The sequence below is a fragment of the Periplaneta americana genome, chromosome 16 (genome assembly GCF_040183065.1).
Source record: "Periplaneta americana isolate PAMFEO1 chromosome 16, P.americana_PAMFEO1_priV1, whole genome shotgun sequence".
NCBI lineage: Eukaryota > Metazoa > Arthropoda > Insecta > Blattodea > Blattidae > Periplaneta > Periplaneta americana.
The window spans coordinates 65,890,593-65,962,681 of NC_091132.1; positions in this window are offsets into that span (position 1 = coordinate 65,890,593).

Here is a 72,089-nt window from a genome sequence, read left to right on the forward strand (position 1 = left end):
AAATGCGTGCATCAAAGGGTTAGTATTGTAGTTGTAATCCCTGGTACAGGGGAAGAGAAGGCCTGATGGCCTTATCTCTACCAGGTTAAATGAATGAATGAATGAATGAATGAATGAATGAATGAATAAATAAATAAATAAATAAATGAATAAATAAATAAATAAATAAATAAATAAATAAATAAATAAATAAATTTGCGGCGAAAAGTACAGTACAGCTCTGATGCGTCACCCCTAGATAGGGATGCTTGGAGGAAAACAAAATAAATTCAAGAGGCCTCACTTTGCTTAAAAGCGGAATAAAATTTGAAGTAGGCCTACTGTAATCAGTGCAAAAATAAACATTACCCAAAAATCTACTGAAGGGAGTTTGAAGATAGTATATAACCTCATAATTGGGTAGCGTAATTATTGTAATGATGTAATAGGTAAGTAATTATCTAAACTGGCTTGCATATTCATAGACGGACGTGGCTTCATTGACTCGTTAATTATCTGTTTTGATTACACGTCGACCAACTGATTCCTCTTAAGTTATTCATGCGGTGTCTGGTTAATTAATTGTGTAAACATTTGAATAGCTTAAGCTAAAATACTATTTATTAAGTATCGGAATATAACGTACTTTATGCAACTCCAATTATATGGACCTGTTACTCCATTGTGTTTGTACTAATAACTTATTATTTCTCGAATTAAGTAAATGCAGGCCTATGTGATTACGTGTGCGGGGATTGCTATAAGCTTAATTGGAAAAAGTTAATAATGAAATGAAGTTGTGCACTATATTAATAAATGTCTGAGATTTCTCCGTATAGGAATTAAGTTTGAATGCTATTAAAAGTGGAAACAAAACATAGTGCAAGAAATGATATGAAAAATCGACTAAGAGCCGGCCCCGCGACTAAATTTTAGAGAAAAACATTCCTCGAAAGGAGCTGTGACGATGAACTACAAGTTAACGATGACATTGTTGTCATTATATAAATTACAAAGTTACTGTGCCCTGTATAAGATATTTAATGAGATAATCCAGAAATGTACTGAGAATCTAACATTTAACTTTCTTCATACCAAGCTTTAGATTACCACGTAATACTATAAATGATTGGAATGACCTACCTGCAGCGATCTTTGATGGGCTGTCCTTCCTTAGGGAGATTTAAAAATTAATTAGAAAGTTCTGTATAAAGTGCAAATTAAAAAAAAAAAAGAAACGTTACATTATTTAAGGTGATATGTACAGAGTGATTTATATAGAACTGACACATTTCTTTCATTAATTGTTTCAAAACGAATTGTGCTAACGACAACTTATTGTACCTAAAATGTAGAGGAATTTTGGGAGATTATTTACCTCTATAGTAAATGTTGAAAATGTCCTCCATCCTGCATAAGGCACAACTCAACACGTCGTTCCATGTTACTGGCCACTCGTTGGAGGACTCTGTTGTCAATAGCTTGAATCTCCTGTGTGATGTTGTGCTTCAGATCGTCCAATGTCTGGGGACGTGTGGCGTAAACCCTGTCTTTTAAGTAACCCCATAGAAAGAAGTCCGGCGTTGTCAAATCCGGAGATCTCGGTGGCCACAGGTTCCTGGATTATTCGGTCGTCACATAACCGGATAAATGGAACCATGCTTCATCTGTGAACCATGTGATGGACAATATGGTAGGATTTTGCACAATGAACGTCTGAAACCAACGACAATAATTCAATCTTTTATCCTTATCTGGTTCCTGTAGCTGATGATCAACCGTAACCCTATATGGCTTTAGGCTGTCTGACGCATTGAGTAGGTGTAACCTGTCTCCTGCGACAGAGTCTTAATGATTTTTTGTGCTCTTACGTCAACAACAACCGTGGGAAGCCTAGATGAACGATGCTTGCCCTTTTCACTCACCAGAGATCCAGTTGTTTCCAATTTGTTTATCAGTCCCAGTATTGTGTTTCTTTTGGGAGGATTGCGAACACCAAATTCTTTCTGGTATGCCCTTTGAGTAGCTGTAATTGAATTCGTAATCCAGTATTGCTTCACAAGGAAGAGTCGTTGATTTAATGTATACTGCATTTTCACGTTGACACAAAATGTCGAAAACAGCTGTCAACAATAGGAATAAAACATAAACATCTGCGCATCTAGTGCTGCCAACAGTAGGAATAACACATAAACATCTGCGCATCTAGTGACAAGGAATCGAAACTCCAGAACATTCTGCTTAATTTGGTGCTAAAATTGGGTCAGTGCTGCCAACAATAGGAATAAAACATAAACATCTGCGCATCTAGTGACAAGGAATCGAAACTCCAGAACATTCTGCTTAATTTGGTGCTAAAATTGGATCATTCAATGAATTTTCAACGGAATAATTAAAGAAAGAAATGTGTCAGTTCTATATAAATCACTCTGTATTTACTTAGCCTGACGAGTTATTCCCTTGGTTTGAATTGTAAATTATTTTAAAATACAGTGTCATCCAAAAACCTTTTTCCTTATATTTTCATTGTACCTTGTTAGTTAAAAATGCAAGGAAAAAGTTTTAGGAGCCACTTTAGATTGTAAGAGGGTCTGAGACTAGAAATGTTCAGTGTAATGTAGTTTTGTTTATTAGTATGAATAAGGGTGTAATTGTTTGTCTTATTCGAACTGTTGTATCGGTGAAGCGTGGTGAGTCAGTGAAGTTATGATTTACAATGGCAGTGAATAGTTTCGATCAGTGATAATTTATAGTGTCAATGAAATGTGTTCTAAAATGTCAGTGAAATGTGCCAGTGCAGTGAGTGAGATGAGAGTGAAGTGAAAGATTATCAGTATCAATGTGAAATTTATGCAGGGCCTATACATATCTAAGTTGTAACACAAAATTAGGTTCACTTATTAATTAGATTAGCCTATTTTATGTACTATTATTAATGTAATTATTGTGTGTTATTTGGATTGTATATTTTAATTGTATTGTGTATTACTTTTATTGTGTGTACTGTAATTAAGTTAGTACTGTCACCTTGTGTTTGCCCACTTGCAGTGTGAATACATACATACATACATACATACATACATACATACATACATACATACATACATACGTCGACCTGGTTGGCGAGTTGGTATAGCGCTGGCCTTCTATGCCCAAGGTTGCGGGTCCGATCCCGGGCCAGGTCGATGGCATTAAAGTGTGCTTAAATGCGACAGGCTCATGTCAGTAGATTTACTGGCATGTAAAAAAACTCCTGCGGGACAAAATTCTGGCACATCCGGCGACGCTGATATAACCTCTGCAGTTGCGAGCGTCGTTAAATAAAACATAACATTTAAACATTTACATACATACACACACATACATACATACATACATACATACATACATACATACATACATACATACATACATACATACATACATACATACATATATACGATATGGAGTAAAATATATCATTATTTAACACAAACTGAAAATTAACATTTTCTAATGTGCTTCAAAACTTAAAAAATGTATAAAATATTTCAAGGTATAGGCTATTTGCTGTTATTATCATGGAATTACTCTTCATGGTGATTTTAAACGTATATTTTACATATTAGTGTTTTATATAATGAGTGTTGATTGCAGATAAAGCACTTATTGCACTTACTATCATTTCTTCTGCGCTGTCTTCTATTTAGTTTTCATGGTGATCTTCAACACATCTTCTACATTTTTTACTGCCTTATATTCTGAGTGTTGATTGCAGAAAAGAACACTTATTGCACATCCTGTGAATATTAGCATTTTCTCTGTGCTGTTTCCTAATTGAGATGCATAGAACTTTTATCATGACTGGACCTCAGTCTATTGTAATACAGCTTCTACCTACAGTTTAAGGACACCCGTTCAAAAGTGATATTTCAATGCTGACTTTATACTTGTGTGAAAAACCCTGATCTTTATGCAGAGAACAAATGCCTGTGAAAAATGAAGTTATACTTTAAACCCGTTCTCTCTATCTTTGAAACGGTGGATTATATAACATTTTTTCTGGTTTGAAAATTTGTTAAAAATTACATTTTTTGTAGGACGAATATTAATTACTCGAGAATGAGTAGATCAAGTAATTTTGGAATAGATTTAGAAATATATGAAACGTTTCTTGAGCAGTTATCATTTTTTACTTAACACAAAATGTGACAGCTCGTTCACGCATTGTAATGCAGATTTTTCTTTCTTTTATTCAGGGAAAAAAAATGCTAGTTTCTAAAATTCTCTTGAGTTTGAAATTCGCGGCAAAATGATCAGGGACCGCCACTGAGATTTACATCATAACATTCAGAGTTGGTAAAAACTTGTCAATCAGCTTATTCCCTCCATTTTTAGTAAACAGTTGTGGAGTTTGTTACAAGTGTAGAAAGGTTAAGTTTATTCCTTGAAAAAAAAAATGAAAATGAGTCGAAATTCAGTGAGTATGGACATGAAGTTATAGATTATTGTAATGTGGAAGAATGGCTTGAGATAATATCTATCTCTGTCCCGAAATTCATTGATATAAGTACATCCATTCTGGAGTAATTAATTTTTGTACAAAAATGTCATTTTTCAATAATTGTTCATAAAAGAGACATTGTTAGTCTCCCTAGCGCCACTACATAAACGTGACTAGAACTGAACTGACCAGAGCACTGGACTCTCCACCTCTCATTAACATCTGCGAGGCATGGTGCTAACTTCACTTCATTCATTTCATTCACAATTCAACTGATAGCGTGTACATGTCTCATATTATCATTTACAGGGGAAAATACACTACTGGTAGATGAGAGGGCAAACGGCTTTTAGCTGGGAACCTCGATCTAAAGTTAGTGAATTGCAAGTCGGGAACCAATGGAGGCATGGGATGCTTACCCTGCCTGCCATTTTAAACATAATTCATTCTTTCTCCGTCCCCTTTCATTCATTCATTCATTCATTCATTCATTCATTCATTCATTCATTCATTCATTCATTCATTCATTCATTCATTCATTCATTCATTCATTCATTCAATCCACAGTTTGAAAGATAGACAAGATGGGCTTGCAGAAAAAAAAAAAACTTTATCTTTCGTAGCCATTTGGTACCTGTATAAAAATCAGAGGATTTGTATATGAACAGGAGTGAAACATCTGTTTTGAATGGGTGTCCTTAAACTTTTGGTAGAAACTGTACTTATAAATTCTTCTATGTGTCTCTGACACTGTAGGTATAATTTGTTTTTCTAGATTTTAAATGTTTTTGACATTTTATCTTTTTAGTTATAGAGACTTTTCAGAGTAGAAATATAAAAATTTCACCAACACTCAACCAGTGATATTTCTCAATATAAACACTTACTGCTGTGGCACAACTACATTTATGCTGCGAACGATACTAATAAATAATCAATCTGATTCAACAGTACACTGTAATACTGTATTTGTAACATGTTTGTTGAGCAGAGAATATAAAGCAGGTGTACCACCACTGTAAATAGCACATCCGTATTCATAAAATATTTATACCATGAAATGCAAAGCGATGTACAACTAACTGTAAATACATACACCAGTTTGGTAACGTTGATAAAATTTTGTTAACGAAATAATTGTGCAATTTATCTGCAGAACTATTTGAAATATAGTTCAACAAATAATATAAAAGTACAGATCCTGGGATTGAATTCCCAGTGGCAATTAAACAGTTATACAAATTTGAGGTACAGCTATACTCCGCTTCGTATGAGAAAGATTAAACGTAAATATATACATAGCAATGGCATTAATTTTGGTGTGTACACAGTGGTAAAAAATTAGAAAACTTGTAAATAGGTATAGTAATAGTAACTCTCTGCCGCGCAGTGGCGTCGTGGTTCAATGCATCATGTCTAAAGGCTGGTCCACAATAGACCGAGAACGGAAACGAGAACGAGAACGAAAATATTATTAAAATAAATGTATTTAAATGTGAGCATTCACAATTAACGAGAAGCTTGCTGGAGCCCGAGAAGGGGAACGTGAAAATTAATTGTGAATGCTCACATTTAAATACATTTATTAGAACAATATTTCCGTTCTAGTTCTCGTTCTCGTTGTCATTTCCGTTCTCAGTTTATTGTGGACCAGCCTTAAGACTTGCGTTACGGAATGAGTAATGGTTCTAGTCCAGTGTATGGAACCGATGCCCATCCAACACCTTGTTGAATTTGGGGAGCTGCGATGAGTAGCGAAATCCGGTAACGAAAACGAGCTTTAACGGCTGAGAGGTTTATCGTGCTAACCACGTGTTACCTCAGTTCTGACTGGACGATCGCTCACCTCAGCGGAAGCAGGTGGACATGAGGCTAGCAGTCGGCTGGTCGGACCTTGGCTCGTAATGGGCGGATTTAATTTTTTAATTATTAAATCTATAAATTGATATTGTATTGTATGATACTGTACTGAATGGGCTAGGCTAATACCGAATTTGTTGAATATTTGAATTAATATTTTTAACATATTCAGTATTTTTAATAATTACAATATGTGAATTAAAAATGAATTTAAAGAACTGTACGGAATGTGCTAAATATACTGGAGATTTAGTTTTGCAAGATGGAGACCGTCTCATATAAGATGTATTGAATTTGAATATTTAGATGTTAAAATTAATAAAATAGTCTAGTGGAAAAGATATTAGATATGTGATCAATAAAGGGATATTAGCAACAGCGATGTTAAATTGGATATAGTCCTAACGGCACAAAGATATATTTAAAGACAAAATTCAAATATTTATTCTATAGGGTGTAAACAATATAAAATGTCAAAATTATGTAGATAATAGGCCCTACTTATCGATCTACCAAACAAAATATCTAGTGAGTTTTAATTTTAATTTGTAAAATATCATTATTTTAAGTTTTATAGTAGTTTATAGCAGTCAAAATTATGTAGACAATAGGCCCTACATCATATCGATCTACCGAACAAAATATCTAGCGAATTTTAATTTTAATTTGTAAAATATGATTATTTTAAGATTTATAGTAGTTTAATTATTTGCTTACATTTAGACTGGGCGTAAATGTTGTTGCCAATGACCTTGCATTCAACACCCAACATACAGCAATACACAACACAGTAACAAACGACTGCTTCGGCGTACATACCGGGAAACGTAGCCTAAGTAATGACTATTTTCTTTTCCAAAAAAGTTATGCTCACAAAATACATTTTGTTCTGGGAAAACCATGACAATTACAGAGAAACATCATTTCACTTTTCATTCAGTTTTTATGCTCTACTACTAGTATTTTTCTTTTGAAGTTTATATAGTTTACATCGTGTAGCCTGCACTTCGAAGTGCAATGACATATATAGCGAAAACTTTGAATATGAATCAAAATTTACTGTCAAAATTACAAATCGAAATTGACTTTTTTGAGACGTTCAGACAGACATTGTTGACTTAAAAGAATAAAAAGTGAGGCGACTAGATAAAATGTGAATAGGCCTATGGATATGTAGTGTGCAGATAATTGGAATAATATGGATACGTGAAACGGATGGGAAATGGAAGGTTGCCAAAGCGAATACTAGAATGGATTCCGTATAGAAAAAGAAGAGGCAGACCTCGAAATACGTGCATGAAAGAAGTCAAGAAAGCAATACGTGAAAATAAGTTACACGAACTTGATTGGGAAGATGTAGAAGGTCGAGAAAAGAAGATAATACTATATAGGCCTATTTTGGACACTGGAAGATCCTGCTTTAGAGTATTCCACCTTAAGAAAAAATCATTGGTCTTACGGGTCTTGGCTAGTACACTGTTGCCGCAAGATACTTCCGTTAGTAGAACGAGTGAGGTATAGTACCTCTATCTCACTCTCTTACTAATACGTACAGCGTTCTAGCAAAGTTTATCGTACAAGACAGGTACGTTGAATCGTTGAAATGATAGAAAAAAAAACTATTAATGCCAGAATGATGCCTGCAAACACATACATTATATTTTATATACATTATAACTAGACTTCGGATATTTAGGCCATTAATCAACTTTTAGACACCTCAACTAGGCTCCATATTGATTGAAAGTGAGCATTAAAATACAGTTTTAGGGACTTAAAACGTTACTGCAATTATAAATAATAATAATAATAATAATAATAATATTAATAATAATAGTAATAATAATAATAATAATAATAATAATAATAAAACTGTAAATGTATTTCGGTACATTGTAATAATAAATAATAAAACTGTTAGTTTATTCGGTTAAGAAGTGCTTATAATACAGATTTAAGATGTACAGCACACGTTTACCGTTATTTAAATGTTAAGAAGCGCTTATAATACAAATTTAAGATTATTTGCAGCACACGTTTTCCGTTATTAAATGTTACAGAGCGCTTATAATACAAAATTAAGATTATGTGCAGCACACGTTTTCCGTTATTAAATGTTACAGAGCGCTTATAATACAAAATTAAGATTATGTGCAGCACACGTTTTCCGTTATTAAATGTTACAGAGCGCTTATAATACAAAATTAAGATTATGTGCAGCACACATTTTCCGTTATTAAATGTTACAGAGCGCTTATAATACAAAATTAAGATTATGTGCAGCACATGTTTTCCGTTATTAAATGTTACAGAGCGCTTATAATACAAAATTAAGATTATGTGCAGCACACGTTTTCCGTTATTAAATGTTACAGAGCGCTTATAATACAAAATTAAGATTATGTGCAGCACACGTTTTCCGTTATTAAATGTTACAGAGCGCTTATAATACAAAATTAAGATTAGCCTATGTGCAGCACATGTTTTCCGTTATTAAATGTTACAGAGCGCTTATAATACAAAATTAAGATTATGTGCAGCACACGTTTTCCGTTATTAAATGTTACAGAGCGCTTATAATACAAAATTAAGATTATGTGCAGCACACGTTTTCCGTTATTAAATGTTACAGAGCGCTTATAATACAAAATTAAGATTATGTGCAGCACACGTTTTCCGTTATTAAAAATGTTAATATTAGCCTATAATGCGAATTTAAGAGTATGTACAGCACACGTTTTCCGTTATTAACTTCACACACTATAATCAAACAAATACCTAAGATACATACCTAATGCCCTTGTTGTTTTGCTGACAGTTAAATTTTGTGTACTTCTTCAAATAAGCGTGTTTTAACAGTATGAAATCTTAGCCTTAACTGTACCACCTCTACTTGTCTGTTAAGTTTTCTAGCGGAGATCTTCGGCAAGAGAGCGGAACAGTATTCTGTCAATTTAGTTGTTACCCCGTTATTCGTAAATTGAATTTATGGTAATTTTAGAGGTGTAACACAGTTTTAGCATACGAAATCGACCTAGTTCTCAATGAAATTATGTTCTATGAATTAAATAAAACTAATTAATTCCCAGTTCTCAAGAAAAATACTTATAAATAGTTTATGGAATAGCCTCCATATGTCCAATGCTATTTTCTTAAAGTGGAATACTCTATAGTGCATTATTGCAATAAAAATTGCAGTAACTAGGAATAGAACTTGTCAATAGGGTACTACGTGATGTCATTACTCATGAGTTCCTCACATTACTAGCCTGAACGTACTGGACTGTCATCTATAGATCCGTCAGTGTATCAGCAATTAACACAGTCGATCGGAGATCAATGCCTGGCATATCTGTGGGATTTGTGGAGAGAAATGCGATTGTGGGTTCTGTTTCTCTTGGCTTTCTCATTTAAGTAGGCTATTATTATATTATTGCCGTGACCCAGAAATAAATTTACGCCCTTAAATAAATCCCTATTATTATTATTATTATTATTATTATTATTATTATTATTATTATTATTGGTCCACATCTGTGGAGTAACGGTCAGCGCGTCTGGCCGCGAAACCAGGTGGCCCGGGTTCGAATCCCGGTCGGGGCAAGTTACCTGGTTGAGGTTTTATCTGGGGTTTTCCCTCAACCCAATACGAGCAAATGCTGGGTAACTTCCGGTGCTGGACCCCGACTCATTTCACCGGCATTATCACCTTCATTTCATTGAGACGCTAAATAACCTAGATGTTGATACAGCGTCGTACAATAACCCAGTAAAATAAAGAAAATATTATTATTATTATTATTATTATTATTATTATTATTATTATTACTATCATATTATTACTTTCTTTATGTAAGACAAAGAGAATAACATGGCTTCAGCAGTGGAGGTTTTGAGCGACTCTTCGAAAATAATATGTATTCAGAAATTTTACTTAGCACCGTGACAATTGAATACTCTTATTTTATCTAAGTTCCTATATACGCGGTAACATTCAATTGATTCTCCTTTCATTTATAAATTGTATTCGTTATTGGACTTTATATTCGTCCCCTCGTTCATATTTGCCCGTTGGATTAGTAGGTAAAACTTTTAACTGTTGTTGGGCAGGATGTGCGTTATAACCGCACAGTGGAATGTCTCCGAGATTTGTTCCATTTTCTCGAGAAAGTTGTGAAGTTGGAAAACTAGAAAACTTATGAAATGTCTTTAATAGTGTCTTCAACTCGAATTTTTGTAACATATTTTCTAAGTTTACATGGGGATAGTCTTCTCCGCCTTCGGGGTAGAAGAAAAAGTAGGAAGTGAGCAAATCAGATCAGGGTGACATAAATTAGTTTGTAACGTTATTTTCACGAGAGATTTTGAAAGAAAAAAGACATAGCGGACTTCTTCCTAAGTTTTCCAAATAGGCCTCCTACACTTTTATATCGAAACAATATTTGAAATAGTAGGTAATCAATTTTAAATGTAGGCTATGTTTCCGATAGAAATTTGTACGTACAAAAATAAGTATTAACTTAAGTTTAATGTTATATTTATGACATTCCGATTTTATATTGGCCTCTTTTATGTAAAGGAAGAAATTTCAGGACATTTTGTTTTTCTGTACTTTTCCCATTCAAACAAACAAGCTATCCAACCAAATAATAGGAAAGGAGGCTTTGACGTAGAATTTTCTCCGGACTAGATATCAAATGGTTATTTGGGAATTGACTGTCACGAAAATATGCACCTATCGTCTTTCCGTGGGGAACGGGGAAGACAAAGGAGAATAAGGGGAACACAGAGAGCGGAAGGGGAATATAAAGTGAAGGGGAAGATAAGGAGAACAGGGCAAAGACAAGAGGAAATCGTGGAGAACAAGGAAAATGCACGAACAAGGGGAAGACAAGGAAGAACTAGGAGAAGAACTGGAATGCATGAAGAAGAAAAGGACGAGGAGGTGTACAAGGAGATGTAAGGCGAACAAGGGGAGGATGGAGAAAATGGGGAAACACTGAGAAGAAGGTATGTAATGACAATTTTTCGTACAGATGCCTCAAACTAGCAAGCTGTCTCGTTCGCGCAGGCGCATAGAGCACTTCTCCCCTACCACTGTCTGCCTACTGATGTGCACTGTGGACTAGAACGGTACAGCTCAGTTATAATAACAGTTGAGAAGGCTGCATAGGGAGGGTACATCTTGAATACATTGTCAAGAAGTCAACTTTTCAGATAATATGACTGTACCTGGGTATCGGAGCCTAGGTGGGCCCCCTCCGTTAGCTCTACTACTTCCCCTCTCCAGACAGCTTCCTAGTTTGAGGCATCTGAATGTTAAAATGGAACATGTCACAACGAAATGGGTGTACTGAGGGATTAAATATGGTAAAAAATTAATTTCGGATGAATTATGCGTAGAATAAAATAAATAATTACAATTCCTAAGAAATGTAACTTATTTTAATGATTTTAAAAATATAACGCATTTTCTTTCTAATTATGTTCAATATGTTATTTTAACAACATTATTTATGATGAACTGAGTGGGCGTAATATTTTTCCGTAGAAGAACGAATAGGGACTAAAGAAGAGAGTGGGCAAAAAGAGAAGAAGATGAGGAGCAAGAAGAAGATAAAAAGGGAGGATAAAGAACGAGGGAAAAAATAAATAATGTGAGAAAGGGAAAACTGAATAACGAGGAGAAAGGAGAATAAATTATACTACAAGGAGAAGATGACGAATGATAAAAAGAAGGCTGGAGGAAGCTAGAAGTGTAAATTGGAGAAGGTAGTCAAGCAAGAATAGCAGTACGTATAAGAAAAAATTTATATGGAGTTGAGTATAAAAAGAATGATGAATGTAAGAAAGAGGTGATGGCGTATAAAAAGAAGAAGAAATATAAGCAGGAACAGTAGTATAAGATGAAGGAATTTAAGAAGGGGGAGTGGAAGAAGGAGGTAGCATATAAGAAAATGGCGGAGGAATATGAGCATAGTAGTACAAGGAGGAGGAACTTAAGAAATGGGAGGAGTCTAGGAAGAAGGAGGCGTGGTATAATAAGGAGGAGAAGGAATATCTTACAAGTAGGAATTTAAGAAGGGGCAGGAGTCTAAGAAGAAAAAGGGTGGAGTAAAAAAAAAGAGAAGCAGGAGAAGAAGGAATATAAATAATATAAGGAAAAGAGGTTTAAGAAGAAGAATAGTATTTCTGAGTATAATTAGAATAATAGGAGTATAAAATAAATAGAAGCAGGTTTATACGAAAGGAGGAGGAGTATTGGAAGTATGTACAAGGAGGAAAAATAGGAGTAGGCCTACAATAAGAAGGAATACAAGTACAGGAAGAAGAAAGACGAGTATAAAAAGAAGAAGTGGAATGGGAATAAAAGAAATACCGGTTCAAGAAGAAGGAATAGGAGAATGAGAAAAAGGAATAGGATTATAAAAATAAGGAATAAGTGCGAGAATAAGTAATAGGAGTTCGAGAAGAAAGAAAAGGAGTGTGAGTAGGAGGAATAGAAGTACAAGAAGAAGGAAATAGGAGTACGAAAGGAAGGAATAGAAGTACGAGAAGAAATAATAGAAGTACGATAAGAAAGAATAGGACTACGAGGAGAAGAAATGGAAATACGAGAAGAAGCAATAGGAGCACGAGAAGAAGGAATAGGAGTACAAGAAGAAGAGAAAATGAAAAAGTAGTAAGAGAAGGAGGAACAGGAGTGTGAAAGGAAGGAATAGAAGTACGAGAAGGTCGAATAAAAGTATATAAAAGAGTGGAGTATGAGTAAAAGACGTTGGAATAGGATATAAGAAGGTGGAATAAAAATACAAGAGGAAGGAATAGGAGTATAAGAAGGTGGAATAAGAATACAAGAGGAAGGAATAGGAGTATAAGAAGGTGAAATAAGAATACAAGACGAAGGAATAGGAGTATAAGAAGGTGAAATAAGAGTACAAGACGGTGGAATAGGAGTATAAGAAGGTGAAATAAGAGTACAAGACGGTGGAATAGGAGTATAAGAAGGTGAAATAAGAGTACAAGACGGTGGAATAGGAGTATAAGAAGGTGAAATAAGAGTACAAGACGGTGGAATAGGAGTATAAGAAGGTGAAATAAGAGTACAAGACGGTGGAATAGGAGTATAAGAAGGTGAAATAAGAGTACAAGACGGTGGAATAGGAGTATAAGAAGGTGAAATAAGAGTACAAGACGGTGGAATAGGAGTATAAGAAGGTGAAATAAGAGTACAAGACGGTGGAATAGGAGTATAAGAAGGTGAAATAAGAGTACAAGACGGTGGAATAGGAGTATAATAAGGTGAAATAAGAATACAAGAGGAAGGAATAGGAGTATAAGAAGGTGAAATAAGAGTACAAGACGGTGGAATAGGAGTATAAGAAGGTGAAATAATACAAGAGGAAGGAATAGGAATATAAGAAGGTGGAATAGATACACAAGAGGAAGAAATAGGAGTTTAAGAAGCTGGAATAGGAGTACAAGACGGTGGAATAGGAGTATAAGAAGATGGAATAGAAGTACAATACGGTGGAATAAGAGTGTAAGAAGGTGGAATAAAAATATGAGAGGAAGAAATAGAAGTGAAAGAAACAGAAGGAGTATAAGAAACTGAAATAGGGGTGCAGGAAGGAGGGATGTGAGAACAAGAAAGAACATAACGAAGTATATGAGAGAAAGGATAAAGAGTAAAAGGCGAAGGAAGGCCATAGAGGAGGGTTATAATAAAGAGAGAAATGAGGAGGAGGAGAAGAAGAAGAAGAAGATAGCAAATACTTTTAAGGGGATTAAGAGAATAAGAGAAATATGAATGAGGAAATTAAAAAGAAAAATGAGTGAAATAATAAAGTTGATTAGAATGCGAAGAATGTGGAATAGAATTAATAAGAGTTAAGGAAAGGGATAAGAATATGAAAGAAAAATGATGAAAAGAATAATGACAGTACTATTTAATACACATTTGGTGCAAATATTAATTTAAATTGAGGATTCTAAACCCTTAGACTACATTGTCCAAATTCATAAATATCTTGATATTTTTTTATCCGTTGGTAAACATTATGATTTTTTTTTTTTTTTTTGTCTACGACCACTTCGTAATTCATAACTTCACAACTGTGACTCCTTTATCTTTACCGGAAAAGTGAGTTGATCGCGGATGTTCTGAACTTTGTCCTCAGGTCTTCAATTAAATTTATTACTTGCGAATTTGATAGTGCTTGGGGGTAGGGAAGCTCATCGGTTAAATTACTTTCCTCTGCGAGTAATAGGTCAGGTCGGTATGAGAGGGCGGCAGGATGCAGAATAGGGAAGGATTAAAGCCAAGTCTGCAACAGACTTTAAGCTCTTCTTCCTGAGGAACCGGGATTAATAACACAGAAGGTTTCGTTGTTTGAAGTTGTCCATGAAGACGCCTACACCGAGCCTCGAGGGGGGGGGGGACGCGAAGACTTAGGCCTACTATGATTTCTGCTGAAAATGTTATCTACCGTTCCACTCCACTTCTCTGCAACTCCCAATCAAATTATTGAACCAGTTCAAAGTGCCAAGTCCCTTATTCTCAGCAGCGAAAGTTGCCTTGAGGCTACATAGGACATTCCCCTGATAGAATTTCTTCTTAGAAAAGCAACCCACAAGCTCTTTACCACTCACCACTCTCCTTCTGTTTCCCACCCCCGTAATTTCCGTGCCACAACCCTTATGAGTCCGTTAGCTTTAATTCCCTGCCCGAATAGTTAAAACTCCTTTGGGAGAGGAACGCCGTACCTCGAGGAAAGGAGCTGAAGCTTTTGTGACGTCACGTAATCTGCTTTGTGCGGCGCCGCGACGCTAGATTTCCCTCGCCACTGCCTCTTGGATCCCTGGAGTATGGCGCCACAATGGTATACAGCGACAGCAACTGGGAAAAAAAAGGACCCTGTTGTTTACTGGATTGACAGGAAATTGTATTACCAAACGTATTTACCCAATAAATCGCGCGGCAATAATTGAGTTTTGAGGAGATTTATTTTGACTGCAGTTGTGATTTGCGAATGGCCTAGCTAATGAAAAGGAAAGAAATGCTAGGCGCAGCTGATTTTATAATGGCATGGACCAATTAGTTACTGTGAAATGATTTGCATGCTCAGGGAGGAGGAAAAAAAAAGACGTTTAAGCTTCCTGCTCTACGACGAAGTTTTAGATTGGAGAGATCGGTAGCTCTAATCTTTTCAGCTCTGGTTTGCGGTTTTTTTCTTCTTCTTTGCCTCTCCTCAACCCGAAACTCTTCGCTTGGATAGCATTTAGGGACGAAGCTAATTTGCTGAAAGACTTCGGAGCTGTTTTGAAACTACATCGACCTCGCTTCAATTCGTAGATGACTTTCTTTTAAAAAACTGTCAAGTCAGTCTCCTGTTTAAATCACTCACCCACTTGTGTTTATCAACAGGAATTAATGGAATTTACTCAGTCTAAAATTCTCATGCGGAATGCTGCAAATAAATCGTTAGTGGTTTAAGAAGAATGTCTTAATGAGGGCGCCGAACTTTCTTGAAGACGTCTAAACATATGATGACCCAATACAGTCCATTTAGTAGCTCAGTGGTAGAGTGCGGTCTTCTCTTTCTGTAAACACGGATTCGATCCTCGGCGTTAACAGGTGTAGCACTAGTTGTGGGACAAGAGAAGAAAATTATTAATTTTTTCTGACGTTCTCCATCCGTTGTGCTCATAACATCATAAATTTCGTCACACAGTCTTTATTTCACATTCCTCTTCTCATCATTTCATGTCACAAAATAATACACAGCTTGAGCGATATTAAATGACGATGTCCATCCACATTACACCTTCCTGTGAAACGGTCACAACTATGCACAGTTTCCAGCCCCTGAGCGCACAGTTGACGAGACTGGCTGGTGTCCGGGTGCTAGTCGATGGACATTGTTTCTGTCGCTCGCTAGCATATGAGAGATTGTCGCTGTGCCAGTCGAAATGCTTTCGATTTGCTACATCCGCGTAACATCTGGTGAGCTTTATGGAAATTCCTAACCCAACTTTGTGATATTTTTGAGGCAGAAAATTCACTCCTCCCCCTTCTTCCAGTGTACATCACAAGTCTGAAGTCGACAATTATAAAGACCTAGGGTACTATTCATAGACATTTCGCTAGCTCACGCTACGAGCGTGCTAAACTAGCCCCGGCTATCGACTGGTTACTTGTACGAGATTAATATATCATATCATATCATATATCATATCATATCATACATCATATATCATATCATATCATATCATATCATATCATATCATATCATATCATATCATATCATATCATATATCATATCATATCATATCATATCATATCATATCATATCATATCATATCATATCATATCATATCATATCATATCATATCACATCATATCATGTCGCTAACACTGGCTTATCATTACGAAAAACGTTAGTTCACTGATCATCCACCGGAAGCCCGCGTTAAGAATGTCTATGAATACGGCCCCTATAGATTAATTAATTTTTTCTCTTTATATAATTAGATCTGATACAATATTAATTGCTTGTCGTTCTTCTTCAAGAAGTACACTAAGTATTTGGAAGAAAACTCATTTAAAGTAATAATCCTGTGATTTAAAAATTGCAGTTAGATTACAAAATGTCAACGGTTTAGTAAATGTTCCTACACCTCCAACAATCACAGAGTGCAATATCCGATCCCATTTAATGTCATTGATTTATAATTAATTTGTAGTTTACCGTATAAATCATTTAATCAAGTAATAGTGCTGACCAAATATTTGAAAAACAATTTAGAAACTATTAATTTGGATTCAATTCTCGCACTCATTCAAGTCATTTTGTTTTTTTCGTTTTAGACTAAATTTCCGGCGGTTAATTTACACAATTTTTCTCTTTCGTTCTGTTCCTGATTTCGGCATTTTCTTCTAGCAGAAACTTCCTGAACAATGTAACGTCACAACACTACACAGAAGACGCACTGTCTAGCGGCAGCCCCGTTCCAATTAATTTATGCATTAATTTGTGTGAATTCGTAGAAATTCGCAAATATCAATAATATTATTTAGGCGATAACATTGCAACGTACCACAGCCCTGCAACAAAAACAAGGAAAGCCGTGTTAAAACGTCCGTCATAGAATTTTGTTTTACAGCGTTCGACTCGTACCATACCTCAAGAAGTTTCACTTCAAAATAACACACCTACTTCATAACCTGTTACTAAATCTACGTATTACTCTGTGAAAAGATTTATTAAATCTACATACTTAGACTTCAACAAACAAAATTTGATGACACAATCTCAAGGGAAAAATGGAACTCTCTGCATCATAATCCACAGTTGATTCCCGATTTACCACGAAAATCGTCTGTAACTGCATTTAGATTGGCAACAGGCCATGATTGTTTGGGCAAACACCTGCATCAAATTGGAATATATCAGTCCCCTAACTACCCATTGTGCAACTCAAACCAAGAAATGGATTCGGATCACCTCAAAATCTGTGCTTCAATGGCTGGCCATGATAATATCTTTGAAAAATATTAGAGTGCAAGAGGTCAAATGACTTTATTGTCAAACGCCTGGCATTAGAAAACAACAACTACTTCATAACCTTCGGCAATAGGCCTAATATTATGTGTCTCCATTCTTGCAAAGTTACTGTCCAAATTTCACGAGAGGATCCCTGCGAGGGGAGTATGGTCCTTGCGGGGTAAGAGGAGAGAGTAAACTAGTGACTCAGCCTTCTTGAAGGAGCAGATGAATGGGAGTGGTGTCATTGGCCGGCTGAGTCAAACAAGACTCAGTCAATGGCTGGCCTGTTCAGTGTTGGGGAAAGGTGATAAAGGTGGGGGAAAAACTTACATTCCTTGCTCGGATCTTCTCGTGAAATGCGGACTGTAGATACGGAGAGCTAAGTATCTGTTCCAGCTGAAAGACATGATAACAGAGAAAATAAACTATCTGGTCTGTCTTTGAGGCCTGCTACTTTGACTTTCTATTAGGAGAATGTTCGATGCTGTACGTTGCCGAACTTAGGAACCGAAAGTAGCTATTGCTACAAAATTATTATAATGCTAACACATAGGAAATAAATCTAAGAAGCTTCAAAACTTTGCAAGTGATTTTAATGCACATTCCAGTTTTCCATTTGTAGAAAATTAATGTGTTTTCTAAACATGTGATGTGTGCGTTACGAAACTTCGTGGGATCGCAACTGATGCAAAAATTTAGTTCAGAATGACCGGGAGTTTTCTTTTTGTTCCCTGCCGTGTCTCTTCCGGAGAAACCCACATGAATACTTCGACTGCATTTGGCACCGGCGACAGGAAGAAGCGTATATGTCAAGACGACGTATTTGGCAGTGTCCGTGTTCAAAGCTCTTTGTCGGAATTTGACGACTAGTTTTTGCAGCGAACGTGCACAACAAAGACCTCGAACATATTGGATTCCATTGTTGGAGTCTGATAAATCCCTAAGAATATGACTGACTTCAACTCAGAAGTTTCGTAGTTCGAAACCTGTTTCCAGTACTCTGTGACATCAAGCTGAATTTTTTTAATAGTTTTCCTCACTGCGTATTTTATTTCTTTGTCAGAATGTTGTCTTCTCACTCACTGACTCTTCTCTGGAAGTGATATCAGAAAGAAACTGTCCAGATTTTAAAGTGTTTCTTCAAGACCTTGTATGAAATTTCTCTTGTATTAAATTATAGGTTATTTTTGTTTCTGAACTGTATAAAAATAATTGATATTATTTTTAAGGACACCAGGCAGTAATAATATTGCACTCTGTAGCTAAAAATGTATCATTCTTGTAATTTAATATTTTAACTTCTTTTAAAGATAGATCCCTGAAATTTTTACCATCTATTAAACACGACTTTTTAAATATAAAATGTGGGAATAAATCCAATAATTTTTGCATTCACTCGTGTTACTATGAAAACAAATATATTACCTATATTAAGATGAACCTCGTGACTCATGATTTTCTATGGGATCTATCACGCTCGATTACTTACTTACTTACTTACAAATGGCTTTTAAGGAACCCGAAGGTTCATTACCGCCCTCACACAAGCCCGCCATTGGTCCCTATCCTGTGCAAGATTAATCCAGTCTCTATCATCATATCCCACCTCCCTCAAATCCATTTTAATATTATCCTCCCATCTACGTCTCGGCCTCCCCAAAGGTCTCTTTCCCTCCAGTCTCCCAACTAACACTCTATATCCATTTCTGGATTCGTCCATACGTGCTACATGCCCTGCCCATCTTTTTGTAGGGATTCGTAACAAGCTGTTTCTTACTGTGATGGGTTGTTAGTCCTTCGCCCAACACCCAAGCTGGAGGACCGCTTCTTATCTGCTGTCCACGACTGCTTATTCAATATATTCGCAGCTACCCTCCATATCTGGAGGCCGTCTCCTCTATCCGCAACCTGAGGACGCGCCATGCCGTGGTGATAGGGACCTACAATACATGACATTCCCTATTTTTAAATGTGCCTCCAGGTTTTCCGAACTGTTCTCTCCTTCATTTGTTAACTATTACATTTAATTCATTTTCAACCTTTACCTTTAAAATTCTCCTAAGTTCCTTGGACGAAGTTGTGGGAAAATTGAGTGAGACTAATGGTCAACAGGCTTGGAGTCACATAGATTCTTCCTAACAGTCCTAAATTCCCTTGCAAAGACGCACGATCACGTACTTTCAATTGTTTCTCCCATTTACCATCTTTTCATTGGTTCATTGGTTCATTGCGCCATTCCACACTGTCCGTCTCGTTCGATTATCATCTCAAAAATTGGTTTTAGACTTTGATGTTCTTAAATAAGACAAATTTATTATATTGTATTAATAAAATTCATACATAAAATCGAAATAATTTTGAATTGTATTCTCATGGTTATGAAACAAAAGGTATGAATTCTTTAAGATTGTTTGAACCAAAATGCAACACTGCTATAGTATTTAATCATAGTATTAATTTAGGCCCAAGAATATACAACAAATTTATATTTAAATGTTCTATTCTTGTCAATTCTAATAGTTCTAGTATTAAATTTTAAAAGTTTTGTATGGATTTTATAAAAATTGAAAAATTGTAAATTTAAATTTATATATTCTTACTGCGTAGTAGAAATAAGATAAATTGTATTATATACTTCTTAATTTCGATTCAGGAATCCGCCCCTGGGCACAAGTTCTGCTCTTTCAGGGGTGAGCTAAAGTTTATCTTTTTATGTTATATTTTATGTTACAATTATTAGCAAAATAAATAAATAAACAAAGTAAATAAGTAAATAAATAAATAAATAAATAAATAAATAAATAAATAAATAAATATTGCATAGGATGCACTCATCCTGCCTGTGATATTACTTTCAAAATTAAAAAGAAGTTTTATATAATTCAAGGAATGTAATAAATCCCCTGTCGCTTTTTATTTGTTCTCTTGTTATGCGCCCTTTTATTTTCGTAGAAATCTCCGGCCACAGTATAGCCTAGAAGTTTTCTCAATTTCTGAAAGAAATGAGTGGACCTACCAGGAATATTTCCTTGGGAGTAAAGGTAGCGAACACGTAAGACTGACATCACAACTGTCATTAATGCTAGCCTTCTGTACAGGTGGGAGCTTAACTTTCCACCACCCTGTAGGCCTCCATGATATGTGATGGGAATGACTTTATCTTTAGATTATGTGTTTATCCAAGACTCGAATGGAATTGAATGGAATGGAATTTCAGCATGGGGTCACTATGACCTAACACTTCGATCTTTCGCGATCTATTGCGCTAATCCTCAAGCTAGCCACATTCCCAAACCCACACCAGTTGACTACACTAAGGTTCGCTGCGTACCCGAGTTTCGAACAGGCAACCTCCCTCGTTCTTAGATCAGTACCCTCCAGGCATCGCTGCCGGAGTTCGGGAATGCTATGATATGATGACGAAATGGAGAAATGATGACTGAATGATGTAGATGCCTAATATGGGGAAACGGGAGAACCCCGAGAAAAACCTCAACTGCGACCTTGTCCGCCACACGTGTCGCTATGTGTTTTTCAATGAAAAATCCCAGGTCTGACCGGGACTCGAGCCCGAAACTCCTGCGTGACAGGCTGAAGGTCTGACCACTCAGCCACCGCATAGGTGTTATCCAAGACTCGCTTCCATACAAAAAGATAGGCGTAACCATTTTCTTAAATATTAATTTAGTTTCTTCACGGGCCTCTCTTCCCAACGTTCTGTTTATTATTCCACGTATGTCTCGAAACTGTTATTTTATTTGTCCTGTACGTGCTTCGGGAAATGTGGAATGCAATGTAAGAGATGAACATACGCCAATTGACAAGAAATGCCTTAAGTTTCGCGTCTGTGACTTGAAATTCAGAATGCTTTGCAGTTTTATATACGAAAATAGTTGATGCAATTTTGTGATGAAGCTACGGAAACTAATTTGGAATGAAGGTTTAGTGATATCTGGTACGGAAATTCATCTGTGCGATTTTATGTGATTGCAATGCATTGAACCGCAAGAAACATTGCGCACCGGATTACTGTAAGACGTCGTTATAACACGTGATTGAGTTTCGTATTTGCTTCAGTGAATGAAAAGTTGTATTGATCCATAATTGAAACTCGAAAGTACAGTATAGAAATGCATTACTAATACAAAGTAGAATGTAATAAAAACCACACCAATTAACTGGAAGCATTTTGTGATGAAAGTATTTATTTATTTTTATTTATTTATTCTAGCTAGCTAGTGAGTACAAATTAAATTTATAAAACAAAAATGTTTCTAGCCACTACCGTAAGAGCCAGGCTCTTGTACGGTGTGATCTTAGTCAATAATATAACATAAAACTTACAAGGACAGTTTACTAAATATAGTAAGTAACTTAGGCCTATTTCAAACCAATAAATACAACACAAGAGCAAAAAAAGAAGAAATAGGAAAAGAGAGAAAAATACACATTTAATATAAATTGACAATCAGACAGAAGCCAGTGATTATCAATAAAAACATGAATATAGTCGACAGATATAAGAGGTAAAAAAATACATTTGTTAATATTATACAGTATATCATGAATAATTTTACAAATTTCTTTATGAGGTATGCAGTGAAAGATCTGCCATTTGTCAGAACTCTGTGTATGTACTAGCCATCATTTTGTGATGTGTTGTCTATAATTATGATGGTCGTCAAAATTTGTACAATAATTGTAGTATCTGTTTTTTGGTGCATTTATTATTATTATTATTATTATTATTATTATTATTATTATTATTATTATTATTATTATTATTATTATTAGCCTAATATTATTATTATTATTATTATTATTATTTATTCATTTTTTCTTTCTTGTTAGGAGGGAAGAAACATCCCACGTACTACGACCTGAGGTCTATTGTACTCCCCCTATATGGGATGAGTTGCGTGCCCACCGATCCTCTACGCGCACCGACCTAACCACTTGACTCCCTTAACGACCGGTCCCTACAGCCAACAGAGTCCACTATTATTACTTACTTACTTACGGCTTTTAGAGAACCCGGAAGTTCACTGTCTCCCTCACATAAGCCCGCCATCGGTCCCTATCCTGTGCAAGATTAATCCAGTCCCTAGTATCATGTCCCACCTCCCTCAAATCCATTTTAATCTTATCCTTCCATCTACATCTCGGTCTTCCCAAAGATCTTTTTCCCTCAGACCTTCCAGCTAACACTCTATATGCATTTCTGGATTCACCCATATGTGCTTCATGCCTTTCCCAACTCAAACATCTGGATTTAATGCTCATAATTATGGTAGGTGTAGTTTCTAGTTGTGTAACTTTCTCCATTTTCCTGTAAGTTCATCCCTCTTAGTCCCAATTATTTTCCTAAACACCTTATTCTCGAACACTCTCAACCTCTGTTCCTCTCTCAAAGTGAGAGTCCAAGTTTCACAACTATACAGAGCAACTAGTAGTATAACTGTTTTATTAATTCTAACTTTCTGTTTTGTTTAAAGTAGACTGGAGACAAAAGCTTCTCAACCGAATAATGCAGACATTTCCCATATTTATTCTGCGTTTAATTTCCTCTCGAGTGTCATTTGTATTTGTTACTGTTTCTCTAAGATATTTGAATTTTTCCACCTTTTCAAAGGATAAATTTCAACTTTTATATTTCTATTTCGTACTTTGTTCTGGTCACGAGACGTAATTGTATACCTTACTTTTTTTCGAGATTTAATTAGCCTGTAAAGCGGATAGATTATAAATCTCACTCATGACAATAGAAAACACTTTCTCTTATAATTTTGTCTATAAAGTACATGTAGATTGATATATTATATTAAATTATTATTTAGGTTGTGATTAAGCACGGCTCTTCGAAAACTGACATCTGAGTTGGGAAGCATAGTCCATTAAAATGCGTTTAAATTTTGTATTGCGCATAACTGTATATGCACAAGGCGATATGACGACTCCTATGCGATCTCATACTGTTACACTAATGTTCAACACCGAGGGCTCAGCCTCTTTCGAGTTTGTTAAAACTTGGATATACCACCATCCAACTTCTCTGCAGCACTTTTTACTCTTTCTTGAAGCCGGAGGCGCCATACAGAGTGGAGTGGTAGACCAACTACTGTCCACTGTTGAGTTTTTCCTTCCAGTTTCGTGTAGAATTGATTGCATTCTAGGGGAAAGTTTTTTAACATCTCGTAGTTTTTCGGTACGGTCATTAACTCGTTGATTTTGAAGTTGCTTGAGTACAAACTTGGGTCTTAATAAATCTGTTGGTGTAGAATGGAGTGTGTCTATGCATTCTGACAAAGTTTGTATTTGAACGGTAGCGGGTGTTTATAAAGTTGTTTCAGCTTTTGAAAGTACAGGTCATTTTATCTCTAGTCGGATCAGCATTTGATTCACTTCGTTAATCAATTCAGGATGGAAGTAATATAATCCTTCAGCTTTGCAGAGCGAATTGTTCGTATTGAGTATAAGAAAAAATTCTAATACCATATCGGTGGGAACTTCATAGTTTTCGAAATAAAAAATGTTTTTTTTCCCCCTGAAACTTCAACGTCATCGTTGTGGATAATTACTATGCATAGGATCTTCATTTCTCTCAATACCAATAGAGAATATAATGAAGTATATATTTTTATTTATCGTATTTCGATAGAATGCACGGTTTTCGTGTAAATTAAATAAAAATATTGCAAATTTGTTTCTTTACTAACAGAACTAGACACGGCAACCCTGATCACCTGTTCTCGCTCCGTATGAGATAGCAGTCAAGGTCTTCTTGTCCCAGTGCCGTTCTGCGATTGGTTTCCGGAAGGATATTAAATATTGTAGAAATAAATTCAGTGATTTTGAAAGTGTTAGTTGAAAATAGCAAACATACGTGTCAAAATATTGTAAATAGTAAAGTCAGTGTTTGTGAAAGTGCCAGTTAAAATGGTGTAAATAGTAAAGTTAGTATCCATGGAAGTACTAGTTAAAATTACTACGTTTTCATGGAGTATTCAAATCGATATGAATACAGTTTCCGTTTTGAATACGTTGTCTCCGATCCCTGTTTTCATGCAATTTTCAATACGTATGAAAACTATCTGAATAGGACGTTAACGAATACGGAAGCTGAAGTTTCGAAAGTGGTTATGTTGTCAATGACATGTTAGCATATTGGTCACTCTTTAGGCATTAGCTATAAACATTAATGAGGTTCCTTAATAAGGCGCATGGAAACTTAATATTCTGGCTGTTAATGAAGAACGGTAATAATAGCTATATACTGCATTATGTGTTACAACACGCCTTTTCAACATACGTAATTGAGCTCGCTGTTTGTAAAACAGCTGATACATAAAACAAATGACGATCGATCACGCGCTTAGCGTATTGAGATCGTTTTGAATACGATACGTTCTCATGAAAATTTGAATACGATCCAGTCGATCTGATCCCACTTTTTAGGTGTATCGACCTTGAGACTCAGATCGTTTTGAATCTCCGTTTTCATGGAATTTTCAATAAGGTAATCATAGCTGTCTGTGAGCTGATCCGTGACACGTGCAGTGTAATTCCAGCATTTCGGAAACGGGATCGATAACTACTGACAAAATTGTTGACAGGAAAGAGGAGATTTTAAATTTGGTCGGGAAAAACCCGGGCCCAAGCAGTCGCTTGATTTTTCAATACGTAATCCTTTGTTTACATCTCACGTTGGATGAATTTAATGCCTCCGTGCGGAATCTTGGGCATTGCGATGTTGCCAGCGTGCAATTATTTAATTAACCATACGCTTAATCTCAAAAGGTATAATAGATTTTTTTGTTTATTTTCATGTAATCTATCCCTTCTTTCAATACGGAAGGTTATATTGCTTCCACTCTGTATATTCAAAATCACTTCATTATTTCAGATGATCACTGTATTGGAATTGTAATTCTTTATGCGCCGAGCGCAATCATGTTAATGTAGAGCTTTAATCCCAACTAAGTAATGATTCAGTAATTGAGTTACTGTAAAACGTGCTTTATGTTACGAGAGAATGAACTTGTTGAATACTAAAATGCATTAATTATCAAAGCATACAGCAATAAATTATTGTAATTGACTAATAATTGAATTAGGACTGATTTATAACTATGAGTTATATTCACTTATTTGCTAACACCATGAACAAAATTAAGCAAATTATTATCATTAATATTTCAGTCTAAACAATCTCTTTATTAGATGCCATGAGAAATCATCTTATGAAACAAAACGCCACTATTTTCGTCGACGTTGCTCTTTCTTGATGAAGAGCCTTGACAATTCATTAATTTTCTTTAGTAATGATAGGTCAATAATTGCGATTCAGTGGTTAGTTCAAAAATAAGTTACCACCTATTATTGCAGTAGAATATGTTTTGAGGTTTTATGCTTGGTATAGGCATACATAGCAACATTACTTACAGTTCTCAATATTTGAAATTAATACATTTTGATTTTATCTTGTTTGTATATACAAAAATTCTTGATAATGACTCGCATGTGTTCAGAAACTGTAGGTATTTCAAGATCGTTGTGCATCTGTATTTGTCTTGTATAGAAGTCGTAACGTCCTATTATTCGATCACTTGTAGATGATGTAAGGTAGTATTCGGTGCAAATCCCCAAGGTGGTGCTGCTTTTATCTTTTGACTTCGAATATATATGGTACATATACATCGTAAGGAGAGGACAGTACTTAAGAGCAGAGGCATGATCTATTTTAGACGATTTAGAGCAGCGTATTTATTTTTCAAAATGTGTTCCTTCCAGTTGATGTATTGTATTGATTAAGGCTGGTTGAGTGGAAGAGAAGGCCTTATGGCCTTAACCCTGCCAGCGAAAATACAAATTTCTATTCTATTCTATTCTGTTCTATTCTATTCTATTCCATTCCATTCTATTCTATTTTGTTTTCTTTTGAAAGTGCGTGATTTATTTCGTATGCATTAAGTTGCAATTCCGAGCAATACTGTGTAGTCCTTTTTTGTAAAGTGTCAATGTCAGTGGGGAAATGGAAGGAGAAACATTTAAAAAGTACACGAAAACGCTTTCTTAACAAGGAAAATTATGGCTGAGAATAAGTGTCTACAGTATGTGAGCTCTAAGCCGGTTGGCCACTTGTCTCACTCCAATTTTCGCCGCTACATTGAAGGCACAGCGGAAAATTTTGAAGGGGAAAGGCGAAAATGGACTTAACCTAATTGCTACCGCATGAGTCTTTTTCAAATTCTGTTATGCGTTTACACTTTACGACCGAAAAATAGCATTTGGTTTAGTCAGAGTTCTATAGTCTAGTCATTTCTTGTTTTCTCTTGGAAACTACAACTTATTGTACTACAAATACTTGGAATTTGTTGTGGGTAATTTGATATTATATCGTTATTTGCTTGTTATAAGATGAATATATTTATTATTTTATCACATGTGATTACAGTTTTCCTCTTGTCACAAATTTCTCACAGTAAACTCCTCCAAAATTGTTTACAGGTACTTAAATATCAAGGCTGAAATAAATTTTGCGCTTTATAAGACTTTAAAGCGGAATCATGAGTGTATAAACGTATGTCTAATCGAACTATGTGAATTGATGCAAGTCTTCAGCAGATATCGAGCTAATAATTATGCTGAGCTAGTTTATAACAACCTTAGAGCATTGCAGAATCTAGGTTGTCGCATGTCTTTAAAAATGCACTTTCTTCATTCACACCTTGACTTTTTTGCATCAAATCTCGGCGCTGTAAGTGACGAATATGGTGAGAGGTTTCATCTGGTCATATCAAGGATGGAATCCAAGTACCAGAATCAATACGGTCCGAGCATAATGGGTGATTTCTGCTGGTTCCTAAAGCGATCAATTACATGCCAACATAAGTGGAAAAACAAATGTCTCAAGCACTTTTAACAGAGCTTTACTACATATTGTAAGTATATCTTCTTATAAATCTATTTAAAATAATATAACATAACAATTTACAAAGAAAATATAAACTAAACTCAATTTATATCTCTGACTTTACGGTACAGGTTTGTACTGAATACAGTAGTAAGGTTTAGAATTAATGTTACAGTTCCATAACTCAAAACCCTGACGTGCTATTATAAATCTGATTACAGATCTGGAACCAGTGAATCACTTTCAGTATAGAACACTTGAAATTTCCTCAGTAGCAGACAAAATAAATTTTGTAGACTAGTGAATTAACCTTTACGTACCCCCACACAGGTAAAAAAATCATAGGGGGTTAGGTCAGGTGAGTACGGAGACCATATGATCAAGTTTTATCTCGAAAGTGTAACCGCTAATTCAACGTTGAAGTACTCATGCAGCCCACACCTGTGGAGTAACGGTAGCACCTCTAGCCACGAAACCAGGTGGCCCGGGTTCGATTCCCGGTCGGGGCAAGTTACCTGGTTGATGTTTTTTCCGGCGTTTTCCCTCAACCCAATATGAGCAAATGCTGGGTAACTTTCTGTGTTGGATCCGGAATCATTTCACCGGCATCATCACCTTCAACTCATTCAGACGTTAAATAACCTAAGCTGTTGATAAAGCGTCGTAAAATAACCTACTAAAACAAAAAAAAATACTCATGCACATGGTAGCCTAGTGGAAGTGTGGTGGCGGCCCAGTGGAGTGCCATACAAGGAAGGTAAGGGGAGCATTGCATTCAGAATGCTCCTGGCGGTCTGGACTAGGAACTAGCTTCTGATTGGCCAGCAGCGGGAAGTCCTACTATTGTATATATACCGGCTAGACATGGTCCCACGTCACTTCATTCCCTGAAGAAGATGGCAGAGCTAGCCGTCGAAAGGTGCAAGCAAATCTCCAACTCACCTGGCTGAGAACCCGAGAAGAGTTATATTGTTTCGCCTGTTCATAAAGCGAAAAGGAAGAAATTTATTACAGGAATTGTATTTTAATCGTGAGAACTATTAATTCCCTAATCCTAAAATGTCACAAAATTCTTTCTCTGAGCGCCTTGAGGACTTGTATGCCAAGGTCATCGAAGATTTTGCTGCTAAAGAGAGAAAAATTGCTTTGGTCTTCAAATATATTCAGGTGAGCTGGCTGTTATCAGTTTTGTACTATACATATACAAATTTGTATTATTGATTCCTTTACACAAAATTGCACCGCACGCCACTGGTTGGCGCACCGTTTTTCCGAAAAAATGAACTCGTCTAACTCTTCCTGCAGTCACAACAGAACGATGAGCTGCGAAATTCAGGACGAGAAAGCCATCAGAGGTTTCGCTAGCGCCATTTTGTAAGAATGTCATTTTCCAACAGCCAGCGTATATTGTAGCCGTACGCTTATTAAACTAGAATATTATATTACCTGTATATTGATACTGCGTTCCCGCAGCTTACATCTTTTCCGAAAGAAATCGCGTTCAATTCAGAGCTATCATTTTGGGAGACATTATAGGAAATGACTGGCGCACCATACCAATTATTCCCTCATAATATCCCCTAAGGAATGATTAGACGTTGTTTGAGACCAGGTGGACTTAAGAGTTCTGTTGTAAAAAATCTTGGCTTCTTTTTAGTTAATAATCTAAATTGGAATTTTCAAGTTAAAGAAACGATAAAAAAAAATCTGTTCCTGCATTCACTTTTTGAGTCGCTTAAGTAACTGCTTGCCCCAGCAACTAAAACCTACCCTAGTACAAACCCTAGTAATGCTGCACTTCGATTATTGTGACGTTTTGTTAAGTGACCTAAGTTCTGAACTGTCAGTCAAGTTACAGCGAGTTCAGAATATGTGCTTCAGATACGTATGCAACATCCGATGATATGATCACATATCACCGTCCTTCGCAAGTCTTTCATGGCTCCGACTTAAAGAGCGTAGAATTTTACACTCTTTGTCTTTACTCTTTCGAATTCTGCACACTTCAACACCAAATTATCTTTCGTCTCATTTCTCTTATCTATACTCTAACCACGACGTAAATACCAGATCACTTATCTGTGGCGCGTTAATTACACCTCTTCATAGAACATCTCGTTATTCATTATCTTTTACAGTATCCACCTCGCGACAATGGAATTCCCTGTCACAAAGTATTAGGGCTGCAAGACAATAAACACTTCTAAAAACAGCTTAAAAGATAACCTTCTTTGCATTTCACTCCAATCATACTGATTTAAACTATCACTGACTACATTGTTACTTCTTCCTTTAGACATGCATCCTGATTGTGCTGCATTTTCAAAATTATCTCATAATAATCTCTTTCTATTATGTAACATTATTTGAATATTAACATTCTATGTATTTTATCTTAATTCTGCTACGTAGTTTGTATTTCAGTGTTTAATTAACAGTTCATAGTATTTTGTTGTTTAATTCGTAAATAACTCTTGTATACATGTAACTCTTATCTAAATCAAATTGTTGAATTCTTTGTAAGTTCATACATACGTATGTATACTTTTTGCTGGTTGAGTGGAAGAGAAGGCCTTACGGCCTTAACTCTGCCAGCTAAAATAAATCATTATTATTATTATTATTATTATTATCATCATCATCATCATCATCATCATCATCAATAGCATGGCTTAGGCCTTTGGCCTGTTCCGGCTTCAAGTATTGTGCTTAAGTGAAATATTAAAGTGATATATTAAAATTTACAGCTTAAAATACTAAAATATTATTCAATGTTAATTAAAATTGATCTCTCCATCGTTTACATGGACATCCTTGATCTCTTCTGCCCTTGGGATAATAATTCAATAATACTCTTGGGAATCGATCTTGATTCATTCTTTCCACATGTTCCAACCATTTTATCTGATAGTTTTTTATCCTGAAAATGATATCTTCTATCTGCAATTCTCTTCTTATATCCTCACTTCGTCTTTGATCAATAAGCCGATATCCCGCCACCGCTCTTAAAAAACGCATCTCGGCTGCTTCCAATCTCTTTTTTAGTTGTTGAGTCAACGTCCAACATTCAGATCCGTACAGAAGGGTTGGGATCGCCATTATGTTGTAGAACTTTAAGATAGTCTCCTTTCTAACCCTTCCAACCGGAGTTATTCTTAGAGTTCCACATATATGTTGGAATCTTTGTAACTTATCATTGATATCCCGTCCTGTATTATATCCCACGTTGAAACCTTACTTACTTACTGGCTTTTAAGGAACTCGGAGGTTCATTGCCGCCCTCATATAAGCCTGCCATTGGTCCCTATCCTGAGCAAGATTAATCAGTCTCTACCATCATATCCCACCTCCCTCAAATCCATTTTAATATTATCTTCCCACATATGTCTCGGCCTCCCCAAAGGTCTTTTTCCCTCCGGTCTCCCAACTAACACTCTATATGCATTTCTGGATTCGCCCATACGTGCTACATGTCCTGCCCATCTCAAACGTCTGGATTTTATGCTCCTAATTATGTCAGGTGAAGAATACAATGCATGCAGCTCTGCGTTGTGTAACTTTCTCCATTCTCCTGTAACTTCATCCCTCTTAACCCCAAATATTTTCCCAAGAACCTTATTCTCAAACACCCTTAATCCCAAATATTTTCCTAAAAACCTTATTCTCAAACACCCTTAACCTATGCCTAGATATTTGAAATACATTACTTGTTCTACTGTCATGCCGTTAATTACTATTTTACTTCTAAGAGGATATTTTCCTTTAAAAGCTGTTACCTTTGTTTTCTTCTCCGAAATTTTCATATTATATTCGCCAGCAACTATGTTTAACTTATATAGCCTATTGCTCTTTGTAGACCAACTTCCGAGTTTGCTATTAACACCTGATCGTCGTCGGCATAGAGAAGAGTATCGATTTCTATATTGTTAACACAAAAATTATTTTTAAGTTCATTTTTGTATCTGTTAATGATGTCGTCAATGTACATATTATTATTATTATTATTATTATTATTAGTATTATTTTGTTCAATAAAATTCCAATAAGGTCCCTGAGCCAAATAACGCCATGTATACCTTTAACGCCACCCTATTAAAATTTGTTAACGACACAAGTTTTCGGTAGCCTGCATTCGCTTGCAATCTAGTGATGAGATGAGTTAGTAGCTGTCCGCTGACATTTACGAGTGACATTATATTCCATCATTTTCCTGTTGTGTGTTGATAGTGAATGGTTGTTCTTATATAAAGGTAAGAGGCAATATTTTATTTTGTGTGTTGAGCAAATAATAACTATATTAAACTATATATTTTCGTGATCCTTAAACATTCTTCTGTGTATATAAAGTATTTGCTATCTATAAAATTTGAAAATGTTAGAGAAACAGGTATGTCATGTTATCAAGTACTCAGTAGCGCTTTAACACCATGTGGCGTTAAAGGTCAACAGATACAATTTTAGGTTATGTTAGTACTAAGGCTGACAGTACAGCATCAGTGTGAAAACATCAGGAAAATCACTAAGCTTTCAACTTACAAATGTTCAGAATGTGCAGTGATGATATTGGTTCAATTGCTTATCGAAATCTTAATTTTTTTTTTTATTTTACATAACTTAATTATTTTGTTTTACTTATTGGAAAACATTCATATTAAACTAAGGTAAATGCTTTTGTGTTTAATAACTTTCTACTGTGTCACATTGTCTCTTTTTTTTAAGTAAGGAGTCACTGGAAAACATATTTTCCTAATCCATCTGGTGTTTCAGTTTCAGATCAAGAATCTTTCATTAGTATTGAGTGATTTTGTATCTTTTATTAACAGAAACTCAAATTTAGTCGCTTAGTTCAATTTGTGTTGCTTAGGAAAAATAATTCATTAACAATTATGTGTATAGGTTACTAGAAAATAGGTGGCGTTAATTGGACAACCTGTTCCTAATAACGCCAGTTTACAAAGTTTTCCTATTTGAGCTCTAATTCTTGTTCGGCATATAATATATCCATTTTCATTGTGCTATTTTGTAAAGATAAGATTACAGTTAGGTATTTCATAATTTTTGTGTTTGTACATAACTTAATTCCAGAGAAAAAGTGACTGAAGTGTTAAGGTGGCGTTATTTGGTACGTGTACCTTAGGACAGAAACAAAAACCTCTTGATGACAGGTTGTAACAGAGTGAGCCAACGTTGGACTTATTGGCGTATATAAAACAGTCATTAGTAGCAAAGTTTAAAGGCAACTTTAACATTTCGGAGAGGACAGAATAGACTCGGTTAATAGCTTCATGATACAACTCGTGGGATAAGCAGGCTCGTCAATAAGAACAGACAAGATGAAGTCGGCGCAAAGAAGGACCTTATAACAGAAGCTATGAGTAGATCGGCAACGAAAATGGGGCCGCAGTAACAATAGGGATTACCAAGACAAAGGAGACAATATTGAAGTAAGGACGGCGAACCGACAGAAGCTGTGATTTATGACTGCTTTGCATGATCCGAATATCATCAAAGTGACATAAACAAACTTGGCAATAAAAAGAAACGATGTCGCATACAGACACATTGGCCAAGCGAGTTCCGCTTCGAACAGACGAGTCAAAGCAGATACACGGAATCACATAAACCTAGATTCACATATGGTATTGACAATTCCGTAAATGCACATCAGAGTTGGGAAAGTTGGATACAAATAGGTAAATAAGACCCTCAATTCAAATAGAATTCATATGAGTTTCCGTGAAATCACAGGAGTAGAGTAGCCTAATGTGAAAAGATATGGGAACTGAATTTTGTTTCACATTTCTGCTGTGGTAACTTATACTTATTTTTGCTCAGTAGCAAAATAACAATAAAATAAATAAAATGGATATAAATGTATTAAGAATGTAAAAATTAAAAATTAAAAATGTTATTTTTTTAAATTGTGACATTATGTAAAAAACGGACATCAGATCTGTAATCAGCACACTCAAATTAGGGATGGTATACTTGTTTTTGTTCAGTAGGAAAATAACAATAAAATAAATAAAATGGATCTAAATGTATTAAAAATGTAAAAATTGAAAATGTTATTTTTTTAATTGTCACATGATGTAAAAAAAGGACTTCAGATCTGTAGTCAGCATACTCAAATTAGGGATGGTATACTTGTTTTTGTTCAGTAGGAAAATAACAATAAAATAAATAAAATGGATCTAAATGTATTACAAATGTAAAAATTGAAAATGTTATTTTTTTAATTGTCACATGATGTAAAAAACGGACTTCAGATCTGTAGTCAGCATACTCAAATTAGGGATGGTATACTTGTTTTTGTTCAGTAGGAAAATAACAATAAAATAAATAAAATGGATCTAAATGTATTAAAAATGTAAAAATTAAAAATGTTACTTTTTTAATTGTCACATGATGTAAAAAACGGACTTCAGATCTGTAGTCAGCATACTCAAATTAGGGATGGTATACTTGTTTTTGTTCAGTAGGAAAATAACAATAAAATAAATAAAATGGATCTAAATGTATTAAAAATGTAAAAATTAAAAATGTTACTTTTTTAATTGTCACATGATGTAAAAAACGGACTTCAGATCTGTAGTCAGCACTCTCAAATTAGGGATGGTACACTTGTTTTTGTTCAGTAGGAAAATAACAGTAAAATAAATAAAATGGATCTAAATGTATTAAAAATGTAAAAATTAAAAATTAAAAATGTTATTATTTTAAAATTGTAACATTATGTAAAAAACGGACATCACATCTGCAATCAGCACACTGAAATTAGAATTGGTATAGCCTACTTGTTTTTGTTCAGTAGTAAAATAATAATAAAATAAATAAAATGGATCTAAATGTATTAAAAATGTAAAAAATAAAAATTAAAAACGTTATTATTTTAAAATTGTGACATGATGTAAAAAACGGACATCAGATCTGTAATCAGCACACCCAAATTAGAGTTGGTATAGCCAACTTGTTTTTGTTCAGTAGTAAAATAATAATAAAATAAATAAAATGGATCTAAATATATTAAAAATTTAAAAATTAAAAATTTTATTATTTTAAAATTGTGACATGATGTAAAAAAACGGACATCAGATCTGTAATCAGCACACTCAAATTTGGGTTGGTATACTTGTTTTTGTTCAGTAGTAAAATCACAATAAAATAAACAAAATGGATCTAAATGTATTAAAAATGTAAATATTAAAAATTAAAAATGTTATTTTAAAATTGTGACATGATGTTCAAAACAAACATCAGATCTATAATCGGCACTCTCAACTTGGGTTTGGTACACTTGTTTTTGTTCAGTAGCAAAATAACTGTAGACGAGTGAATTATTTACGTTCCTCCTTCAGTCAATAACCTGCAAAAGCTACGCGTCGCATCTCAACTGTGGTGCGAACGATAGATGATGAAAGTTGCTCTGAGTGTGAGAGGAATAAACATTGCCTAAATGTGTACTCTGTGGCCAGAGATTCACATATTGAGAATTTGTAAGGTATCAAACATACCGTGCGATAGCTCAGTGCTCAGATCTCCAGCCTGTCACGCAGGCGACCCGGGTTCGAGTCCCGATCAGGTCTGGGATTTTTCTTTTGAAAATTCATAGTGACACTTGTGGAAGACAAGGTCGCAGTTGGGGTTTTTCTCGGGTTTCTCCAGTTTTTCCCCATATTAGGCATCTACATCATTCCGTCACCATTTCTCTATTTTGGTCATCATTCCATAGCATTTCCCAATCACCGGCTGGCGACGCACATGGGGGGCTGGCTTACGGACGAAGGGGGTTACCTTCTTGAAAACTGGGTATGCAGCGAACCTTAGTGTAGTCAGCCTGTATGGGTTTGGGAATGCGCCTAGTTTGAAGGTTAGCTCAATATCGTAACAGGTCGCAGTGCTGGGCAATAGTGTCCCCCCTCTCGTAAATTCCGTTCCATTCTATTCGATTCCAAGGTATCAAACAAAACTTAGAGGATGCTATGGATAGACATTTCACTAGCCCGCGCTACGAGCGTGCTAAACTAGTCCGGCTATCGACTGATTATTTGTATAGGATTCATATCATATCATATATCATATCATATATCATATCATATCATATCATATCATATCATATCATATCATATCATATCATATCATATCATATCATATCATATCATATCATATCATATCATATCATCATATCATATCATATCGCTAATACTGGTTTATGAATACGAAAAACGTTAGTTCGCTGATCATCCACCGGAAGCCCGCGCTAATAATGTCTATGAATATGGCCCAGAGAGACAATTGATGTTCACTGCGTTGCTGTAGCAATGGTCTTTGCAGAGAATTATATTGTAATATCGGAGCAATAATTTTCGAAGACTCTGTATTTAACTAAGTCTAACTTCATTCAGACCATGCATACCAAGTTACAATTCCTAAGGATAAATCTCTTTGCGAATAATGATTCGGAGCACAGTGCACTCTCGGGCTAGCGTCTCTAAAGGCTGGTTCACAACAAACCGGGAACGGAAAGGACAACGAGAACGTGATTGGAAATATTGTTAAAATGAATGTATTTAAATGTGAGCATTCACAATTAACTATTGTGAATGCTCACATTTAAATACATTCATTTTGAACAATATTTCCGTTCTCGTTCTCGTTTCCTTTCCCGGTTTATTGTGAACCCGCCTTTACCCGCAGGTCTCTTACAACACCAGCGTGCATCCGTGGCTGCTGGCGAGTTTGCTTTCTGTCGCACGACGGTGCATATTGCGATGTACTGCTTACCCGTTACCCATTTCAGCGAGTGCTGACGACCATTGCTTTAGACTATGTACTTCTCAACCCTTAATACTCTCGGACGTAGGTACGATTCCCGCTTGGGCTGATTACCTGGTTGGGGATTCCCGAGGTTTTACCCATCTGTCAGACTTATGTCAGGTAATCCCTGTCGACCTCATTTCGTCAAATAAGATCTCGCTATGACCGATTCTATTGGCTCTAAATAATTTAGTAGTTGATAGAACGCCGTTAAATGATCGAACTAAAAACTCAACTACTTCTGGTGAGACATTTCAAGTGTTCTGTGTATCTAAGTAAAGATTAATTTTTGATCCTAGGATATATCTGTTATGATAACAATGGTTATTAGAGGAGAAATATTCGCTCCGGCGCTGGGGATCGAACCCGGATCCCTGGTTTTACGTACCAAGCGCTCTGACCACTGAGCTACGCCGAAGTTCAATCCACAGCACCGGATCGAATCCCCCTCCTCTATTGATTTTCCTTTTCTGGTCTTACTTCATGTTCGACATATATGTTAACATATAATAAATCAACTGCCATTATACAAGGAACGCACTTAATAATTGAGTGATTTGGTGGTCGGGATTCCACAGTATATTATGCACTGTTGGGCGAAGAATCTAAGTAAAGATTAATTTTTGGTTCTACAGAATTTATCTGTTATGATTGAACTTCGGCGTAGCTCAGTGGTTACAGCGCTTGGTATGTAGAACCAGGGATCCGGGTTCGATCCCCGGCGCCGGAACAAATTTTTCTCCTCTAATAACCATTGTTCTGTTTATGTTATTAGAGTGAACAATGTCAAAATATTCAATTGTTCAACAGCGTATTATGTAAGTATAATATGTATGGGATGCCAGGGATTATGAGTGGTGTACGATAGTCAGTACAGCACCGCTACCAGTCCGTAGATCCCTGTTGAGGGAAATGGATCTCTTTTGGAACATTTCTTTTGAAGCATTCTGATTAATTGACTGATTCATGAGGGCTAGATTTGGGATGGATTTTTTGGTAGTTTCTTTAACGACGACGCTGTATCAACTACTAGATTATTTAGCGTTGATGGGATTTGTGATAGCGAGATAGTGTTTGGAGTATTTGACGATATGTTACCGAGGATTCGCCGTAGATTACCTGACATGTGGGGAAAACCTCGGAAAAACCCAACCAAATAATCAGTCCAAGCGGGAATCGAACCTTATTTAATAGCTTATATGCTAGTAACAGTCATACTGATGCAAATAAATAAGTAAATGCTTAAGACTATACACTACCTTCAAATTCATTTCGACTCATATTTATATTTTATTAGAAATATTCTTTTGATAGATTGTTAAATTTGTTACGAACAGAGACCGGAAGTTTAGGCATTATGAATCATTAAAATAGGCAGGCAAAAAGGCATCATGAATAGCTAAAATAGGTAGGCAAAAAGGCATTATAAATAGCTAAAATACGCAATAAAAGGCAATTACAAAAACCTTGCGCTAGACCCACAATCTTGCACTTTCCGCAAACGGATTTCGGCAGCAAGAAAAGCTTTACATAAGTCGAATGCAAATTGAGATTTTCGACTCGATGTTGCAATTACTGTTGGAAGCAAAGACATTTCCTTCCCATTAGCCTTGGAAAGTGCATTTTTGTGTTTGGTTGTACTGATATGTTGCGATATGAAATATTTAGCTAGCTACAACAACGTCGCAATGAAAACTGAAAGAAAAATAACAGTTAAAAACAACGTTAGACCCGCACTCATTGTTGCCTTGTCAAATAAACACAAGCGATAATTAAAACGCTTACTGTTATACATTTTTTGCACGGCAGCACTCATTGTTGCAAAGAGAATATGAACTGAGTGAAATAGAATAATACACATTCGGTGAAGTCACTTTCATTGTAGCGGTTATAGAAATAAATTAAAATATACCTGTAGGCAATTTTTAATAATAGATTACTAAATAATAGATAAATAATCAAATAAAAGCAAAAAAGGCATTTATTTTGAAAATTATGCATTTATATTTAAAAAGGCAGAAAAGGGCAACATAAAACTATGACGTTTCAATCACAAAGGTATAATTCGTACAGATATACTTTCAAAATGAAGATAGATTTAACACATTTAAGAAGGCATTCTGCCAAAGTTCGGGTTTCTGGTTATGAACTTGTCCCATTTCACACCAAGAAGTATAACATCCTATTCAAGATTCATCTGCGCACTCCCTCGGGTTACAAATATGGACGTTAAGGATGAGTGTCCAGACAGGTAGGTTTAGATTTGTGACTTCAGGGATACAGAAACTGTTTTCAGATATGTAGGCCTCCTACCTTACGACAACGCTCCTGTGTGTGTTAGTTTTATGGTTTCACCCCTTGTCGACGCCACCACCCTGATTTACGTGATGGACCAAGTCTAAGCACCCTCCCTCACAGTCATAAATTCTTCACTAGACAACACTTCTTAAGTTCTTCGCAGATTCATCGAACTTGGGAATACGGCGGGTCGTATGAATCATTTGTATTCGCGGCACATGTGGGCCCTCGAGTGGGACTTGAAGCATTAAATAGATTGAAATCGCAACTCGACATTGCCTCTCTTCGCGCTGTTAAATTGTCGAGTCACATTGCGTCATTTGCCACAAGTAAGCACTTGGATCTTTGCACATAAGATACAAAGTGGTACAAAGAGTGATCTGAATATAATATGACTGTTTTCTGGAAATGTTCAGTTCTGTAGAAAACAAACATAAGTAATGCAAAAACCTCTATTATGGAAACTGTAACAACTCGTGATGGAATATAATAAACAAATTGAATGAGAGAGAGAGAAGAAAAGGGAGAAATTGGAAGTTGTGGTGCAGTATTTATGTGATTTTTGACGTGAATTGTTGTTCATAATCGACAGGCAGAGAAAATTTTAATTACGATATTATTATTATTATTATTATTATTATTATTATTATTATTATTATTATTATTATTATTGGAGATTTATCCTTCGAAGATGTGGAAAAATTCAAATATCTTGGAGCAACAGTAACAAATATAAATGACACTCGGGAGGAAATTAAACATAGAATAAATATGGGAAATGCGTGTTATTATTGCGTTGAGAAGCTTTTGTCATCTAGTCTTCTGTCAAAAAATCTGAAAGTTAGAATTTATGAAACAGTTATATTACCGGTTGTTCTGTATGATTATGAAACTTGGACTCTCACCTTGAGAGAGGAACAGAGATTAAGGGTGTTTGAGAATAAGGTTCTTAGGAAAATATTTGGGGCTAAGAGGGATGAAGTTACAGGAGAATGGAGAAAGTTACACAGCGCAGAGCTGCACGCATTGTATTCTTCACCTGACATAATTAGGAACATAAAATCCAGACGTTTGAGATGGGCAGGGCATGTAGCAGGTGTGGGCGAATCCAGAATTGCATATAGAGTGTTAGTTGGGAGGCCGGAGGGGAAAAGACCTTTGGGGAGGCCGAGACGTAGGTAGGAAGATAATATTAAAATGGATTTGAGGGAGGTGGGATATGATGGTGGAGACTGGATTAATCTTGCTGAGGATAGGGACCAATGGCGGGCTTATGTGAGGGCGGAAATAAACCTCCGGGTTCCTTAAAAGCCAGTAAGTAAGTATTATTATTATTATTATTATTATTATTATTATTATTATTATTATTATTATTATTATTATTATTATATTTTTTTGCTGTTGTTTATACTCGCTTTAACATCTCTGGTCATATCGCGAGTTAATCTTTTGGATGAAATCCGAAGACTTGTATGCTATTGTTGATACAGTTCTATTGTTGTGAACTAGATGGCGTCTGTAGATGTATTATTGATTTGTTATGAATATGATTTTGATGATGAATGAAGCCGGTGATATTCAGGGATGGTGCGGCCCGAATTTTCTGGCATTTGCCTTACGGTTGAGGGAAAACCCTGAAAATTCTCGACCGGGAAATTGAACCCGACCGGGAATCGAACCCGGGCTGTCTGCGTAAGAGACCAGCATGCTGGCCCCTACACCACAGAGGTGGTCAGGTATTGTTTTATATGAAATATTTTTCTATAAACTCTGACATCACTCGTGATGCAGATGGAAACAGCTTCGTGTCTCGTGATTTTTCATGCTGTTCATCTCGCTCCATTCTCTATTTAATGTGTCTTGAGGACGACGGATGTTGCCAACAGGAACTGAATCACCTACAGGCCTCTTCAGAATGATGGTGGAAAACATACTCCAAACCCCAACCAATTCTAGAGCCATAGACACAGTCATTTTCCCCCTTGGTAAGAACAAGATAGCTTCCTCACATTATGCCCTCAATGCTGATCGGGCCATCTTATTACTTTCTCTCGATATTGTGGACAATGAAAAAGTAAAAGAGTTTTGATTATGACATAAGAAGAGACTGAAATTGTAAGAGTTTTCAACACGTTAGGATGGGTTTTTGTGTGCTGAAGGAACTTCACTTGCCTGCCACTACTGTCCTCGTTCTGTCTACCTAAAGTTATTAGCATCGTGTTCGGAACACTTTAACAAACCTTGAACACTGCTTCATGAAGTGATTACATTAGCCTCTGCAGTGCGTGCTCTCAAGTGGGAAGTGTAATGTGATGTTTCAGTCCTGCTCCCAGAGTCATGGTTGCCGCTTTAAAAATTAAACTCCGCCATATATAGTGTTAATAGTTTTGCGCTATAACAAGGCAGTTTACACTCATTCAGAATTAAATTAGATTCGTCTGCTTAATGTTTCAATCGTTATAAATAGCCGCTTTTGAAGTTCAGAGCGTATGGTTCGAGAATCGAAGTAAATTATCCTTGTTCTTCTCAACGAAATAATAATACAGATTAAAATAACGAGGATTTCACAGGGAATAAAAATCTTAAATTTCAGTATACTAATTTTCTTGATTTCGTGTTATTTCGGATGTAAACAAAAATCTGGTGTCATTTTACAATTAAAAATATAACTTTTTGTCTCTAGTCGTGTAAATCCATTACTAAATATTCCTAAAAAGATTGCAGGCTGTATCATCAAGGAAATCTTGAATTTTGTGCATTTTAACAATGACAGCTTGCGTAATAGTCTCCCAACTTGTGTGTGAATAATATGAAATAGATAACCACTACAAAACATTCCGGCTATTTCTACTTTATATTAAAACATAATGTAACTCGAAATAGTATTTGAATATTAGATTCAAAATTCTATATTGAAATGGGGTTTTAATATTAAATTCAAAATTTTTGTACAGGAATAATGTCAATGTACAACATTATAGGCTATTTTAATCACAATTTTAAAGATAATTTCACTGCCATGTCTGCCAACTAGAGATCAACAACGCTCGAGAAAGCAAGACTAACAGCGCCCGCAAAGCCGAAAACCCGCACGACAGTGTTCTATATGTCGCGTCGTTGACGTAAAGACTGCTTGTGAGTGTTTCGAGACGCCAAGATTGATCACTCCCGAAGTTCCGAACTTCAAGCAGCCTTGAATTGCATAGTTCTTTATAACTGTCTGAACTTTTATCTACTTTGGCAATTGTTATATATGTATAAACAATCAAGTAGCCTATTTGAAACATCTCTACCTTTCAGTGTATAATAATCCGTTTCCCAGTCTTTATATAATTACTAGGCCCTTATTAAAAAGCTAGGAATTTTATTTTCATATGTTTGAGATCAAGTGTTCAATCTCAAGTAAAAATATATTAACGTTATGTTTTATGTTTCTTAGAAAAGCAAATTTAATTGAGAATAGTTTTTTTATATTTATATAACCATAGGTAATATCATGTAATAGAACCAGAACATTTTGATAACTAAGACACTGTTTTGTTTTGTCTTTTTGTCTCATTTAAACATTTATAATGTTATTTATTTCACTGTTTGTGACAGTTGTGGGCGGGAAATTTTAGCACTGCCTAGAGGCAGCACTGTACATAAACCCGGCCCTGACAATTGAATTTGATTTAAATACTAGTTTTACTACATTCTGAACAGATTTATATTCATAATTAAGTAGTCAGTACATAATTGTAAAACTGGAAAGATAATAAAATGCATTTTATGCTCGACCATGCCGAAATGTAGTAATTATACACCTGGTAGCAGCCCTTTAATAGACCTCATTAAAGTACACTTATTCATTAAAGGTCAGGTGTTCCACCAATCGGAAAACACCATTGTAGCACTATGAAAGCGCAAGTATCGATTATTCTCGGATATGCAATCGAAAGACAACTAGCGGTACGTCACGGAGGCTGAAAATCCAATACTATCGCAGAAGGTTATGTTCTGTTACTATAATAATTAACGTTAATTGTAAATAATATTCAAATAAATTCAATTTTTCATCTCATTTTTCAATGTCTAAATCAATTTCAAGGTTATATCAAGATTAATGTTTATTTTACTCTCTAGATTATCAAGGACGTCGACATTCGTTTCTAGGAAAAAATCAATACTTTCGCGTCTGCGCACATCTTACAATTTACGAGCTATTGTACAAGGTCAGTTCCGCTCCCCAGTCAGATAAGAATAGCATGAATACTTATGAATAATTTCAAGTTAGAAATCTAGTCGAGCATAAAAAGTCGTATGAAACTTGCCTATAATGGAATTACTACCATTATAGGCTCGTTGCATAATGTACTATTTTGTTCCTACCCTAAAATTCGAAGTCCACACCTGTGAAGTAACGCTTAGCGCGTCTGGCCGCGAAACCAGGTGGCCCGGATTCGAATCCCGGTTGGGGCAAGTTACCTGGTTGAGGTTTTTCCGGGGTTCTCCCTCAACCCAATTTGAGCAAATGCTGGGTAATTTTCGGTGCCGGACCCCGGACTCATTTCACCGGCTTTATCACCTTCATCTCATTCAGACGCTAAATAACCTGAGATGTTGATACAGCATCATAAAATAACCTAACTTAAAATTCGATTTGAAGGACAAAGTCTCTTTTGAATATTTTTTGCTCGTATAAACAAGTCATGAAGTTAATTACATGTTGCAGAGTTGTTGGGAAAAAGTAAGTAGAGTAATGATAAGAAAGAGAAGAGGAAAAAGGAGAGATAATAAAGCTAATGAAGCGTTTTATTGCTAGGTATTCAATACAGCTACCGCCTTCATTATACGAGGACAAATAAAACATGAATGTCATTTCAATTTCTGCATGCTCTATCTTGTTTTCTGCTATTGCATTTTACTGTCTGGAAGTAGAACAGGATTCCGAAACAACGTAATTATTTCTGCCGTTTTTGTCTCGGTGTTTATTTGTGGCTTCTTCAATTGCAGTTCCGTCGCAGCTTGTTAAAGAAGCGAGACAAGTTTATTACTGCAAACTCCCTGGTGAGACAGCGACGTCTGTGGATCCCACGCGTAATGTTTCATATTGCCCTTGGCACATGACATGTTTAGCTTATCAGCTTCACTTGTGTGCTATCCTCTTTGCCGATCCTCCGGGGAACTCTAGTCTTTGTCTTGTTATGCAGAGCCACGAGTTTAAATGCAGAGGTCCTTATGAAGACTACTCGCGTGTGCAAGGAAAAGCTATTTCGCTATATTATAAACTTTGTGTTAAAACTTGGAACGAAGATGGGGAGGTGAGGTTTTATTTTGCACTTCAAATACTGCGGGGCATGTTAAGCATGATAAATTAAATTGTATAATGGTTCTGAGGACTAGTTTTTGAAGTTGTTGGGGATTACGTGGAACTGTTTCTAAATCTTTTCTTCTTTGGTTGTGATTTTAAACTACATCTTTCTTTTACACTGTAGAATGGCCCAAAATCAGACTTCCTTCTTTCACACCCAGAATATTTCTTAGTCAACTTTTTTCGCTATCTCTGTCTATCTCTTTCTCTCTGTTGTGTTCATAGCCTACTCCGATAATGTTTATTGCCAATTTACTTTCTTTCATTCACTTCAAGTTTCAATCAGATTTACTCTTTCTAGCTTCAGAGATTTCTGCGCTCGTGCTGTGTTGTCCTCTATGGCAGATAAGTGCAATGGATTTGAGCTCCATGTATAAAGTATTTCTGAAAACTTTTATTATAAAATATAATGACAACATGAGCCAATAATTTATGAGTATATCAATAACAACCTCATAAAATTACTTACAAAAACACTCCCAAAAATAATATACACTTATGAAAAAATAAATAAATAAAAAATTATTTGCTTAACAATATTTTCACCGTTACAATTACACATATATAAAAACAAAATATAAACATTTACAAAGAGATAAAAAAAAATTTACAGGAGAAAAAGTTCGTCCAAAGGGCTGGACTCTGGAAGAGTACCCAAAACGCTCATTGCATTTCCGCGTTGAATAGCAATACTTAAGCGTTGACGCAAATAAGTAGTGCAACTGCGATCACCAGTAATGGAGATCAAAATTTGGCCGATTTGAGATACCAAAACTTTAGCGTCATGACTCCAAGGACCGAAGGTCTCCACAGCAAATGGGACAAAGATATAATTGTCTAAAAGATGAGCATCACCTATTATAGAATAATTAATTTATGTTCACGATCATGCCCTAATAATTATTATTATAATTTTAATAGTTGTATCATACATAATAATTGCGGTACTTTTTAATAAATATATATTAATTGATTTCTTTATGAATATTCGTATTAATAGTTATAGCAAGAGAGTCTATTTTTCGTTATAGTAATTATGGTATTTTTTTATTTGTTGTAATTATTTTAACTATTATACTTTATTGTACTTTTGGGAGACAAAGAATATTTTCATTTTATTTATTTTTCGACGGTAGATTAATCCCCACTTTAATTTTAATTAATTTTAAAAATATATATGAAGCTAATATAATTGTAATTAGATTTGTTGGTTGATTATATAATTTTATTAATGAACATATTATTTGTTATTAATATTTTCATGAATTACGATTTCTATATTATTAATTATTATAAACCACAGCTTGCCTTTGACAAATCAATCTTTTTTCAACAATGAATAAGTCTGAATATATTTTTTTTGCACCCAGTCTGAGGTGCTTCGTCAGATCGACTTATGCTCCTTTAGAGAGCTACAGCTCAGAATTTAGAAATATTGAACATGGAGTTCCCGAGGGATAAAGTTTAGGTTCATTATTATTTCTAATATATATTAATGTTCACTCCAGCATCATCTTCGGTATTTTTCATTTTTCATCCTTTTTACGTGTCCAAAGCATTTTAATTTTCATTCTTAAATTTCTTCAATAACATAAATATATTATACATTTGATATTATTTTCTCTACTTATTCTGTTACATCTTTAATTTTTAATAATTATTTGTTAGAAACGTAGTAAAATGTGATCGGAATATTGCAAAGGTAGACAGCTGACCAGCTAAATAACTTTTTTTTAAATGTCGAAGTACATTTGTAATATGCGGTGAGCAAATATAGGGTTGTTTTCGATCTCTGATAACGAATTTGAATGACGTCATGTGCGTCAAGAGTCCCACGACAGCTGAACTGTGGCGCGAGGTGACAGACCAGTAGTGAGTGATCTCATAGAGTGCACGGCGACTCACAGCAGAAATTTCCAAGAAAATCGAGCCTTTTGGGATGGGTACATAACAACCCTTTCCAATTCCAAGTACAGTTAAGTGAAAATAAAAGAAACCTGCAATAAACGAGTTTTCGTTATTTCCAAGAAAGGCATCTTCTGTATACTTAATAAGATTGGTAAAGCTCGAATGGAATTAATTTGTATCTCGTGGGGTGCGGCGACTTGTGACGGGGGGTGGATTTGCTTGCTTTTTCATTCTGGAGTTAATCCCATCCGAGCTTTTCCAGTCGTATTATGTACACACAAGATGTCTTTCTTGGAAATAACGAAACCACGTTTTTTTGCAGGCCCCTATGATTTTCACGTAACTGTACTTGGCATCGAAAAGAGTTGTTATATACCCCTCCCATAAAGGCTCGATTTTATTGGGTATTGCTACTGTGATACACCGTGCACTCTGATTATGAAATGACTCTCTACTGGTCTGTCTCCTCTCGCCGCAATTCAGCTGACGGTGTGATTCCTGACGCACATGACGTCATTCAAATTCGTTATCAGAGATCGGAAACAACCCTGTGTATAATGTTGTGCACATTTATTTGCAATATTCATATTTTCGCTACTATCACAAATTTTACATATTTTAATGTCACTATTATTTAGAAAGGGAAATGGTCATAAATGCTTTACAGTACACTGATCTGCTGATCGACAACACATATAGCTCTTACTATAGTCGATCGGTTTATTTCCGAACCGAAATTCTGAACTCATTGTATCATTCTCATAGAGTTATAATGAAGTGTAGATGATTCTACCGTATAATTTTCGTTAGTGATATGTGGGGAAAAAAAAAAAAAAAAAAAAAAAAAAAAAAAAAAAAAAAAAAAAAAAAAAAAAACCGAAGAATTATTCCCTAAGTCATTCTCGTCAAGTATCTAAATGTGAATTAAAGCCATGGTCCATGTATATAATGCCTGAAAATAGCTATTGATCCTTTGTTTGTTTGTTTTTAAAATAATGTGCTTATCTGTAACTACAGTCAGTGTATTATTATTAGTATTTCTTTGTTGTTACCTATTGCTTTAAAAAGAATGTGTTGTCAAGTTATCTACTATTCCTTTACAGTTTACATTTGTTTTTAAATCTTTTGTATTGCCTCTACTATTATATATTGCCCTTCAAGAATTTCGTTATTCGTTAGTTGTAAGTCATTACTTGTCTTATTCATTTAATTATTGTACTTGTTCCTGAATCACGTATGTAACTTGTAACCGTAAATCATTGCTTGTAATATCCCTTTATTACTCTTAACTGTTCCATTGTTCATGAATTAAGTATTAATTTGAAAGTGAAAGTCAAACTTTGTTATATTAATCTATTATTGATTATATTAATTTTAAGGTCCTGTATTTACTCCGAAACTGTTAGACATTCTTGTATATCTTTTGCATTGATTATTCCTCAAACATCTCATTAATCTTTAACAGGAGCCATTCTTTCATTAAGGTGCATGCTTCTACATAATTCATGTGAATTGTAACTGTAACCACTATTTTATATTATAAAATTTTTAAATTGTAACTGCCTCCCATTGGAGGTAGCCCAGAAGGACTCAGTATACTCTCCTACATGAATTTTACAATATTAAATGTTTAAATAAATTTGTTGATAGAAAATTAAAATAAACATATATGAATTATAAAGTGAAGAAAAAGAAATTAGACAGAGTGAATATGATGACTCAGAATTTGGCAAGAGCGTTTCAAAACTGAAGTTATGATGTCAGTAGAAAATGTCTGTGATAGTTCAAAAGTCTTCCTGTAGCTTTCAAAGAACTTGGGAATCACACCACGAGCTCCAATAAGAAGACCAATCACCTCAATGTTTTCAAGCTGGTATTTTGCTTTGAACTAATCAACTGATTGACATCCTCCGGCTGGCTACTCCCCGTTTCAATCCTTATGGTAGGATCAATTATATAACCTTTCTTGGTAGTCTGGGAATATGCTATGATGTCAATACTATTGTTTATTGGTTATAAAATATGTATTATAATTCCAACTATAACCCTAATATCTTCTTCTTCTCGTGGTACTACAGCCGTTTGCCAGCCTTGACCGCCCCAACAATTGTCCTCCATCTCATCCTATCACTTGCTGCTCTCCTTCATACCCCCATACCACTCCTCAACAGGTCATCCTCTACAGGCTGCAACCACCTCACTGGAGGTCTTCCAACTCTTCGGCTGCCATAAATAGTATTGAAGGTCAACATTCTAGCTGGGTATTGTTCCTCTGTTCTATATAAATGGCCCAGCCACTGTATTCGTCTTGCTTTAATTTCTCTTACTATGTCAGAGTCGTTAAATATTTTATATAGTTCAGAATTGTATCTTATTCTCCACTTTCCTATTTCGCACACAAGTCGCAAGTCTCTCGTGGCTCCGACTTAAAGAACGCAGAACTTTACACTCTTTGTCTTTACTCTTTCGAATTCTGCACACCTCAACACCAAATTACCTTTCGTCTCGTTTCTCTTATCTATACTCTAACCACGACGTAAATACCAGATCACTTATCTGTGGCACGCTAAATATACCTCTTCATAGAACATCTTGTTATTCCTCATCTTTTACAATATCCACCTCGCGTCAATGGAATTCCTTGTCACAAAGTATTAGGGGCTGCAAGACAACAAACACCTTTAAGAACAGCTTAAAAGATAACCTTATTAGCATTTCACTCCAATCATACTGATTTAAAATATTACTGACTACACTGTTGCTTTTTTTCTTTAGACATCATCCTGATTGTGCTGCATTTTCAAAATTGTCTCATAATAATCTCTTTCTATTATCTAATATAATTTGAAATATATTAACATTCAATGTATTTTAGTTTAATTCTGCTACCCAGTTTATTTCAGTGTTTAATTAATAGTTCATAGTATTTTGTTGTTTAATTCGTAAATAACTCTTGTATACATGTAACTCTCATCTAAATCAAATTGTTGAATTCTTTGTAAGTTCATGCATATGTATATACACTTTTTGCTGGTTGTGTGGAAGAGAAGGCCTTACGGCCTTAACTCTGCCAGCTAAAATAAATCATTATTATTATTATTATTATTATTATTATTATTATATTCTTCTCAGATAACCCTAATATACCTCAGGGTAAAACAGGATTTATTAAATTGGATTATAATAAAAAAGTATCTAAATTCGGAAGTAATTAATTCCGTCTTACATGAACCCACTTTTAAATCCTGTAGTAGGAGAAATAAAGCAAGGTTTTACTTGACTCCATCGTAGAAATTTAGCAAGTATAAGGAAGAGGTTGAGTACCGTTTCCTAATGCTGATTAATTAGAAACTGATGGTATAATCGCATTTGGGCAGAGTTTCACTTTGTGGTGTTCGTCTGAATGGTTTCTGGAAGAGCGGGATTTGAGACTCTTGAATGTTGAGAAATGTTTACTGCTGTTTTCCGTTAATGGGGAACAGGAGCGTGACGTGCTTGCTTGTCATTGATTTTCTTGAGCGGTTATCTCTCGCGCACAACAGAGTCGAGATAATTATGTAGAAAAGTGCTTCGAGCTTGTTATGATACAGCTGTGTCTCGGCACGTTTCCGACCCGCGCGGTGTAGATTACGTATTTCATCATCGCTGCCGTCATCTTTCCTGTAGGCGCGTGTCTTCATCGTGAGAAACAAAGCAAAATATATCTGGTAAACAAAATGAGTTGTTCACTATTATATTGTTGTTCTTGTTTAGTCATCTGTCCGAAAACAAGTTTGAACCTCATAAGTAACACCAATAAGGCATCATTCATGGGACAACTAGGCTAGGAGATAATGGGGTAGGATATTAAGCTATTAATGTCTCATATTAAAGTATAATAAATTAAGTAATTTAGTCAGGAGAGTCTGTATTATTACGTAGAAATAAAAATTATATTTATGTCTAAGTGAACCATTGCTTCATTTGCAAGAAGCAGCCTACGTTGCGAACTTATCTTCGGCACAGCCTCTTTTTTTTTTTTTTTTTTTTTTTTTTGCTCTGTAAAACGAAAAATACAAGAACATGGGCGGCCTACTTTATAAGAAGATATTCTTGTAATACGTAAGGTATTTTTCTTGCTTTTGAGAAACAGTCCCCGGAAGGAAGAAGAAATTAAATATAAATTACTCAGACTTTAATGTCTCTTATTGAAGTAACTTCTACGAAATACACGGCATCATACAGTAAGATCTATAATAGCAATTGCCTTAAGGAACAAAGGTTATTCAGTATATGAAGAAGTACACGGCATATCCAGTGAGGGCAGTAATCGATGAATCGACATAATTGCATTTAAACCTCTCTCTGTTGAAGGTTACATAATAATAATAATAATAATAATAATAACAATAATAATAATAATAATAATAATAATAATAATAATAATAATAATAATAATTTATTTATTTAATCTGGCAGAGCTAAGGCCAGTAGGCCTTCTCTTCCGCCCAGCCAGACTCTAATTCTAATTAAATACATTTGCTTACATAGACCCTACTGTGAGATTCGAATCGCAAAGAACACCAGCCAGAAGAAGTACACGAGGAAAAAAGGAATATATATGAACCTTCCATCAGTTTTTATAAGGACAAATACCATCTGGAATCCATCGTCATTACGGGACTAATGATAGAAGCCCGTGGGACCATACCCCGGTTCCTAGTCGACTTCTGTAAATCTTTTGGCCTGCATAAAAATATTTACGAGATCTAACAATTGCAGCACTCAAAGGCTCAATAGCTATTTTCAGGCATCATACATATGGATCATGACTAATTCGCGTGTCCTTGATGTTACTTCGTTTAATATCATGTGTTTCAATATAACTCAAATTGTTACTTTTCACTCTAACAACAATGTATCACTAAGCCTCAAGGCATTTACTCTATTGTATCATGGTACTCTTTGTCGATGGCAACCTGTAGTGGTAACAGGAAGAAATTAAATTAATTAAAATAATGTAAATATTCCCTACTGTGGTTGTTGGATTCTTGACAATGCAAATATCCGGAGAAAATTAATTATATTGTGTATTAATTGTTTGTTACGTATTAATTGTTTATTGCGTATTAATTGTTATTGTGTATTAATTGTTATTTTGTATTAATTGTTAACGTGTAGTAATTGTCATTGTGTATTAAGTATTAATTGTTATTGTGTATTAATTCTTATTGTGTATTAAATTGTTTATTATCTATTAATTCTTATTGTGTAATAATTATTATTTTATATTAATTGTTTAATGTATATTAATTGTTTATTTGTATTAATTGTTATTGTGTATTAATTATTTATTGTGTATTAATTAGGTATAAGTAGTGTGTAATTAAGTTACCAGTAAGACCGGGTGTTCGCCCACTTCATACAAATCCTACTTATTTTTATCCTAATTTCATTAGCCTAATTCCTTGTGTAGACGTTACACGCAATCATAAGGATTTTCTCAAATTCGCAGTCACTCTCTACCACTTCTATAAGACGTATCACAGAGTATATAGTATTGTGTATACACCATGAAATCTGTTGTTGTATATGCGAGTAGTTACACTGTATTATCTCTCTCAAGATACCATTGCAAAGAATATCCCTGTACGAAATATGTAATAGGCCCATTCTGACTTAGAGGGAATTAATAGATTTTTAGGTCAAGTTATTCTACTATTTTTATTTCTCTGTCCGTGTTCCTACATATAGGTGTGAAAATACATTTCTTTCATACATAAACGTCTTTTTTGCCTAACGGCATATCATTCGCGTAGCTCAGGGATAGCGAGCTGTGATTTTTTTGGCGGTTATGTTTGGGAGTAGGTTCGAATACTGATTGGGCTAATTACCTTGTTGGGTTTTTTACGAGACTTTACTCAACTGTAAGTCGAACGTCAGGTAATCCTGTGGCGAACCTTCGGATTTATCTCACCAAATATCGTCTCGCTATCACAGATTTCACCAACGGTGGATAACCGAGTTAGTTGATACAGCGTCGTTAAGTAACCGATTATAAAAATTAGAACAGCACAACCGGATTTCCGTGCTATAAAATTGGTACAGCGCCTAGTTTTTACCTGACAGCACAGGTTGTTAGATTTACAACAGGAAAACAATAGTGATGTATAAAGAATTCGAACCCACGACAACAGCTTCACTCCTAGCGTTAAAGCTGTATCTTTACATTAGTCTTTGCGGCTGGAAAATCACTTAGGATAGCTGAGATTTTATTGGGTTAAATTAAATTAGGTTCCATTGAATTACATTGCAATTAGATTGGATTAGACCAGATTAAGGCTTAGGTTAGTTTTTAGCTCACCTCAACAAACCTCCGTTATTTTTTTAACCCCGTCGTACGGCCACGGAAAATCGTATGTTGGCGACACTGTTTTCTCTTTCCTCCAAATTCTGATATAACTTCTACTTGTCCTTTGGATTCTCATAAATAGTGTAAAGGAAAAGTTTGCTCAGATAAGGTAAGATGGGAATACAGGCGTGACGAAAACACCATCATTTCAGAAATCCCTCTTTCACGTAGCTCACGAACAAATCTTCTAAGTTTTTTCTTTCATACGAGGCTAATGAGGTTCATATACAATAATTTATGTAAAAAGTATTAATGGCATTGGAAAGGCGTGTAGATATGAGTATCGTTCTATTTCTTTTTTTTATTTACTACTCAGGAAGGTTCAAGTGTTGGAATTTTTTTACATACAGTATAACGCCTGCATTTGACATTTACATTAATGGAACAAATGAAAGATTGGGTCAAACGGAAATTACACTGAAATCATTCTTCTTCGATCGTCATGCTACTACTACTACTACTACTACTACTACTACTACTACTACTACTACTAATATTATTACTACTACTACTACCACAACCACAACGACCACTACCACTACTACTACGACCACTATCACTATTACTACTACTACTACTATTACTACTACTACTACTACTACTACTACTACTAACACCACCATCACAACGACCACTACCACTGCTATTACGACCACTGCCACTATTACTACTACTACCACCACCACAACGACCACTACCACTACTACTACGACCACTGCCACTATTACTACTACCACTACCACCACCATCACGACCATCACTACTACTACTACTACCACTACTACCACCACCACTATTACTACCACTACTACTACTACTACCACCACCACTACCACCACCACGACCACCACTACTACTACTACTACTACCACTGCAACTACTACTACTACCACTGCAACTACTACTACTACCACTACTACTACTACTACCACTACCACGACCACCACCACCACTACCACCACTACTACTGCTACCACCACCACTATAAAAACAATTATCACCACTACTAATACCACTACCACTTCTATCACTACCACCTCTACGACCACGACCACTATCACCACTACCACTACCACTACTACCACCACCACTACACTACCACTACTACTACCACCACTACTACTACCATCACCACGACCACCACTACCACTACTACCACCACTACTAATACTACTACTACCACTACTATTACTACTATTGCTACTACTACTGCTACTACTGCTGTTGCTTCTTCTGCTGCCGCTACTACTACTACCACGACCACTGCCACCACTACGACTACCACTACTACCACCACCACTACTACTACCACTACCATTACTACCACTACCACCACCACTACTACTACTACTACTACTACCACCACGACCACCACTATACTACCACTACTACTACCACCACGACCACCACTATACTACCACTACTACTACCACCACCACGACCACCACCACCACTACTACTACTACTACTACTACTACCACCACGACCACGACCACCACTACCACTACTACTACCACCACTACTACCACTACCATTACTACCACTACCACCACCACGACCACCACCACCACCACCACCACTACTACTACTACTACTACCACCACGACCAACACTACCACTACTACCACCACCACCACTACTACTACTGCTGCTGCTTTTACTGCTGCCGCCGCCGCTACTACTACTACTACTACTACTACTACTACTACTACTACTACTACTACTACTACTACTACTACTACTACTACTACTACTACCACTGTAAATATTTTCATAAACGTATATTATGTTCGGTTTTTATAGGACTTGTTTTGAAGGAGCCCTACAAAAATTAATTCGGCATAATACTCATACAGTTGCAGTGATTTATTCATTATGAGTTACATTTGAGTCCGTAATAATTTGCCATAGCGTTTGTCGATCTGGCGTTCTGCAACCCGCTCACACCAGACAAACACTAATTGCTTTGAATATATTGATTGCGGTATGATGGTGTATCGCTGTTGTTATTTCAGTAAATTAAAGTCTGTGTACGTTTCGTTTCAATACTAATCGTATATAACAATGAATTTCAGAAAAATATAATTTCATGTATGGTTTCCGTTATCCGATTCTCTTTACTTACCTTGTATGCGAAACAATCTACATTGTGCTGAATTCAATTCGGCGAATGTAACAATGTAATCCAATTAAATCAATCGTGAAGCAGAAAGGAAAATCACCACTTAGAATCACAATTAGTTCCAATTGTATTCATAATCATTAACTTTTTTTTTCATGCACCCTTTCTTTCTCCATTTTTTATTTTCATATTTCGTCTTTTCTTTTTTTCACTTCTCCGTTCTCGCTCCATTTCTGGCTTCTCTCTTTCCGCTTTCCTTTCTTAATATATTCTTTCTTGCTCCATTTCTTGATTTTTTTATTTCTTCTTTTCCTGTTTGGTGTTTTGTTTCTTTCTCCATTTCAATTTTTTTATTTAAGGAATACTTTGAAAGACAAAATGTTTCATTCGAATCCACTTTAGAGGAACTCCAGAATAATATTGAGCATGAAATAGGAAGTATTTTAGTTGATGAGCTTAAACGAGCGAGGGACAACTTATTCTCGCGATATGAAACTTATATACGAGCGGGAGAATGACTCTTTCAATATATCCACTGTAAAGTTTCAAATCCATTTCTGCCTATGCCATCGTAGGTAGCATTTTACCGACTGATGTTCGACCTGTCGCCCGGGAGCCAGAACCCATGCTACGGAAGCCATATATATTAAGAACCCAGTAGTTATTGGACTCGATACAATAAGTTTACTGTGCATGTACTATAGGTTGTTGACTCGCTGCAGGTAGTGAAAGGTAGTGATGTGTTGAGGTAACAATGTTGCTATTTAGAGTAATGTACGGTAGTATGGGGAAACACACACATATATACATTCTGAAAGTAAATATACATTACACAATGACAGTGTCAAAAGAATATGAAAAACATTTATTCTCCTGTCTTTATAAGCATTTGTGTTTAATTGTACAAGTGTTCATGATGGAAATAAACATGTAGCGATTTTAATTTCTTCATTTATCCTATTGGTCGTATTTAGGAAGTGCAGTTACAGTACCGAATTGCAATATACCACAAGATACATTTTCAGTGTCTCAAACGTAAATCTTTTTCTGTTATCTGCCAAACATAGTTTGTACTGTGAAGATCTGCGCTCTACGTCGCATGATGCGATAGGAGCAAAAAACCTAACATAATTACAGTCTCTAAGAGACAATCCTTTATTCTCGGTGAGTCTATGTCCACTAATTTGCTGTTTATATTACACAGTGTTCCATATTCGTTATTTTTACATAAAATTGATTTCCACTTCAGTTTTACACGTTCAATAACTGGTGTACTTGATGTCTCAATAATTCTCTGTGTCATATCCTCAATTAATTTGAGGGAATCCTGCATCTCTTGCTCTGACTTTTCTAACCGTGTAATCGTTTCAGACACACTCTGAAAATGGGTTTGTATGGAAACCAAATTATTCGTCAGAACCTGCAAATCCAGAGCGTTTTTCTTTGCGTATTTGTTGGCATTCCTTCTACAGTACCCCACCCACTGCACTGTACGCTTTACCACTATACTCAGTACGCCGTTATGCGGATTTCCCACTAAACAGCTGTATTGGGTCTGAAGTCTCGAAGCCTAGTTATTAAGTATTTCCCAAATAATATAAAAAGAGACATTCGTTTGGAAACAAAAATAAATATGAATGGCGACGTTTTCTTCTTCTTCTTCTTCTTCTTCTTCTTCTTCTTCTTCATTATTATTATAACATAACGGTTTTTAATGCAGTGATAGTTATGAATGACACCAAGGGTACCAGAGGGGAGATGTTTTCGTTTGGGAAGGTTCTTAAGCCTTTTTCACAAAACTTCGAAATCTAATAATAGAGAGTTGAGACATGTGGCCCGAAGAATGCAACAAGGAAACTGCGCGCTGATGTGTAAGTTGTGATTAAGACCGTAAACCAAATATTGTCAATACCTTGTATCATCCGCCGCATACATATCTACGGTCAGTTTACTAGAATCATTCTCCAATTCATGTGACTCAGTTCTCTATTTTAAGATTTTGAAATATTGTGAACCATTCTATTCTGTTTTTCACACGACTTAGTTCATACGTCTCATTTTCTTCGTGATTACAATATTTCGTCTGGGCACATGTAATATTTACTGTCGGTGACTCAGGAGAAGACGAGAGCGGACTGAGGAGGAAGGGATGTGAATAGATAACGTATGACAACACGTGCAATATTTGTACTGCAGTAAGCGGAAACATTAGGTCTCCTTCTGTTCAATGTAGCTTTAATGTCCATACGCATTGTTACTCATGTTTCCTGCACGAGTAATAACCTGGATACTGGGATGCTTATCTGAGCGATGTTTATAATAATCAGCAGCGATAGTGAAGAAGGTCACATTCTTTCCGCACGTCTTCTCCTGAGTAACGGACAGTAACGTCCATAACTAACAGTGACCGAGTCTTAACTTTACAACTAGGCAACGCTGCGTAAGTGCGAATCGGTCATATTGTTATGGACTTCTCAAAGATCGCTACCTCCATGAAATATGTCATATAAAATGGGGAATAGTGCATAGTATTTAACTTCTCCGTGTGTAATGATTCTGATGACGATGGTGGTAGTGGTAGCGATGATGTTAATGATAATGATAGTGACGATTTTATTTTATTTTTTATTTTATTGGGTTATTTTACAACGCTACATCAACATCTAGGTTATTTAGCGTCTGAATGAAATGAAGGTGATAATGTCGGTGAAATGAGTCCGGGGTCCAGCACCGAAAGTTAGCCAGCATTTGCTCGTATTGGGTTGAGGGAAAACACCGGAAAAATATCTCAACCAGGTAACTTGTCCCGACCGGGATTCGAACACGGGCCACCTGGTTTCGCGGCCAGACGCGCTGACCGTTACTCCACAGGTGTGGACGATAATGACGATGATCTACTCTTTTGCTTATGTAATATTGTCAGAACTAATCTTTACCCCCTGAACTTAAAAAAAAAATCTAATCTTTAGAAACGTTGTTTGAACTCAGAATTCTCTACTGTATTGATCGATCAAGAAACATTGTTTTGCAAAATTAATTTTTGTTGTTTTCTATTTCTAAAATATTATGTACTTTTTTGCGAGTCGACGAAAATTTTCGAGAATACATCGGACTTTCGGTTGAATCCTGATCTGAACTAACTTAAATCTAGAAATGTAGGCGCTGCACATAACAGCCCTTCACTTACTGAAGAATTTCTCCGTACTCCTGTTCTAGCAACAAATGGAAGCACTTTTTTATTTTGCTTGTCACTTGTTTATCTATGTGGGTTATCTCTATGTTAAAGGTATCTCTCGCGAGAGGCTGTCAGCAGCACGCATTTCTTCTGTTTTCCAGTTCGCGGTGGCCGCCTTCATTTGTTTCCACAAGAGATAGACATGGCGTCGACTCAGATGTATGTGTTTTTTTTTTTTCGCATCTCCTACTGAGAAAATTATCACAGCTTTTTCGCATTGAAATTTGCTTGTTTGCGCATAGATTTTACAAATGCGTCCGTGAATCTGATACGTTACTCTCCTATCCAATTCAGAGTACAGGAACATGTTTATACTTGAAACTAATAATGCTCCCACTAGGCCTATTGAGATTTCTATTATATTTAGCCACCGGCGTAGTTCAGGTAACAGGAGCATTTGTCTGGTAATTCATAGCTGCGCTTGGGCGTGAGTTGGTTTCCGTTTGGTCTTATTACCTGATTACTTGTATTTCCGAGATTTTTCCAAACTGTGAATGTCAGGTAATCAAATTTCGAATCCTCAACGTCATCTCGTTAAATAACATTTCTCTATCACAAATTCAATCGACACTATGGATAAATAACCTAGTAATTGATACAGCGTCGTTAAACCAACTACTAAAAAAAAATATACATCTTGATTACGCAACTTTTAACACCGTATCACCAGTCTTTCACTAATGTAAGGTGCATAATTTTTCCAGTTGCCATATATAGATATTGACTTCGTTTTTTTTTTAATTTGGTTATTAACGACGCTGTATCAACTATTAGGTAATTTAGCGTCGATGGAATTAGTGATAGCGAGATAATATTTGACGAGTTGAGGCCAAGTTTTCGCTATGTGATTACCTGACATTCTTCTTACAATTAGGGAAAACATCTGAAAAAACGAAACCAGGCAATCAGCCCAAGAGGGAATCGAATCTACGCCTGAGCTCAGCTAAATGCGCCTACCGCCTAAGAAGCCTTTAGCTCTCTTCGGGTAAGACCGGGCGCAATCGAGCCACTAGCCACCACCACCGGTGGCTGCCACAGCTGTGGTCTGTCTTTTGTATGGAGTTTTAATAGATTCAAACATACGTAGTGAGCCCGGACGCTACGGTTGTGGCCCTGTCTCGCTACTTGTGGCTGCTTTCGAACACCGACCCCGCGCAAACGTAACCACTCTCTTCCGCCACGCCATTACTAACCCTCTAGCCACTATTTCACATAATTATTAATTGAATGTTGTCAAAACCATTGGAAAATAGGACCTACTTAAGACAAATGTATATTCATTCCTCTATTTGGAAAAAAGGAAGGACTCCAATAATTTCTTCTTTCTTTCTTTCTTTCTTTCTTTTTTTCTTTTTGTCTTTCTTTTTCTCCTTCCTTCCTTCGACCTTTGTTTCGTTTATTCCTCTTCTTTTGTACCAACTTACAATCCAGTTCGGCGTTGGGGAGATATAGGCCTGTAGACTATTTCGCCAAACACCAGACTTTTCTACATTGAAGACCTCCCTAGCTAAATGATCAACAGGATGTAGAGACACCGCAGAGACATTACAGGACAAGTACAAGATAACGGATAAACCTCCAGTCCTTTGTATGAATCTCCACCCACACCGGAAATCGAACCACTGGTCGCTTGACCGAGAAGCACACGCCCTATTCGTAGCGGCGAACAATAACTTTAATAAAAATCTTGAATTTAATTAAATATATACGAGGGAGAGTCAAAAAGCAACCTTAAAGATTTGCTTTATTAATTGAATACGTACAATAAGACTACTAAACGTTCATCACTTTTCAACATAGTCCTCACCACGTTCAATGCATGTGTTCCTGTTATATTATGTTGTAAATTGATCAAGTGTTTGTAGTCTTATTGTACATTTTAAATTGACTATTACACTCTTATTACGTCATACTACTTTTGACCAATAAAAGGGCACGAAAGGACGTATTTCAACCAATCATGGCTGCTTAACGCACAATTTCATCGCGTCCCTAGCATTTGTTTAATTTTATCGCGTCCCTAGCATTTGTTTCTTTGTTTGCCAACATTTGAAACTGCGCTGGTCTGGACGTCAAAAAAAAAAAAAAAAAAATATATATATATATATATATATATATATATATAAACTTACAAACCACTCCAGTCGATGCACAGCAGTTTCAAATATGACTCGCATTGGCATTCAAGAACAAGAATTAATAAAAATTACTGATCATACCTATGCATCTTCTGAAATCCGATTTACAATTAAATGAAGAGCACCATTCGGAAATCCTGAATAAGTTGAATACACCATGTAGGCCTAAATCAATGAGTTCCACTTCTATTACGCACACGCCCAATATAACATCAATTGAACCACCAACCACATTCAAATTTGAAAATTGTACATTCAATAATTATTCCTTTTAAAATTATTCATGTTTATTTTTTATGTCATCGTCGTTAATTAAAACTTTTCTAACACTTTTGTATATTAGTTAGGTTATGTTATAGCTTCTGCTGTATATATTATGGACAGTCACGTATCAGAGATTGTTTAATATTAAGATTTATTGAAAATCATCTGTCAAGTGACGTTGATTACTGGGATTCGGGTAATTGAAGTGGAATGTTGCATTTTAATAAAAATGAAACTGAATCAACAAAGCCTTCTTGACTAGTAACATTGCCATTGTGTATAATAGATCGAGAACTTCTCGACGAGAAGGCATTGCTCACTACTGCCATCTAGCATGCATCTAGCGTAATATTTGTAATGTTGAGATGTACAATAATACATTTGAAGACAGTTGTATTTTCGTAAGTCAATTAATATTTTATTGTATTGGAGTACTTCGTTACTTCTAATCTTTATATACTTTCTTCTAATCGTGTAATAGTCAATTAAATCCCACTCGAGTTTTGATTTTCTCTAGATAAATCAAAACGTCTAGTGAGATTACTGTTGATAAAACAATTATTAAGGTTACTTTTTTACTCTCCCTCGTATGAATTATTTCAAGGAAAAATTGTTCCGGGGTCGGGTATTAATCCCGGGACCCTTCGCTTAGCGCACGAATGCTCTTCCGACTGAGCTACTCCAGGGACTATACACGACACCGTCACAATTTTTCATTTATATCCACATAATTCAAATGGGCTGACAAGACGCCAGAATGCAACTCTGAGTGCACACAATTTCTGTGTGACTTAAATTGCGGCTTCCTGTTAACGTACCTCCAGTAACGAATGTATTATGCAGATCAGGCTTTCGGTAGGAAAAACTGTGACGGTGTCGTGTATAGTTCAGGGGTAGCTCAGTCGGAAGAGCATTCGTGCACTAAGCGAAGGGCCCCGGGATCGATACCCGACCCCGGAACAAATTTTCCTTGAAATTATTCATACCTGCTTTACAGGGAGCTACTACCTGAAAGCCAGATTTGCATCTCCCTCGTATGTTAACATTAAAAAATATCATCCTAAATGAACTTCATAATAAAGTTAGTGAGTGGTTCAAGTTCGCTTTTATTCAAGTTAAGTTTTACGTTAAAGAAAGTGTGGTTATAGTTTGAAACTGATCCATTGTGCTCTATTTTTTGTCAGCATGTTAACCGAACGAATCTGCAAGTATACCGCTGTTAAAAGGCACTAGCTGCTGACGAATAAGACAAATTGTGAAGGATATCGGACACAAGTTTCAAGCTTTTGATGTACCGCAAGGCTTATATGTTACGAAGTGAGCTGTATACTCGGTCCGGGACGTCAGTTTCAATTAGGCATCCTGATTCAAGATGAGGCCTATCTCGCCCTTGCTGCAGTAATGTGTTCCGTCCATTAATAATAATGGGATAATTGGATTACGCCCTCATCCCGTAGTCCAAATTCATGCATACGAGTGTCCTAATAGATTTTTACCCGAATATTTAGGCCTTACGGAATGCAGACGTCTTATGTCTGAACTGAACATGGCTATTTAAAACTAAACTATATCCTGAACAAAATTATTTTTCATAAGTTATTCATTGAAACAGTTAACACAGTTTCATTATCTTATTTGCAGCCACGAATTGAATTTTGTAAAATGTTTACTAATCTGGGAGTATTTAGAAAGATTTAGCAAATAATATAGAACTAATTCGATTAGAAAAAAATATTATGAATGTCGGCTATTAAAAATAAATTTGAGAAAAAAAGATCAGAAAAAAGTCTCAAATAAATTTTTGTTATTATCTTACGTTCAGTGAATAAATATACACATTATTATTATTATTATTATTATTATTATTATTATTATTATTATTAATACAACTTAGTTATAAGTGGCTTTAAGGAACCCGCAGGTTCAATGCCGCCCTCACATAAGCCCGCCATCGGTCTCTATCCTGTGCAAGATTAGTCCAGTCTCTATCATCATATCCCACCTCCCTTAAATCTATTTTAATATTATCCTCCCATCTACGTCTCGGCCTCCCCAAAAGTGTTTTTCCATCAATTAAATATGCATAATTAATATATTAGGAACCTAATATCTCTGAAAATACTAAAAAAATGGGACTGAAACTTCATCATCGTCAACCACAGGGATTAGGCCTATTGGCCTGTTCCGTCTTCAAAGTTTATGTCGTCTATCCAGCTTGTTCTTGGTCTACCAACATTTCTGTGTCCTCTTGGTTCACAGTTCAGTATTACTTTAGGTAACTGGTCGTCATTCATTCTTCTTATATGTTGGTACCAATTATGTTTTTGTCGTTGTATTATCTCAGTCAAATTAAAAATGTTTAGTTGTTGTCGTATATTTTTGTTCTTTTGATGATCTAAAAGAGTGAGACCAGCAACACTTCGAAGGAATTTCATTTCGCTGGTTTCAATTTTCTTTTTAGTTGCTCGGTTTATAGATCAATTTTCTGAACCATAAGTTAATAGTGGGACAGCTAACGTTGTATAAAATTTTAGTTGTGTTGAACGTTGTGTTTTATTTTTTAAGGTCCTTCGTATTGTTCCACACATTTGTTGAAATTTACTCATTTTATTCTTGACGTCTTGTTCTTTTAAGTATGATATGAAACTTGTGGATATATATTATAACAAGATATTTAGTAATCAGAGCACTTTAAAGTATTATTATTATTATTATTATTATTATTATTATTATTATTATTATTATTATTATTATTATTATTATTATTATTATTATTATAGAAGCCATAAACTAGATTATCTTGTCTTTTGTAAGGTCCTCAGAGGTAATATATCCTGTGACTTTCTCTTTATTTACGTATTCCAACGAAAGCTATGAGAGCCCACAAACTTTTCTATAATAAAAATTCGAAATTTCTTTCACCAGTCTCCTGATGCATTAAAAATGTCAACATGCATGGCTGCGTTATTGAACCCGTTCAATGTATAGACTTGGTTTGCTTTTGGCAATGATTTATCATTTACGTATTCTTTCAGATATTATACTTAATTATCATTGTATCATCACTATTACTCTCACAGTATTCTCAGTTATGTATTTTAAAGTAATCCATTATTCTGTCCATTCATCGTCATTATTGACATTAATTGTAATTGTCTTTATGTGTAATAATTATTTTCGTGCACTTTTTTATTATTTTGTCATTATCAGTTTTGTCATATTGTAATTATGCTTTGTGCTGAACTGTTATTGGCCTCTGGCTGTTGTACTGCACAATAAATAATAGTAAGTAAATAAATATAGCACACTGAGGCTGGAAAATAATTTTTTAAGCCTCCTTATGGTACTGTTGATGATGATTGTGTCGGCGGTAAAATTAATTTTTAGTCGGTTGTTCAAGGACGCTGTGATTGTGTTGTATTCTATCGTGCTTTGTGCACAAGAACACACAAAATACATCACACTAACATACAAAAACAAAAACACATACAATATTGCAACCTCATTCAAGAAATTAAATTACAACATCGCGTACAGAACAAATAACACTCTACAAAATCATCTCAACACACAAACAACACAAACAAACAAATACAACCACACAGGAGTATAGAAACTCAAATGTAACACTTGCAACAACTTTCACATAGGACAGACAGGCAGATCATTTCAAACACGTTACAAAGAACACATCACAGCCATAACAAAATTACAAAACACCTCCACATATGCAGAACACATAACAAATGTTAACCACACCTACAGAGACATCAACACAGACATGGAAATACTACACATCCAACCAAAAAGTCAGACACTAAACACACTAGAACTATATGAAATATACAGACACACAAAAACACACCCAAATGAAATTCTCGACACACAACTCAATTTCAGAACACACACACTCTTTGACTCTTCCTTACACCACACAAACACACCCTCACAGGAAACAAAACAAGAGACATCAAGACCAGCAATGACCAGTTCTGGAGATGACCCATAAATAGGTCGAAACATGTAAACAAGGTACGTTAGAATTTAACACAAGAAAGTCTTATACATATTCCGAAGTGATACAGTGTTAAAAGTTGTGTAATCAAGATGTATCAATTTTTCTGCTGCAAACGGTTCGTCTTATGGAAAGATATGCTTACAGAGAACACATTGTAAAAATAAAATCACAAAATGGAGATTGCTGACTTTGCTATGACACTCCTCACTTAATGTCCATATTTGAAAGACTTTTTAAATAAATTGCTGTCAGTAGAAGTTTGGAAGAAAAAAATGGTGAAACGTTTATTCTATTTTGCGGTGTAGTGTTATTGACTCGTAGGTCTTAACAACGATTGATTCCCGTGTTATTTAAATATGTTTTGTAAATAAAGTACTTTTTTTTTTGCAATATCGTGTTCATTTCAATATAGAATGCAAATGTTGTATATTGTGTTGCTCTTGAAATTGGAAATTGTACTGGAACTAATTCACACGAGCATTTTTAATATTTGTGCCTTTTTGTCTGTTTGTTTCACACACCAGTGTTGAATTGATCACAATAACAAAATATTTTAATATAAATGAAATCACTGGACTCTGTAATGAGTTTTTCTCATGTCTTTGAAGTATTTTTTAATTCTATTTATTGTTTATTCTAATTTGAAATATTTCTCAACTCAGTGGTGTAACACAAATTTGTATCCTGTAATAAATCACATTTTTACGCCAACGTTATTAAAACATAGCAAGTCTATCGGTATATTCTGTACATGTGTTTCCATACAAAATACATGTTTAATTCTGTAACCAATTTGATTTTGATGTTAACTCAGTGTATAGTCAGTCTATTACATTTGCGTTCTATGTCGCAGAACTGGTTTCATTTACGGATGAGTCCAAGAGCAATGTGATATGTAGGAAAGCAATGTAAGAGTTGGTTTTCTTGGTTTATGTACTTCATTCTGTAATTTGTTTTTATACTGTTTCTCTTTGAACAGTCACTGACGGAAAGTTATATATTTCTTCAAAATGCAGAAGGGCAGGTCTTTTACTGCAAACCCAGAATTCTCCAGTCTTCCCTATTTTCGACCTTCCTCTTAGTCTCCGTATAAGATCTATACAGAGTGAAGAATCGAAAGTCTGGAACCATATAAATATCTTCCATATGCTTGATTTTCGATTTCTATTGGTGTTATCAGTATTTGTAAGACCAAATGCTCTACCAGTGACACATTCGATTCTAGCCCTCAGCTATCTCAAAAGCCGCCATTTTGAATGCAACTTTGAAATTTTAAATGGAAAGGGGGTCATGTAGGCACTCAAAATCATGTGAAGTTTTCTGAGAAAAACAATGGTGCAATCCGTTTTGAAATATCTCTAACCGTTTTCAAGTTACTTAAAGATAACTGTCATAATGACATAAACATTAGTTACCGGTACTGTATCTACAGATTTTTTAACATGGTACAGTACTAAGGAGGCTTTGGATAAGGTATTTTTATGTAATTCTGGTAATTAACTTTTCCTGCTTCATTGTTTGGTTAAACTGTGACAGTTTCAATGCATTGTTATGATTATTTGAAGCTTTCCTATAACATATTTCTTGATTTTCGTGATGACATTATCGAAAGAGGAAAGAATTGGTATCATTCTTCATTCTGGTAGGTTAAGCCACAGAAATGTTGCAGCAGACTGGACGAACAGTTCTCTGGACATTGGATTGGTCGGCTTGGACCAGTAGAATGGCCGACCAGGTCCCCATATTTAACACCCCTTGTTTTTTTTCTTTTAGATTGCATAAGAGCTTGATATATGAAGAGAAAATTGAGAATTAGGATAGAACATTTTGTAGCATTTCCGGGGTGACTTTAGTACAGGCTTCAATGATACGGTTCTTTAAGTGTTCCACATTTTCAATTTTCTCTTCATCCTACCAAGCTCTTTATGTAACTTCAAGAGAAAAAATCAAGGGATGTTAAATCTGGAAACCAGACCGGCCATTCTACTGGTCCACGTCGATCAATCCAATGTCCAGGGAACTGTTCGTCTAGTCTGCTGCAACATTTCTGTGGCTTAACCTACCAAAATGAAGAATGATATAAATTATTTCCTCTCTTGATAATGTCATCACAAAAATCAAGAAATTTGTTATAGGAAAGCTGCAAATAATCACAACAATGCATTAAAACTGTCACAGGTTAACCAAACAGTAAAGCAGGAAACGTTAATTACCAGAATTGCATAAAAACACCTTTTCCTAAGCCTCCTTAGTATCGTACCATGTTACAAAATATCTTTAGATGCAGTACGGTAACTAATGTTTGTGTCATTACGACAGTTATCTTTAAATAACTTGAAAACGATTAGAAATATCTTAAGATGGATTGCTTCATTGCTTTTCTCAGACCGCTTTTCATATACAATTTCAAAGTTTCGTTCAAAATGGCGGCTTTTGAGATAGCTGAGGGCTAGAATCGAATGTGTCACTGGTAGAGCATTTGGTCTTACAAATGCTGGTAACACCTACAGTAATCGAAAATCAAGCATATGGAGGATATTTATATTTATGGTTCCAGACATTTAATTCGCTCTGTATTATATTAATATTGTCTATCGTCTGATATCTTGTTCTGTCACAAACTTTTCACCAATTCCTTCCAGTGCATCCTTCAATAGACACTTTATTCTTAGCTAGTAATCCGGCCAATATCTTTTCCTATTCCTGATCAATTTCTTCATCCACTTTTTCTAGCTTCATTTCCTATTGTCTGTCCATTTCACTCACAGTTATAGGGATTTTACGAAGCCCTTGCCACTTTTCTTAGTGCTCATTATTTTGGCCTAATCAAAGGAACTATAACGGCCATCACTATTTATTATTCTTGAGTTATCATTTCAGTATTCGGCAAGAATAATTAAATCAGTTTATTTTCTTATAATACTGTAGCAAGAAATCGGAATTTTTAATGTCTCAGTCTGCATATTATCTCCATCATCCATTTATTCATTCATAGTTTTCTGCCCAAGAATGTCTTTCTCTGCAAACATTGCATTCTCCAATCTTTGCTATTTTCTGCCTTCCTCTTAGTCTCCCCATATGATCCAGGTATCTTAATGTTGTCTATCATCTGATTTCTTCTGCCCCGAACTTTTCTCCCGTTCACTATTCCTTCCAGTGCATCCTTCAGTAGGCAGTTTCTTCTTAGCCAGTGGCCCATCCAATTTCTTTTCCTCTTCCTGATCAGTTTCAGCATCATTCTGTCTTTAGCTACTCTTTCCAAAACAGCTTCATTTCTTATTGTCTGTCCATTTCACACGCTCCATTCTTCTCCATATCCACATTTCATATGCTTCTAGTCGCTTCTCTTCACTTCGTCGAAATGCCCATGTTCTTGCCCCCATACAATTCCACACTCCACACAAAGCAGTTCGCTAGTCTCTTCCTTAATTCTTTTTCCAGAGGTCCGCAGAAGATGTTTCTTTTTCTTTTAAAAACGTAGGTTATACATTTTATAATCAGTAAATCTTATATTCATTTTTATTTTGTTTCAGGTAAGTTGCAGTCATATTTAGAAGTTGAATTAGAAACCTGGGTAAGTAAACTTACATTTTCGTTTATTTTTCCTCAATTTTAAGTAAGATATCCCTGAATATTACGAAATAGTTATTTAAATTGTGTGTACTTTTAAGCGTATTATTCTTACCGCTTTCTATTATTTTTATCATAAAATCATACTATGACTTCTTTAAAGTAAAAATTAATGAAATATACTATTATTTAATGTTTATTAAGAGTTTATCCCATACCACTAAATACAGTAGTAAGGTACACGTACCAAATAACGCCACCTTAACACTTCAGTCACTTTTGCTCTGGAAATAAGTTATGTACAAACACGAAAATTATGAAATAGAAACTGTAATCTTATCTTTACAAAATAGCACAATGAAAATGGATATATTATATACCGAACAAGAATTAGAACTCAAATAGGAAAACTTTGTAAACTGGCGTTATTAGGAACAGGTTGTCCAATTAACGCCACCTATTTCCTAGTAACCTATACACATATAATTGTTAATGAATTATTTTTCCTAAGCAACACAAATTGAACTAAGCGACTAAATTTGAGTTTCTGTTAATAAAAGATACAAAATCACTCAATGCTAATGAAAGATTCTTGATCTGAAACTGAAACACCAGATGGATTAGGAAAATATGTTTTCCAGTGACTCCTTACTTTAAAAAAAGAGACAATGTGACAAAGTAGAAAGTTATTAAACACAAAAGCATTTACCTTAGTTTAATATAAATGTTTTCCACTAAGTAAAACAAAAAAATTAAGTTATGTAAAATAAAATAAAAAATTAAGAGTTCGATAAGCAATTGAACCAGTATCATCACTGCACATTCTGAACATTTGTAAGTTGAAAGCTTAGTGATTTTCCTGATGTTTCCACACTGATGCTGTACTGTCAGCCTTAGTACTAACATAACCTAAAATGTTGTCTGTAGACCTTTAACGCCACATGGTGTTAAAGCGCTACTGAGTACTTGATAACATGACATGCCTGTTTCTCTAACATTTTCAAATTTTATAGATAACAAATACTTTCTGTACATAGAAGAATGTTTAAGGATCATGAAAATAATTATATAGTTTAATATATTTATTATTTGCTCAACACACAAAATAAAATATTGCCTCTTACCTTGATATAAGAACAGACATTCACTATCAACACACAACAGGAAAATGATGGAATATAATGTCACTCGTAAATGTCAGCGGACAGCTAGTAAGTCATTTCATCACTAGATTGCAAGCGAATGCAGGGTACAGTAGTGCACTACCGAAAACTTGTGTCGTTAACAAATTTTAATAGGGTGGCGTTAAAGGTATACATGGCGTTATTTGGCTCAGGGACCTTAATAAAAATTTTGTACTCTTATCTGTCACCTTTTAGACGAAGTATCTGTAGAAATTTGTACTGAATGTTAAAGAAAAAAATACATTGTTAAAATTTAGGGGACCAATCTTACTTTCTTTTGAACTTTTGTATCTTATTCTTTCTCTTAACCTTTATTTTTTCTTTTTCTTTATTTTTTCTTTTTCCCCTTTACTCTCTTTTTCATTATCTTCAGTATCTTAATCATTCTTTTATCTTTGTCTTTATTTCTTTAACAATTCCTGCATATTGATGTTCTTGAAAGCGATCTAATTTTTTTTAATAGTGTATATTCCTAGCTATTTCTCAGGGTTAGTATGATATGTGTAGGCCTGTAATATTTTAAGTCATTGACCTAAACTTAAGTGTAGGGTTTCGATGACAAATATTTTATTGAGAATAAATAATGCATAACAAGTTAGAATTCGAAATTAGTACATTTACTGTATTTCACATAATTATGAAGGGGTTCAACGTGAATAATTTCAATAATAATAGCAAATCATTTAAAACTGGAAATAGTAGCAAATATATATATATATATATATATATATATATATATATATATATATAATATTAAACAAACAAACAAACTAATTAACAAACAAACAAATGACCAGCTGTCATATACGCTAAGTTCCCTTCGGAAGGCTTCGGCTGATTTCGTGAAAGCTTAGGTTCACACGTGAACGAATTTCTTACGCACGACTCCGCTCTGTTTTTCCTTTCTTTTCTTTATTTGTTCCTTTTCTTCTCTGTTTATAGAACAAGTATTATAAATAATTTATAACAAAGATAAGGGATAACTTGGGTACAAAATAAACGTCGTTTCCCTAGCCGCGTGAACCAGGCGCTGCCCAAAGGTGGTCTTAGACAAATTCATACCACCACTTTGCTTCTGACCCCCTCATATGTATAATGCAGGTAGACGAGATAAGAATATTCCGAAAAAAAAACAGCTGGTTCCACATGAAGCTATTTTAAAACAATAAAAGTGACATCATCTGAAGAAAAAATCCAACACTTCAAAAAAATTAATTATTAGTTGCAGTAAATTGAGTTTTTCTTCGAATTAACAGTAAGAGAATCCCTCTTCAATTGATAAATTATAATTCAGCGGATTGGAGATGACCCAGAAAATTAATGTTTTCGTGATGGTTAATAATGATTATCATTAATGGTTACATTTCCATGTTAATATACTGAAATGTTTGTGGTGAGGGCTTCTACTGTCTGGAATCATGTTAATGGATAGTTAAATTGCTCTTGCAGCGTTTTATGTTTCCATAAACGGCATCATAAAGCATTGTGGGGAACTACATTGTACTTAAATTTTATCTCTTAAATAGCATATTTCCACTCTCAGTGTAATATTCACATGTGTAATTCTGAATAGATGCTTTATTGTTATTTCTTTTTGAGTGTCTTCGGTATCATAAATTTTACTAGTTCGACAATACACTAAATGCATTTCTTATTTTATTGTTATGCTGATGAAGCATTTATTTAATTGCTTCTTCTTAATATTCGTAATAAAAAGTACCTATGTAATTAAAATTTGTAGACCATTTAATGTAGTCATGAGTTCAACTGTTGTATTTGTAAAGTATACTTCCCGAATATATTTTGACACGATACAGGAAGTCTTGACATTCTCTTTTAGAGAAAGTTCTTTAATGGGTTGGTTGTCAGGAAGTCGTTAAAATTTGCTGAATCACATGAAAACATCTTTGTTCGCGACAATAGACATAAAAGTACCTCAGTATCTTTGATTACCAGTTCCTGACGAAGAGCTTGGTTAAAATTCGGGAGTGAAATAGCAAGCGTAGTGCAGATTCTGAAGTAGGGTAAAGTTGCCTATTTCCGTGATACGTTTTTTTCACTGAATGTCACGGGATTGGGTATCTTACTATGAAGTTCACCGATGTCTCAAAAGTAAGCGAAAGATGCACTGTTTCGAGAAAGATGTCTGGCGCTATGGTTGAACGACAAAGCTTTGACTGACATTCCATTTTTAAAAAGTATCACGGGATTAAGGGTAATACGGAAATAGGCAACTTTACCCTATTTCAGTTTCTGAGTTCTTTCTTTGAATCGTTGCTTGTTATTAAAATATTCGCGATACAGTATAAAGTATGGTTCTTGAATATATATATATATATATATATATATATATATATATATATATATATATATATATATAACTTAAAATTGTTTCAATTCTCATTTGTCATTATTTTAATTTTATATAAACATCCAAAACATTCATTGCCTTACTTTCATAGATTCTTCTACTTTCGCGGCAATCATAACTTAATGTTTTTTTTTATCTCGGTCATATTCTTAACAGGACTCTACCTTATACTTTTTGTCATTAATTCATAACTTTCCATTGTTTCTTTATTTCTGTTACTGTCAAATCGAATAAAAAATATTTACTAGTTGTCAAGTTAGGCCTATTTCTCTTCAATACTGTGGCATCATTTTATAGACACAATGTAAATAATCGGATTATTTTCAGTACATGGGAGGAGTGATAGTAGGAGGAAGAATAAAGTGCATAAGACTTGCTGATGATATGGTGTTAACAGAAGAGAAGACGATACTAAGGGATATGCTTCTGGAGCTAAGTGACAGCTGTGAGCAGTATGGGATGAAAATAAATGAAAATAATACAAAGACCATGGCCATAGGAAGAAAAATAAAGAGGGCAAACTTGCGACTTCTAAATGAGACAGTAGAACGAGTGGATAGCTTCAAATACTTGTACGTAAGCAGTAACATGAGCTGCTGCCAGGAAGTGAAAAGGAAGACAGCAATGGCAAAGGAA